The sequence below is a fragment of the Bidens hawaiensis genome, unplaced genomic scaffold, assembly GCF_021521415.1.
Source record: "Bidens hawaiensis isolate Kalapana, Puna unplaced genomic scaffold, B.hawaiensis_p1.1 tig00028236_1, whole genome shotgun sequence".
Classification (NCBI taxonomy): domain Eukaryota; kingdom Viridiplantae; phylum Streptophyta; class Magnoliopsida; order Asterales; family Asteraceae; genus Bidens; species Bidens hawaiensis.
Genome location: NW_027494591.1, coordinates 155,225 through 227,313, shown reverse-complemented (window position 1 = coordinate 227,313; position 72,089 = coordinate 155,225). Strand labels below are relative to the sequence as shown.

Genomic DNA, 72,089 nt, shown 5'->3' with positions numbered 1-72,089 from the left:
CGGATCGGTTTGTATTTCATGACCATCCAAGGTTTTCCATCAACTCTCAGACCTCTATCCTTGTCTTCGACAAGTTTCCCCTTTTGTGGTTTCAGTAGCTCAAACTTTTTCTCTTTAACGCACTCTTTCCACACGATCTTCGCAATGATTCTAGCCATGTTGTCTTCACTTCTGTTTATCAATCCCAATCTGGCTAAATCTTTTACTTCACATTCTGGCAGTGTGTTTAGAGATCTCAACTTTCTCTGGAAGTACTGAATGCCATCGTATCTCTTGATCACGAAGAGCCGCAGCTGCTCGTCGTATAACCAGCAGATAATACCTTTCTTGGCTTCCGCGTATCCCTTAATATTGTAACTTTTTCTGAACATCTTAGGGACCGCCGGCTTCTTCGTCTTTACGAACCAGTGGGCACAACCCTCCTTCCATTTCGGTTGTTCCTCCCACTCAGCATCTTCCTCCGCGTTCTCATCACCCAACTCTGGTCTCTCAACCTCCGGAATCTCGTGTTCCACGGAGTCATCAACAATCTCCCCTTCCTCTAACACGTTTTCAACCGTAATCTGCTCTCCAATCCTCTCGATCTCATCAACAGGCAGCACATCATCTTCAATCATAAACTCATCATCCTCCTCATCCAACTCTTTCAATGCGTCGATAACATCTTCAACATCAGCATCATCATCAACCGCTACCACGTCGTCACCAGCTGCATTTGTAGACTCCCCCTTAGCTGTGGAAGCCCCAAGAGCCTGAGAGGTTCTTGGCAGCTCACCACCTGCACCGTCCGGTGCATTGGGATCATCGTCATGATCTTCTCTCCGTTTCGTCCTCAACTCATCTCCCCTACAAGTCTTCTCCCCCTGAGATGCCAAGAATGCCTTGAAGGCATCTATTACTTTTCCGTGTTCAACCAGGAGGGCTGCTTGTAGTCGATTGGATTCCACTAGGCTTTGAATGGTCTTTGTCTGATCAGCAACAATCCGCTCTAGTGATGTAATCCTCTCGGAATCTGAAGTAGGCGTTGGAGTTGGCGGGACATCAGCAGCAGAAGTGACCGCAGGTGGTACACTTGGTAACCCTGCAGTAGTAGTGATGGTCGACTCAACAAATCGTGCAACTACTACCGGTGGATTAAGCGGTTGGGGTGGTAGAGACACAATTGCTGGGGCCGACGTCTCGACAGCAGTAACCTGTGCTGTGGAAGGAATAAGAGACATACCGGACAAGGCAGGTGGAGCAAAACGTACCAGCCTCGAAGATTCTCCAGCTCCGGAACCCATACCTGTCCGTTCTCTTCGTGAACGTCTGAGCACAATCTGCACTGCCTCCTCTTCATCAACTTCGTCCTCATCCTCGTCTACAGTTCTCGGCCTCTTTCCCGTAGTTCTCTCCCGAGACACCATAAGTCGTCTCGCTTCAGCAAACGTTTCGTCTAGATCGGAGTCAGCTACCGAAGTAACTGCTCTAGTAACATCCATAAACTGAGGACCCGAGACATCCATATCAAACAAACCATGTCCGCCAAAGGCAGCATCAAGATCAACGTCTTCAGCAGTAGACACAGCAGGAGATACCGCAGCTGGCACAGCAGCAGAGGCAACAGTAGATACAACAGGCGCAGCTGATACAGCATGTGGTGCTGCCGCCTGATGTGGTTGCGGGTCTCTGAACTCGTCCCCTCCTGCAGGAACATACTCCGGATTGATGAGATACCCGAATAATGGAGTATGCCTGGGACGCAGCTCAGGCTTGCTACGAGTGCTCGAAGTGCGGCACTGAGCAAAGATACGTTTCGTCACGCATTCGACGTATCTAATCGGGCGTCTCTGCGGTAGCGACGGAGCGACATGATTCAAAATCATCTGTAAGAAACGAGGATACATAGTGAATCGCTCGCGCGCCACAGCCCTTCTCTGACGATCGATCTCGTAGAATATCAGCTGACTAAAAGAATATCGGCGGTTGTAAGTCAGCGCTATCATGGCTGACTGCATCGTCGCGCCCATCCCATCTGTTCCTGCCTTCCTGCCGGACATGCATACAATCAATACATGCATCAGGAAGCGCCATTGATCCAGCAAAAACCCTTTCCTCCTCTGCGAGTCCCCCAGCGGACCCGAATAACCCATCCTCAAATAAGCTCCATCACGGAAAGGAGCTACGAACTCCGTTTGGTCATCTCTTGTTTCTTCACCGAACTGCAGAGCCAACCGTATATCTTCCGAGGAAAACTGTATGTCATGACCATTTACGGTTGCTCGCATCACCGGAGGCTCAGGCCTGCAATCATAGTACACTGTCTGCCAAAAGTCTTCAATGTTAGGCAGAGAAATGGGCAGTGTATTTGTGATCGCATGAAAGACTCTTGATCGCTGGAGAAACGTGATAATCTCCCTGTAGTCTTCTACGCCTCTTGCGTCTGGATCTAAAATGATATACTGGTTATGGGCTGGAAAGAATTGTCGTTGATCATCACCGTCGTCACCACCAGCACTTCCAACAGCAGCCATATCTGCACAAAACAAAACAAGTTAGAGAACAGTTAAGCAACTCACAAGTTCGCTTTGTACCACGTGCGAAGTTGTGATTAAACCTGTACAGGCGAACTTAAAGGTGAGGCGAAGTTGGGAACAACTTCGCTTCATCTGTAAGTTCGTCTAAAAACTGTTAAGTGAATTGGTATAGGCGAAGTTGATGATAACTTCGCCTTGGCACAACATCGCCTCAGGCGAACTTGAGTTCAAGGCGGAGTTACGGATAACTTCGCCACAGGCGAAATTAATCTCCTGGCGAAGTTGTGGATAACTTCGCCTAAACCTTAACTTCGCCTGAATCTGAAACGGCGACTGTTCAGATTCAAAGGTTTAGATCCGATGTTTTCGCAACGATTTGACGATTTAGGAGTGGAGAACAGCATATATTAATGATTTTGAGACGTAAAGGTCGTCCATGAACACGTAATACACGGTTGAAAAACTAGGTTTTGAAGGTTCGACGACCCGAGGTCTCGAACCGGGTAAAACTATAACGAACGAGTAAGTTTGGGAATGATATTGACAACACATACCACGAGTATAATGAAACTGGAAACACAAAGATCGAAAACGAAAAGTAAACAAGATCGCCGGAATAACCGTTTTTGTTTTTGATTATAAGTTCGCCGGAATTGTGAAAATAATGGTACTGTTACAGTTTTAAAGTCCTTATATAGGGCAGATTCTGTTCAGGCGAAGTTACGCTTAACTTCGCCTAGGCGAAGTTAAGCACAACTTCGCCGAGTTCAACAACTTCGCCCGAAATTTTAAAATCAACCCTTTAAGTTTGAAGAATATTGCACTTAACATTAGAAGCTTCCAAAAAGAGTTAAACAAAAAATGATCATGTCCAAGTAACCAGTTTTACAATAACACAACTACGAAAATAGAAAAACTTATAAAAATTTAACGAAATAAGGGATCAAATTTCAGTCTAGTCAGGGACCACTACGTTTTTAGAAAAGATCCTAACAGGAATCATACTAACTACGTGACTGTCACTTGGATCCGTGTTTAGCTGTATTATGACATAGAGAAACAGGTTGTAGGCATGTAAATAACTTAAATGGTTTTCATCGTTTCTGTGATACGGATTAAGGTTCAGTTGAGCTCAAAATTTTAAGTAGGCAACAACTCAAAGATAATGAAGCCTTCTATCTATTCTCAAAGCGTATTTGGCTATACCCAAGTCACCCCGAATTAACTTCGACCCATAGTGTCTGATTAACTTGTAGATACTCGTTGTCTGCTTCCCGTTCTTTTCTTACTCCAGAATTGAGAAGTCTTGATTGTGACTATGACTCATAAGTACTGAAAATATACACATTTTTTTTTTTTTTTTTTTTTTACCATACATACTTATAGACTTCGGAGTACTAAACCACTGCAAGTCCCGAATCTGGATCACTGCAGTGTCTTGAAATGCTTCCTTTACGGGAATCAGAACACTCACGGGCTCGTGTATGACTGGGTAGTCGCTTTTCTGCCTATCATTCGGAAAGATATGTATGAAGACATACAAAACTCTTAAGGAGTTTCCACGTAAATTCGAGTAGTATAAGTTAGTATCACATACACTTTTACGCACCATAAAAATTACCATGACATACAATGACTGTTCTAAAGCCTTTTAAGCCTAATAACTTCACTAGTTAAGCACACACAATCAGTATATATATCATTTTCCAAGGTTGGATCAATTTTCTGTTAAACACAGCAAAGAACTTCTTACGAAGTATTAGACTTGAAAAGTAATTTCATTTCCCAATAAAATTTTGATTTCAATCGCCCCGATCACGTCAAAGTCGTCAGGTAAACGGCAATCCTGAAGATCCAATGGATCAACTGGACCGACCACATACAAGTATGTGTCCTTCTTACTAAGAATGACCGACTAATTTTCAGCAACTGAAGAACACACGTCATAACTGCCCCGGTCACTTTCAGTCTTCCGGTTAATGGCTAACCTCATTCTCTAAGTCGAAACGAGGACCAAAACATATCCGAGGATATGTCCATCAAACTGAGGTAACCGACTAATTTTAAGCAATAATGACACAAATTTTTTTTTTTTTTTTTTTTTTTAAATAAACACAAAGGCATGGTTACTCGGGATTGATCATCCCGTTCAGCTCAATTAGGTTTTGAAATCTGGATTTATCAAACGCTTTTGTAAACAAGTCAGCAAAATTTTCAAGTGTATCAACTTTTTCGATCTTGATCAGTTTCTTCTCAGCACAATCCCGTATGAAGTGATGACGAATGTCAATATGCTTAGTTTTACTGTGCTTCACGGGATTGTTTATTACTGAGATGGCGGCAGTGTTATCAATTAAAATAGGAGTGAGTAAGAAATTCAGACCATAGTCGCGTAATTGTTGCTGAATCCACAAAACCTGAGAGCAGCAGTTGGATGCTGCCATGTATTCAGCTTCGCATGTTGAAATTGCAACTGATGTCTGTTTCTTGCACTGCCAGGAAACTAATCTTCCTCCAAGAAACTGACAGCCTCCTGTTGTTGACTTCCGACTCTGATTGCATCCCCCATAATCAGAATCTGTATATGCCACCAGTTCAACGTCTCCTCCCTTTGGGTACCACAACCCTAGTTTCGGCTTGCCTCTGAGATACCGCAAAATCCTCTTCACACCTTTCATGTGAGATTCCTTTGGGTTTGCCTGAAAACGAGCACAAAGACAAACAGCAAACATTATATCAGGCCTAGAAGCAGTTAAATACATTAAAGAACCTATTATCGCCCGATACAGAGTTGGGTCCACATCTGCGTCACCATCTGATTCAGCACCCAATTTGTGATTGACGCAGATTGGAGTATCATATGGAGAACTGTCCTCCATCTTGAATCTTTTCAGCACATCATGAACGTACTTCGTTTGATGAATGAACATCCCGTCCTTCTTCTAATCAACCTGCAATCCTAGAAAGAAAGTTAGTTCACCCATAGCACTCATCTCGAATCGTTTCTTCATGACAGCCTCAAAATCCTGACACATGGATACTCTTGATGCAGCAAAAATGATATCATCCACGTAGACTTGAACCAGTAGGAAGTCACATCCTTCTCTCTTCACAAACAACGTACTGTCAATCAATCCCCTTTCAAAACCATTTTCCAGCAAGTAGTCCGATAACGTTGAATACCAGGCACGAGGTGCCTGATGTAACCCATATAACGCCTTGCTCAACCTGTATACGTGATCAGGAAAGTCTGGGTCAGGAAAACCCGGAGGTTGCTCAACATACACCACCTCATCAACTTTCCCGTTTAGAAACGCGCTCTTCACATCCAACTGAAATACCTTCATCTTTTTAAATGCAGCAAACGCCAAAAACAATCGAATCGCTTCTAACCGGGCGACAGGGGCGAACACCTCATTGTAATCAATACCCTCTTGCTGATTAAAACCTTTAACAACCAGCCTCGCCTTATTTCTTACGATAATCCCCTTATCATCTCTCTTACACTTGAACACCCATTTTGTGCCTATAGCATGCACATTCTTTGGTTTTTCAACCAAAGTCCAAACTTCCATTTTCTTGAACTGAGCCAACTCTTCTTGCATGGCTTCGACCCACGAGCTGTCCTTTAAAGCCATTTGATAGTTCTTTGGTTCAATTTGGCTTATAAAGCAGGAGTACAAACATTCGTTCATTATACCCGTTTCTTTAATGCTTGTATAAACACATGTGTGCTCATTCAAGCTACTTCTGGTTTGAACACTGGAGGACACATCACCTATAATATTCTCCAATGGGTGATCTTTGTGAATTCTTGTGGTCGGAACAGCACCGACATGCAAATTATCTTCCAAATTTGAAGAGATCTCATCTATGGTTGTTTCTGGCTGAGAGTGAAAAGGATTAATAAACTCTTCTTCAGTTGAGGCCGCAGGGGTATCGATAGGGTTTGATGTGGAAGGTTGAGATTTCTCAAACATCTGATGTTGCAATAGATTCTCTTCCTCATCAAGTATCATCTTCGTCACAGCTCTTTCGTCTTCTTCAGAAATTTCCAAATCAGGTACGTTAAACGACTTAAAAAGTTTGACATAGTCGAAAAGCTCAGCAGGTCCATTGCTTGGTTTTGGCGGTTGGTAACTAGTAATGTCGGTGTTACAAACCACCTCCACCTTGCAAGTCGACGTATTGAAGACCCGTCTGTTGGGAGTCCCAACAACATAACCGACTAGGATTCCCTCATCGGCTACTTCACCAAATTTCGAATTAGTCTTCAAAATCGAACAAGGAGACCCAAATGGTTCAAGACCGCACAAGTTGGGCTTCCTTCCGTGCATAAGCTCGTAACAAGTTTTTCCAAGTCTCTTAACGGTTAACACCCTATTCAGAACATAGCAGGCTGTAGCAACTGCTTCAGCCCAGAACATCACAGGAAGCTTCGAGTCTGCCAGCATAGTTCTGGCTCCTTCAATTAACGTTCGGTTCTTCCTTTCAGCCACTCCATTCTGTTGTGGAGTATACGGAGCGCTGTATTGATGTTCAATTCCCTTTTGAAGACAGAAGATTTCCATTTCAAAGTTCTTGAACTCTGTCCCATTGTCGCTTCTGATGTATTTAACTGATTTACTCATGACGTTCTCAACTTTTGTAATTAGATTCTTCACCATCTGAGTTGTCTCGTCTTTTGTTTTCAGAAAATATACCCACGAGTATCGCGAGTAGTCATCAGTTATCACCAAGCAGTAAGAAGTACCACATAGACTTTTTACATTCACTGGACCGAAGAGATCCATATGAAGTAGTTCTAGAGTACCGGCAATAGAATTAATCTTCTTGGTGAGATGGGATTTCTTGTGTTGCTTTCCCTTCTTGCATGCTATACATTTGTCTTCAAAGTTAAAACTTTTTAAGGGAACGCCCATCACAAGCCCATTCTTGACAATGAAGTTCATCTTCCGAAGATGAATATGTCCCATTCTCCTGTGCCATAATTCTGATTCTGATTCGCTTGCTTTTGTCATTAAACAAGATTCTCCGGTGGCCATTTCAGTAGACCTCATGTCCATCACATATGTATTTGTTTCACGTGGAGCTTTCATTACTATCCATTCGTCTGGTATCTGAAAACCAGGCTTCAATACTATCGCTTCATTCTTCGTGAAATGGACAGTGTAATCTTTATCACAAATCTGCGACACACTCAGCAGATTGTGCTTTAACTCCTCCACAAAGTTTACATTCTCAAGTGTCATTCTCCCATTCGACACAGTTCCTCTACCGGTAATCCTTCCTCCGCTCTCACCAGCAAAACTAACTCTTGCTCCCTGAACAGGTTTTAAGTCTTGCAACAAGTGTTTGTTGCCTGTCATGTGCCGGGAACAGCCGCTATCTACAATCCAAAGATTGTTGGCAGCCCTGTTCAACTGTTCCTGCACAATAAAACAAAGAGTTAGAATCTTGGGACCCAAGACCAATTGGTCTTGGATCGATACGTCCCGTACCCTGGCTTTCTCAAGTTAGCATCAGGATAATTTCTGTAAGTCCTGTTAGGGAATCTCCTTGCAGATTGAGTGTAATGCCTTCCAAACCTATGAGAGTTGAAAGTATTATATCTTGTGGTTTGGTTGAAAAACTGAGGTTTGTTTTTATAAAAACTTGAATTAGTTACATTTTTGCACTTTGAAAAGTTTTCATTTTTAGCAGTAACAAAATGACGCTTATCCTTAGTTGTATTTGGCCTCACACCTCTAAATCTCGGCTTCAGAGGGCAGTCTGCAACTAAATGCCCTAATTTGTTACATCTAAAGCAACACCGACTCTCCATTTTCTTGTCAAATGTTGGTTTGGATGTAGAGGCAGTGTTACCATCCGTATGTCTCACATAAGGTGGGACGTACGGATTGAGTGGAGAACTCTTTTTAGAAATTTTATTTTTATCTCCACCGTTGGGTAACCCTACTTTCTCTTTTGTCTGACCAGATTCGGACAACTTATCCGAATCCGATGAGACTGGACTCGAAACAGAAATATTCACACTAGAAACAGGCGAACTCGTTTCGCCACAGCTAACACTTGGTTCTACCCTTGTAATCTTGATTGGAGTTGTCTGAGTAACCTCGAAATCAACAGATTTTTGAACACTCGGATTATAGGTATAGTTGTGGTTAAAGGGTGGTGGAACTTCGTGATATCCGATTCCTCCCCTCTTTGCAGAGGTACCTTGATCACTCACGAGGTGATCAAGGATGGCCGAGGAATTCCTGAACTGCTCAAGTTTGCGGTTCAGTTCCACCACCTTCACCTGGTGGTCAGCAATCTGTTTATCCCGATCAGCAATCAATTTAGTTTTTTCTTCTAAAACTTCATAACTAAGATCAATTATTTCAATTTTCTCAGCAAGTTTAGTTTTTAAGCTTTGAATGTCTTTTTCACATGCTTTTATTTTAACTTTATAACTGTTTTCTCTTGATTTAGTAAAATGGTGATCTTCTTTAATAGTTTTAAAATCAGCATCTAAACGGACGTACTGATCAGTTATCGTAGTGAGTTGCTCAGAGAAATTCTCACAACTAGTACAAATATTCTTAGTACTTACCTCGGAGCGATTATCCTTGTCATCTGCCATGAAAGCGGTTTCTTCTTCATTAGCTTTCTCATTTCCGTCAACCTTCTCACATTCTTCAACTTCAGACTCAGCCATGTTCGCTTGCTCACCAGAACCACTTGAATGCAGGTTCCAGTTGTACTCACCTGCTTCTCTGGTCAACATGGCGTTAATCTCTCTGTTAACTCCAGAGTGTTGTGTAGGCCGACCTTGTCCTCGTTCAACCCTCTCATTTCTGCATTCCTTGGCAAAGTGTCCGTACTGTTGACAATTATAGCACCTTACCTTGGATTTGTCAAACCCGGGCCTACCACCAACAAACTTTCTCCCAGTTTTGTTCATAAACCGTTTTACACGCCTCACAATCATTGCCATTTGCCATTGCAAATCCATCTCCTCCAGATCATCAGCATCGATCTGGTCGTAGTCCTCATCCAGTACAGCAGGGTCCACAATCTTCCCCTGGATGTAGTTTTCGTAGGAAGCAATAAATGATGCATAGACTGCAAACTGCTCTTCAGCAGATTTTACACTCATAGGCATCTTGGAATAATTATTGCTTGAGGCATTTGCAGAAAAACCACTTGAGGATGCTTGAGGCTTTGAAGTACTTGATCCTCCAGCAACGAAACAGACATCACCGTTCATGTTCACAGAAACGTTTCCTTCATGAGAAGAGTCAGGACCTGACTCCCCTTTCGAGTAAAAAGCAGCAGATTCAGGCCTCGAACTTGAGCCTGAGTTAACCTTTGCACCATACATACCAGGGTCTTGTATCTGATCTGTTGGTGTTTCTTTTCGAACCATATTAAGCTCATAAGTTCTGAGCTTGTTTACTGCTGTTTCCAGATCATAATTTGGAAAGTCTCTGTCTTCCCTCATAAGAACGGTGTACATTTCCCACTTCGGTGGAAGAGCATCGAGAAGCTTTTCAACAATCTCTTCTTCTCGATAGGCAATCGAATAATTGCTAAGCTCTGTCATTAGATGATAGTATCTGGTGATAATATCATCCAGTGATTCGTTCTTCAAAAATTTGAAGACGGAGAACTGGGTCTTTAAGAGTTTGATCTTTGATGCACGGATACCCACATTCCCCTCGAATCTATTTTCAAGAGCATCCCAAAGCTCTCTCGCAGAAGTGTACTTTCTGAAAGTGTGGAGAACCTCTTGAGGAAGTGCCATTGTTATAGCTGCATGGGCCTTGCTCTCAGCCTCATACATTTTCTTTTCTTCGTCCTCCATTTTGCTGTACTTCTTAACCACGTCACGGCCTTCGTATTGCATAGTTGGAGGGATATATCCATCCTGGATGCACACCCACATTTTGGCATCCTGGTATTTAATGTATTGGATGAATCTGTCCTTCCATGCCACGAAGTCAGTTCCTTTCATCAACCTCGGGGCCTTAGTGGCTGACCCCGCTTCTACTTCCATCTTGACCAAATCGGAGATGTTAATTGACGACATCCTTGCGAAAACCTGAAAAACCTGAAAATAAAAAAAATATTAAAACAGCTCAGTAGGCGAAGTTAAGAATAACTTCGCTTGAAAGTTAACTTCGCTGAAAAGAGAACTTCGCTGGGTCTTAAATTCGCTTGACTTGGCGAAGTTAAAAATAACTTCGCTTAGAATGAGCGAACTTATGAGGTAAGCGAACTTGGGTGGAAAGCGAAGTTGCGGATAACTTCGCTAAGGCGAACTTATGAGGTAAGCGAAGTTGTGGTTAACCCTAATTCCTTATATCTTCGCCGAAACCCTAATTCCAGTGACGGCAACTTCGCCTGAAGAATGGTGACTTCGCCCGAAGAACGGTAACTTCGCCCGATGAACAAGGAAACTGTTCAGATCTGATTTCGTCAATCCAACAGTTTCCGATCAATGCAATGGCTTGAAAATGACTGTCAAGCACGAGCAAAACACAATCCCAACAAAAACACGTCTCGCGAATAGGTCAAACGAGACGTTTTCTACACCCGCGTGAAATCCCGAACCTCACAATCGAGCCGATGGCTCTGATACCAATTGTAGGTTCCTGGACGGATCGTACACGGGATGTCGCTAACAACGCAGGTGCGGAATCCCTGCGTAGGTAGATACGAGTGTAGAGTATGTAGAGATCGAACACACAAGCAATAAACCAAACACGTTATATTGATAACAAACACGTGACCCGAGGTCACTATTACAGACAATGACACGTAACACACGAAGTGAACAGCTGAAACGAAAACCCTAAACGACCAACACTAACTGTTTCGGCTGAAACAGTATATAAACATGACAACTTCGCCATAGGCGAAGTTGTCAATAACTTCGCTGATTCAACAAGTTCGCCAGAGCGAACTTGTTGACAACTTCGCGTGTTACAAATATAAACATAATCAAAACATAATTGCATTACAGACTCGATTACAAATGCTAGACTATGAACTACTGACACACATGTACCAACAGACGCGCTAAGAAATATAGTTCTTCCCGCGGCGCGCTTAGAATTGTAGTTCTTCCCGCAGTGCGCTAAGGTTGGTTCTGTCTGCCTTCGCGCTCACGCACTCTTGACCTTCTGTGTCTGCCTTCTCGCGCTTACCCCTTTGAGTCTTCCTGTTTAATCTAGCCGTTTACTTTTGTGATGTCTTATCTTCTGTGCTGTTGACCTGACCTATCTTATGTCTGAAAAGTTACTTTCGGCGCAGCATGCGCACCAACCCCATTGGTTGACAGAAAAAGTGACTGACATTATCTTTTGAGATCCGCTTTTCCCATGCTTGACCAGTACCTTTATCTGACCCTCCCATGCCTGTTTACTGTTACTTGTCAGCTTTTCCCTTGTCCCCTGCAGCTGCCATATCTTTTGATATCTTTTGCTTTTGGAACCTTTTTGCTTTTGTTATCTTTTGCTTGATCCTGTTGAAGATCTTTTCCCCTTTTCTAGGGATTGTGTTCCCTAGGGTTTCCCTATAAATAATAATGCTATTTTCTTAACACTACACACACAAATACTTATTATCTTTCTCTTCCTTTGCTCTCTGCCGTTGTCCTCAGTCGCCTCCTCTCTCTGCCTTCGTCCTCTCTCCTGTTCTGCCCTGTTTTCCGGTAATCTATAATATATATAATAATTTGTTTAAGTTACTTATTAATTATGCTAACTTATAATCAAGACTTAAAACCAATCGTTAAAACAATAATCTTTAATTATAGGTTAACTTGTGCTTGTTTAAAGTTGGTTCTTGCTTTATCTTTCACCGCACCGTTTATCAAGTGAGTAATCTCGTACCTAATCCCTTTTTATTTTTAATGTTTTGGGATGTTCATGTGTTCATACAAACTTAGAGTCTTAAACTTGTTTATGAACTTTAGTCGCGCAGTATCCCATGTGTTGAGGACGTAGACTTGGCTGTTTATTTGTATGTGTGGATCATTAACCGTCTTGTCGGTCTATTCCGCAGTTCTCATGGTACCATTAGATGAACACGGGAGAACAATCGTTTATGATTTTCTCTTTTGTTTACACTTGCACAGTTTTCTTGTTTTTGTGCTCAATTGGGAGCACGGATTGACTATGAGCTATGAATCTTAGACTTGTTCCCGATCTGATTACACCCTTGTTGAAAACCAGACATACACATGTTGCGCGCAGATTTATTGTTATCTATGTATGGTATTAAACTTGATTTCTCACCAACACGCAAGTGTTTGACGTTTTATTTTAACACATGTTCAGGTTTGCTGTAGCTACATTTGGAGCTTGTGGACACGTAGGACGTTTTTACTTTTGGACCTAGATTAAAATGTATCAAGACAAGTTATTATTGTTCGAATATTTTGTCTTATAATATATTGATTTATGTTGATTTATGTTATCTTGTGTTTACGTTGCGCGTGCACGAATGAATATATTTATTAAATATTGACACCCAAATAGTGTCACGAGTAATGAAACAATATGTGGCGCCCCGATGTATAATCCGCCTTTGGTCGGGGTGTTACAAAAAGTAACTCACTCTGCGGGTCACCAAGTTTTGGGAGAAGACGCATCAAATCAACAGCATTAGTATCTCTCTTATTTGCCAAACCCTTAATAAACCTGGTGTCTTTACTAACAGCTCCCCCAAGAAGCTTCACCCCTAATAATGGTCTCCCGATGTCAGCAGGGAATAAACCATCACGAGACTTCGTACCATCACAAGAAGGCCAAAATAGCTCAGTTTTCTTAATATTCAGTTCAAGACCCAAAGTTGGACCCGTCACCTTAATGATATCCAGCACTTTAGCCACCTCCATTGAATCTCCAATGACTGTCCCATCATCAAGATACCAGGCATGAAGAAGAAGCTTGCAATTGTCTCGAATCTGATGCACAAGGGGGTGTAAAACCAAGGAAAAAAGGAGTGGTCCCAATGGGTCTCCTTGTTGAACCCCTGTGGTGGACCAAATATTATCATCCCCAAGATATAGTCTTGATGGCTGCCCATATAAAAATTCCACCCACAAGGAAATAGAAGGGCATCTGATCCTTACCTCATGAAGTAAAGCTGATCTATCCACCATATTAAATGCATTAGAAAAATCAACTGTAAGTATTGCAAGAGACCCATCAGTGTGGCGCTCACTCAATACCCTGTTGGCGCTATGTAATATGGCCTCCGCACCACCCGACACACTAACCCCAAACTGGAAATCATTAAGGTATTTGGTCATTTCTTTGCCAACCCCTTTCATAGCCACCTTAGAAACCAAACGCCTCCATATAGTACCCACTGCAATAGGTCGGATCCCGTTGTCGGGTTTTAAAAGCGGTGTAAGAGGAGCAGACGCGACAAACTCTGCCAAAGTAGACGGACATCTCCCTCCTAACCATAAATTAACCACTGCAGTGATAGCACATATGAGGTCAGTGGCAATAGCCGACCCTTCTCCGCAAAGAGCATCCAAAATATGTTGCGCTCTCAAACCGTCCCTCCCACACGAAGTTCCTTTGGGAAACGATTTAATGCAACCAAGGACACTATCAACCTCTGCCACAAGAGGAGGCTCGGAATAAGTCATGTTCGGCATAGCCGGCGGCTTCTTGTACGGGTGTTTAGCTTCTAAAGCCTTTGTGGTATCAGAATTGTAAGGTGCAACACCAGATGAGCATAACACCTTTACTGCAGCAGTAAAGTGACCATCCGCAACTTTTCGAAGACACTGTTTAACGTTATTGTTGACAAGATCCCCCTCCTTTTGAATATCCATGTCACCTTGGCCTAAGGACCTCAAACTAGAACCATTTAACAGATTTTTAATTAACATGGTAATACCGTCAACTTTCCCCCATGTGGCTAAAGAACTCATTATTGAATGATGTTGCATGGCTTTCCTATTCCCGGACCTGCTTTCGTGCCTATTTTTGGGTCTGAACACCTGTAAAGTGCAACGAGGAAGAAGTAACAGCCTAACCCACGCATCAACAGAATCTGGTTGAGCAACCACTTTATAGAGTGTTGTTTTCAAAGCTTGCGAAAAGGCCATCCGACAACTATGAGGGATACTCTTGACGGTAACGATAGGTGCCTTAAGTACACGATCAAGGAGGGAGACATCCAACACGAAGGACTCATGAACAGTTGTCTCGGGGCCCTTGATAAAAGGTTTCGAAATCCCAATAATGTGTGTATCCGAGTCAATTGCATGATCGTTAAACTTCATTTTAGTTTTGGAAGATGAAGATTTCGTAAGAAATAATTTTACAGTAATATGAAAAGATGTAGGGGTATTCTTCATTTTAGTTTTGGAAGATGAAGATTTCGTAAGAAATAATTTTACAGTAATATGAAAAGATGTAGGGGTATTCTTTTAGGGTATGTTTGGTTGGAGGTAATAGAATGAAGGGGGAATAGAATGCGAGAAGGAATGGAATGAATAAGGGAATGAAATGGATCATTACCATTTTTTTTCCTTGTTTGGTTAACCCATAGGAATGAAATCAATTATTAATTTTTATTGTTTGGTATCCAAAAAAATTGTAGAAATGAAATAGAAATAATAAAAACACTTCTATCTCAAAATACTTTTTAACCTCAAAAAAAAATAAAATAAAAAAAATAACCCTACAATGGCGACGGCGGTAGCTCCGGCGACAAAAATGGTGGCGGTGGTGGTGTCGGCGGAGTTGGTGGTGGTGCCGATGGTGATGGTGGTTGTTAGGTGGTGGTGGTGTTGGAAAGGTAGGGTGAATGAGGAATGAAATGAAAAAAAAGGATGGTGGGAATGAATGATTTTGATGGAATGGGATTCCATGTGTAATGGATGATTTCATTCCATTGAGCAACCAAACACCAGTTTTTTCATTCCCACGTAATGAATCATTTCATTCCTACTGTCATTCTTGCATACCAAACGCTACCTTAGCATTTGGGTTTATTCTTAGCTTGTATCTCGCTAGAAAATGTGATTTTAGAATGTTAGCGATCAAGAGCAACATATTTGTTTGCAGAAATATTGAGATGGTGAGGTTAAGAGACATCTGATTCAGTTTTTACAAACAAGTTTGCTTATTCTGCAAGTGAATCCGTGTTGATGGAAAATGTTAAAAATAATACATGGTTAGCGTGACTCAATGGGCACATGACATGACAATAATCAAACCATCTAGTGGACACGTATGAGTGACCGATAATTTGCAATATGGGAATATCCATACTATCGTACATATGTTCATATATTTTTGAAAGTTTCACAAACCTAGCCACATTTTGTCATTACTAAAAGTTGTAATCAACATTCCACTTTGATTTTGTTTTTCAAGCAGTAATATTTTTTTTAAAAGGCGATTTGTTATTAATAAAGCCCTTATAGCAAGAAGCTAGAAACTATATATGCATAAAAATTAGCCAACACCAAGAAGTTGATAAGTTTTGGGTTTAAGTATCTCAGATATTCTCCATTTTAAAAAAAAAGTATATTAAGTCTATTTATCATAATTTTTTAAATTATTTATTATTTATTGCATCATCAATTCTTAAATCCGGTCCGATAAGTTTGTGGTTCAATGTCTGGTGAGCTAACTCCATCAAAGAAGGAACCAACACTTAGAAATACTCATTTTAACATGCAGTTTCAGACCCTGAATCATTAGAGAATTTGAGAATCGGGTTGTTGAGAAGCACGTCAACCTTCAACGCGGAGAAAAGTAACAGGAACAAGAAAACAAGCACTGAAATTGCCGATAAAGCTGTTGCCATTGATGTTGCTATGAGTGACTTCACTTGTTGAGCATATGCTGTGGAAGCCAGAGCAAGAAAGGTAAGTGGGAAGGAGAAAGCCCACCATGCCACACTAAACTCTTTCACTGATTTTTTAAAAAGCATCGGGCGGCTAGCCTATTTCATTCAACAACAATACATCACAAATTAGAATAAAAAAGAAACATATAACCGGCAAGAGCTGATAGAATCAACACATTCACCTTCTACTTTACAAAAATAAACATGTATACTCGTCTACCACGTGTACATGGGAGTGTGGAATACGCTGGCCACATGATCAACCTAGGAACGTGCCACGTTACTATTTAGACAAAAATGCTTGCGGCCAAACAACTCTTTCAGGAAAAATACCAGCCAATGTTACGGCTAGATGTTATTAATTGTTTCGTCATTAGTTTTTTCGCCTAAAATGCACATGTGACATAATTCTAGGGAGTCCACGTTCCCCCAAGTTTCAGACTACAAAGTACACGGGGCAAAAATTACATGTTTATTTATGAAACTGAAAGTCAAAAATGTTAATTTTATCAACTTTGACCCTTTAAATGGTCATTTGATGATTACCACATATACTAATAATACATATCCTACCATAGGAACTCAGACAAACTTACCAAGGATGTAAACAGAAATAATGATAGAAAAAAGAGCATCTTGCATTGGATATCAAAGCTTCCATTAATGGATTTCCAAGCTAAGGCTGCCATGCTCGGGGTGGCCACAAATTGGAAGAAAACTGGTCTGAGCCTGGGTGGGAGGTGATTACGGCCCGACAACCGCTGATAAAGGGTAATAAAAACCACCATATAATGAGCAAGTCCCAAAGTAAATAAGCAAGTACCAGTTTCTCTCCACCCCATTTTAATGGCTGCATGGGCTCCTACAAAATTCCCTATCACTGATAGTTGGCTTGTAGGATTAGCCACCATCGACAGAAACCTCTTTTCGGTCGTGAACCATTGCCCGTACACCTTAACATCAAGCCCTACCACAGGAATTATAAGCAGCCACCATACATATGCATATGAGTATTTATTTTGAAAAATGAATGATGGGGTTGATTGAAGTAGTAAGAGCCATGATATCCAAGGTGCGAAAAGGTAATTTACTCCCACATGGTGTTTGAATTCGGCCTTCACCATGTTGAAGTAGAAAATGCACCGCATGGTATAGAGGCTAGAGAGGCACACCAATACACCAAGTGACAGACACCATATGAGGATGAAAGCAGTGGATGGTAACTTGATGAACAAGTTATCAAAAGTTGATGAGATGGCTCTTTTTTCACTTAATGTTTTCCATAGCAAAGCTTGCCCACCAAGGGATATGCAAATCCTAAAGTAGCTTGCATTTATATTAGCTATAATTGACGGTTTTGAGGTTTTTTCTTGATTCTTAACAATTGATTGCTCCATGGGTTGTTCGTGGTGTTTGATGCTTGGAGGAGCGATGACGATATCCAATATTGATTCGGGTTGAACCATTGTTGGACTTGTGGTGTGTCTAATTGTTATATTAGTAGATAAAAGCCACACGGCTTTCTTATATAGGACATGGATTGAATTTAGTAACAGTGAAACTTTACTAGAACAAATCTTGAAACAGATAATATTCTTTTAGTGGGAGTCTGAAATAGACCCAAGAAAAACGGGTAATCTGACATCCAAGCCCCACCTGGTTAGTGCTCAAAAGCAAAATCACTTTGCACCACTCAATCTCTCACCTCAATCTCTTCAATATATCTTTACATACATATAGTTTATTGATATAAAGGTAAGTTGTGTGTGTTTGTGCATGCATGCTCAGAAATCCTCTTTGTTATGTCAAGGATAAGGCAACATTAATTAGGTTTTATTCCACAAATGCAACAAGATTTTGTGCAAAATTATCACCAAGAAAAAAAGTATTTTTTTTGAGCAAATGGTTCAATAGTAGGATAACTATATATCATGATATATAAAACAAGATTTAGAACAGGAAGATACATTACTAAAACAACTTTTACAAAATAATAATAATAATAATAATAATAATAATAATATCAAGGAGGACGACATCATGATGCATGCCGAGTTCATAGTAACGGGAACACAGGCGACAAATCTTGGGATGAATTGTGATATGCAAGACCTGTTGATTGAATTAAAATTTATTCACTAACTTTAAGAAGACATTTAATATTGAAACAAGGGCTAGTGAAAAAGAAATTATGTCATTGAAGGAATTGGTAAAGTAAAGTTAGAAATTGCGGATTTGATGAAACCCTAACCAGTCATTAATCAAGTATAAAAGGTTGTATTTACATTGTAGGGTCAATATTATATATTGTTTTTAGGATTGTATATGTCGTTTTAGTTTGCATTTAGTTGGTGTAGTACGTACTCGGTACGTTTAGTTTGCACGTTTATTTTGTATGTATTGGAGAAATGGGGACCCTATAAAAGGGCCACTTACCCATTTCTCCACCTTTTTAACTCTTTCACAATTCAAGAAAGAAAACTTTTAGGAAATAAACTTTCTCTCTCCGTCTTCTTTCTTCTTTCTAGCAAATAAACCAAACAAACTAAGATTCGAGATCCGAGTGTCGTTGGTGATTTCAGCTAACCAACAACACGGATTGATCAGAGTCAAGTCTTGAGATCCATCTAGAGGACCTACAAGTGGTATCAGAGCTTTTGGCTCGACTTTTTGTGGTTTTCGGGTAAAACTTTTTGGATTTTGATCTTAGTTTTTGTTGGATTTGAGGTTGATTTCGTGTTACTCACCTATTTTGGAGTTCCTTACACCTTAGAAATACACGAAAATCACCAAATCTAAGTTTTTAGTGTTTTAAATTTTTGTGTTTGAGCTCAGATTCGGCTTAAAAACTCAGATCTAGGTCGATTTATTGATTTTTAGATTAAAGTTTTTTTGACTTTTTGGAAGTTTGGGTGTTATATTCTCAAAAAAAAAATCGCATCGGATACTGTAGCAGTCGCTTCCAAGGTACTGTAGCAATCGCCCGAATACTGTAGCAGTCGCATCGCCGAGGTACTGTAGCAACTCATGCGAAACACTGTAGCAACTCATGCGAAAACACTGTAGCATGCGAACACTGTAGCAACTCGGTACTGTAGCAACTCATGCGAAAAAAAGGATTTCGCATGCACTGTAGCAACTCGGTACTGTAGCAAAAAAAAATTCTCTTTCTCTACAAAAAAAAAAGAAAAGGAAAAGAAAATAAAATTGGAACAAGTGCTGCCGGTAAAAGCAGTCATGCATGTCCTTTCATTCCCGACACATCACCAGCTGATGAGGTAAATCACAATCTTTGTTCTCAAGCATGCATCAACAAAGTCACATACTCTAGATATCATCAAGATGAAGTTTTGAAAGAAAATGCAAAACTTCGTTAGTTAAATGCTGAATATGTAAAAGCTGACAAGATCTACGTTGAAAAAATTAAAACTCACCATGATGATGTGGCAAATCTTAAACTTAAGATTTTTATAAAGGAGCATGATGTTATCTATTATAAAAATATAATTTCTGAACTAAAAGAGGAAATTGAGAATTTGAAACTTGATGCTTCTGACAAAAAGGAAAAGGAAAAGAAAGTTGAAAGATTTGAAGCATCATCTGAGAAATTGGATTAGAGCCCAGAGAAGTATTAAAGTTAAAGCGGGGCTAGGATATGATTATTCAGCAGTACCTCCACCGATGAATGATAATTACACTAGTTTGCCCCACTTTAGCTATAATACTTTTCCAGACAAGGAAATGGAATACGGGGTTGGTAGAATACCAAAGCCTGTGAAATTTATTCCTGCTGCCTCTCAAACTGCTGCTCCAGTCCCATCATCTGATAAATCTGACATCAATGCGTCTTGTGTAGCAGGTGATGTAAATGGTGGTGAATGTGGGACGGTTGACCTAGGTTGTAAGCTAAAAAGAAAGTTAGAACCACGTTTTAAATCATGTGTGGATCTAACCAAAACTATTAACAATCCAGTTTGTAATAAAGTTTGTGAATCCACGTTGGGAAGTTTAAAGTCATGGTCAAATTATGTATTTTGTGAAAATTTAAGTGATGATAGTCGTACAAACGTTTGCAGTGAAAATGAATGTCCTTCTTCTGACTCAGATTATGAAACCATTTGTGATGAAACTTTTGTTGAAAAATGTGTCAATAAAAGTAGACCTGTTGAGGTGAACATATCAAGTTGTTCATCATCAACTTGTGAGACTGAGAATAATTCAAGTCAAAGCAAAGTTTTTGAAAATGAAAAGGCAAGTACTTCTTGTAAATATGTTCCACCAAATAAACGATCATTTTCTCAAACAACCAATCAATTTAGAAATCCTCAGCCATACAACTTCTGTGACAACAACTACTATGGTCATTATCAACAAAATTTTGTTGATCCATATTACACAAATGTGTTTTATAATCATGTTCCTTTCCAAGGATCACCTTTCCCACCACACCAACCACATTATAGTTCAGATGAGTTTTTTGGCACTCCCAGGAGAAAGTGTTGTTTTGTGTGTGGTCACTCTTCTCACCTTGCAAGACATTGCAAGCACTGGTTCAAGCAATAGCTTGATATTCAAAGGCGGCTTAGTCAGTCCCCAAAAGGAGCTTTTAGTAGCCCTGATTCAAGGACTGATCAAGCTGATAGTGAACCCAGTGAAATGGATGTGAGATCTAAAGTAAATAAAGTAAAACACAAAAAGAAACCTTTTTGGAAAACCAAGAAGGATAAAATCAAAAAGGATCCTAAGACTGTAAAGTTTGAGGATTCATCAAAAACAGTTTCAAAATCAAGAAAAGAAAAGTCCAAAATTTCCAAAACCAAGGAACAAGTTTTTACTTGGATTCCTAGGGACTGTTCTTCATCAAGTGAGGATCCAACAAGAAATAAATGGTTTTCAGGAAATAAAATCAAGTTTGGTCGGTTTACGGTTGACCTTCCCGGGACAAAAGTGTGTCGGGAACCCATGTCTATTTAAACGCTTAGTGCTTGCAGGGTCAATCAAAGAGGACTATCAATAGTATTAGGTACCTAGATAGTGATTGCACCCGACATATGATGGGAGACGAACCCTTGATATTTGATGCTAAACCATTCGATGGTGTGTTCGATTCTTTCATAAGTGACATGGGAGGACAAACTTCAAGGAAGGGAAGCCTTGTTTAAATGGTTCAACAACAACTTTTCAAGCGTTTCTCAACTAACCTCGTTCAACTACTTCTCTCTCAAGTGATGGATCTAGCATCAGCTGTTGGATCTCGGTTTGAATCTCTTCAACTTTGTTATATAATGTGATAATGCATGCTTAAGATAGTCCATCTGACAACAACTTTGCTGACCTTTTCACTAAAGCCATCGATCATACCCGATTTGAATTTCTGGTCGAATCGTTCGGCATGATCAATTTTGATTAAAACAACCTATCTATCTTTTTGTATATAAAATTGTAAATATTTTTCAAATATATCACAATTTTAGAGGGAGAAAATTGAGTTAAGTTTAACTCACCAAAAAGATTTACAGTTTGCTTTCAAGAAAAACTAAAACGAGTCATTTGACTTAACAAAAAGATTTTACTCCTATTAAAGAAAATTTTCAAAAATTCAAAAAGTATTATCCCGCTTAGAGGGAGCTTCTTCGTAGAGGGAGTCGGATATTTAAAATTTTCAAATTTTGAGAAATTGATCCGACCATTGGAAAATGATAGTACATTGATATGCAATGATCCTAGCGCATGAAAAGAGTAGATCAAAAGTCTACAAAATCACTCACAGATGTGTAGATAGGCTTGACAAACAAACAAGTGTCGGGTGATATAAACCTAAATTTCTGCCGGTACTAGTGGATATACAATTATGAAGCGGTTGCATGATTCCGTGAAGTCATATTCATGAAGGCAAAAAATGTAATTATACATGTCATACCCAAGCCTCTCTTTACCTGATCATAGTTGTCTTATGAAATATGTGTCAATTTTTAATTTTTCTCTGAGTCAAGAAAAAAAAAGAAAAGAAAAAGAGTCAAGAAAAGAAAAAGAAAAACAGAAAAACAAAAGAAAAAATCAAGACAAAGAGTCGAAAAAGAGTCTATCTTAGGATTTTAATTCTGCTTTATTTCTTCATTTATTTTGATTCAAGCCTTAGACTTTCTCTGTTTGTAGTCATACAAGATCTGATTGTTAAGGCCCTGAATCTTCTGCTTTATTTTAATCTTTCTAGTTTGAGTCAAGTGTGCAAAGCACATAGTGTCAGGTGTACAAAGTCAAAGGTGTCAAGCCTGTTAATAAGAGTACTGTGATCAAATAAGAAATGTTTAAGTCAAGTTGAGGTGATATGTTAACACAAAGTAAGCCCGAGATATGATGGAATAAGCAACATGTCTGATTAAGTGGAGACCACATAAGCACCGTGCCTAATTGTACTTTAAACGTATCACTTTGGCATCAAAACACTTGTCAAGTTAAACAAACGGACAATATCTACAGTCGGTGATAAAATTGTGACATGATAATATCAAAATGAAAACACGATCTAGTGCTTTGCAAATCAGTATGATTCCATGTTGTGATCTTTCTCACAAAAATATTAAAATCATTAGAAAATTTTGTAAATATTTTTGATATATAATATTAATTTCATCTTTACTCACATCTTATTTTTGTTTTATTTTATGTTTCAACTTCAAAATATTATGTATATATTTTCGTTATTTTAAAATATTAAAAATGCCAAAAAGATTTTAAGTTTTTATTGTGTTTGTACATATTTTATTAAACATTTGTTTTATTCAAAATCATGTGTTTTATTGTCAATGTCGTCCATGCAAAGTTTGTTCGAAACCTGGGACTTAAATAAATCACTTACAGTTGAGAGACTGAAATTGGGAGGGTCTGTGAACAAATTCTTCTTTGACCCTCGAGAGGGTCTGTGAACGAATCTTATTCGTTCTAAGTTTTGTGCAGTTATACATGGACAGGTAGATCAAGATCAAGTCTGCTTGGAGTTGCAGATGTTGAAGCACTTAAAAGAAAACGAGAATGTGAAAGTTGGTGGTTGAACCTAAAAAGGAAATGATTGTATCTGAAGACAAGGAAAGAAACCAGTCGGCTCAAGAAAGTCAACAAAAGAAAATTAAATGTCGAGCCTCCCGCATCTGATGTTTCTAAAATTTTCTGTTGCCGATCCTTCCCAGAAAATAAGATAAGAACGGAAATAAAGATTTGTCCAAGATCCAATCTGGTTCAAGCTACAGGATCAAGACAAGTACTAGTTTTAAGAAATAAAGACGAAGTAAAGAACTTGACGAAGGTGCCTCAACATACTCAATCTTAGAGGGAGATTGTAGGGCCAATATTATATATTGTTTTTAGGATTGTATATGTTGTTTTAGTTTGCATTTAGTCGATGTAGTACGTACTCGGTACGTTTATTTTGTATGTATTGGATAAATAGGGACCCTATAAAAGGGCCACTTTTCCATTTCTCCACCTTTTTAACTCTTTCACAATTCAAGAAAGAAAACTTTTGGGAAATAAACTCTCTCCATCTTCTTCTTCCTTTCTAGCAAATAAACCAAACAAACTAAGATCCGAAATCCGAGTGTCGTTGGTGATTTCCGCTAACCAACAACAAGGATTGATCCGAGTCAAGTCTTGAGATCCATCTAGAGGACCTACATACATCGATACAGAAACAAACAAGCCACCCTATTTCCCTATTTTAATGTGAAACATGTTGAGTTTAGATCATTTATTAAAGCAAGGATACGAAGTTGTGATGGATCATTTTATGTGACGTCTTATAATTAATATATATAGATTGCTTCCATTAGATCGATGAGACAAGTTTCTTGGTGCCATTTATTCGCTATAAAGTCAATACCCAGATTTTGTATCATGAACCCGTTCAGATATAAGTAGTGGTAGGAAGGATTCGCTTGAAAAAGATGTCAATTTTAGACCAGAAATAAGAATACCTGAGCAGAACAGTCTGTGCCCCACAGTCCAATTAGTAGTGCACAACTGCACACCTTCTTAGGGTTGATGATGAGTGGATTTTGCATTTCATCCCTCTTTTCGTTTCCTTTTAATCAAATTAAAGGAAAGTCGTTATTTCGAAAAAAGGGTATTTACATATATCTCTTTCCTAAGTTCACTTATTACGTATTTACCCAACCTTAAAAATCAATTACATATATCCTCTTTCTAAACCATATTTATTACATATTTATCCATTTCATTAAATTAACTAATTAAATGATAATTTACCCTTAATAAACTAGTTAAAAAGCTATTTATCATTGCTATTTCTTCTTATTGTTGTCGTTTTCAAGCTCGGGCAAAGTAGAAGGGTTTATAACAGAAATATTTATTAAGGGTCCCCGACATTTTAGTTCGCTTAGGGCCTCCAAAAGTGTTGGACCGACCTTGACTCCACTTAAATTAGCACAAACCTTTTTGAACTAAATTTGGTCAATAAAGTCAAAACGTGATTTAACTCAAGCCTTTGAATATAAATAATCTGAATAGTTAATTAAGAACCGGCCATTGGGCTCGCAGTCGCACTGAAACCAGGTCATGTGAAACAATATTGAGAAAAAAGGTTATTATGTACTTTTTGTGTTTAGAAATTAAAATTGCGATACATTTTCAAGTTTAATTAATCAGAAAATTAAGCATTTTGTAAGGCCAAAAAGTTGTGACTTGTGATATCAAATTACGAAACCCATTATATATTCACGGTCAAGTTAATAATTAAAGTGGGCGAGAATTTCGGACACGAAATGAGAACGTTGGGCACGCGTTTAGCTTCAACGGGGGGAAAGCTTCTAGAATGTTTTTGTTTTAGCTATAAATAGGACTTGTATTGTTAGTTTATGTGTGTGTAGTGTGTTTGTATGGTGAAATCACCCACCCAAGGGGAGCTCACCTTGGGTGGGGTCGGTTCGTTTGTCATATATGTAATCTTTTGCAACCGATAACGAGGTCGTTCACTACTTATTATCTTTATTTGTTTTTTGTTCGATCGTTTGATTTACCGCACCCGTCTCGAGCGTTTATCAAGAACAAAGCCGTTTGTTGTCGGATCCGGCGGTTTCAGGACCTACACATTTTTAATCTAAGATAGGCAGCGACAATGTTTTGGTCGAGCCATGTTTCCTTATGTTGTTGTTGTCATCGTCATTGTTTGGGATTTATTCGTAGTCAACATTGTTTCTTAGTTCTTATTCGTCACATATGTTCTATTCACAGTTCCTGAATATATGTTCTAGTGCTTTGTAAACCAACATCATGAGCCATTCTCCAATGGCGGGCCACAATCAGTTTCCTCAAGCTCGGGCTCAGGCTTTCTTTGTTGCTCTAGTTAAACCTAACGTGAAACAATTTGCTTCATGACCCAATTTGACTGTAAAGATTGCGGAAGAGCACATGGCGTTACTTGGCGGGAAGCTAACTTCATCAAGTTTGGTGCAAGAGGATATTCATCAAGAGAACTGGGAGAACCAACTTTGCTTCGAATCCAAACAAGAAAAGGCATGATTTTGGATTAGTTATCAATGAGGTTTTGCAATTGCAATCAGATTTGTTCAGTAGTGGAAAATTCCATTACACATCAAATGATTACAATGAAGTGGCAGGTAAGCGGGCAACAAGCTGCGCCACAACCCCCTTTTGGATAGCAAACCCAATCCTACTTAAAACAAAATTTTGATTCTTATGAGCCGATAAATTGCTATGCATGACTTTTTGAACTCTGTTTAGAAGGTTCACGGCATCTGGAGCTAAGTAACCAAAAGTGTCAAAGGCAAAGGGGATAAACACATGTTGATTCTCCAAACAAGCTCTCGTGTTTAACAACCTTACCCGAGGCCGCCTTCAATGCTGCCTGAAAGGCAACAAACCCATTGTCCCTTAGCCCAACAAGGGGGGAGACCCTATGAGATCCACACAAGCGTGTTTCCCCTTACCCACCCAAAAATCAGAATATCGGCCGGTCGTAACGTAGATCTTCCTTCAAGAGGATCCGTAAGAAAGTTTATGAGAGCCTCCTTTTTAGCTGAAATTCCGGCCCGTTTAAGAACATCGCATAGAACATCCCTCACCAAATCATGTCTGTATTTAAACCCAGGTAACTCTTTGCAATGAATTGCGTGCTCGCCAAAAGAATCCAAACAGACCTTGTGGCAAACTAGGCATGGCTCATCTACCGGGAACAAAGGAATCATTAGCCGATACTTAAGGATGGTCCGGTACTCCAAAGCCGACATATGTTGGTCCAGTCCTTCAATAGGGATAACACTTAAGAAATCTTGAGCCCGTGGAGATCGAAGGCACTCAAACACCGCTTTTTGACGAGGAGATAAATCAAACTTCACTTCCAAACTCTGAATGATTCCACTATAAAGGGCACTCGCCAAAGCATGTTGGGCTTTAGGTGGGGCGGTGTCTTTATTAGAGAAACCGCTAATATTAAAATCAGGAAGTGAAATATGCAACCGATCTAACGCGCTCCCATAATCGGAGTCAAACCCATCAATACCATAATCTCGAAGAACGTGGTCTTGCAATTTCCAAGATTGTGCCCTCGAGGCCACAAACGCATATGTAGATACGTCTGAAGCTGAACATAAACCCAAACCTCCAAAACGAGTCGGAAGTGATGCCAACCGCCATTGAAAATCTCCAAAGAAGGCACCACCACAAACCACGATGTCCTCAACCGCCCCCCAAAGGCCATTGTCAAAAACAGAAACAGCTTCCCCTACATACTCGGGCTGACACGTTCTGAGGCCGAACAACAACTTACCTACTCCCATACATGATCGAAGCAAAAGGAGCTCGCATTTTGACATTTTGCTAGGGAATGCCTTGAACCTAAGATGACTGATCAGGGAGTAAATTAAAAGAATGTGGATGTGGAGGTTGAAGAAATTAACTCAAGAACATATATAAGAGTAACAAGCCATTAACTTATGCATTCAGAGCCTAGATTGGTCTCGCAGCAGACAACAATTGGTTATGATTGGAGTGACCAACTTCAAGAGTGGAAGATCAAAAGGAATCATGCACACAGCATACATGGCTGAGAGTTCCGATACACCACCCGAGATAAGTGAACATCTCTGCTCTAAAGCTTGTATTGCTGAAGTTACCAAATATAGAAGTCAAAGAAGTCAAGCTGTTAAAATACTTTAACCAAGAATTTCTAAAAGCAGAGAAGGTTGATAAAGATAAAACTGAAGCAGAACAAAAGGCTGTTTCAAAATTAAAACTGATGTTAAGTGATAATTAAAGAATGTCTTTATCAGGATGCCAATAGGAGAATTGATGAAATTACATTGAAACTCAATGCTACAACCACACTGAATTAGCACTTGGCATTGAAAAAATTGAGATTTCTTAAATAGTGGTTAATGGCATGCATTATCAATTCTCAAATTCAAAAGAAAAACAATAGAGGCATCGGGTGTAATGATATTCCACCACCTATTAATCACAATTGCACAAAATTGCATCATCTTAATTAAAGTGATGTGGGTATGGTGTGTCTGGTGGGTTATATATCAACCGAAACCAGCTTGAGAAATAGAAGTTTCTAAAACAAAAGTGTCACTAGCCTTTGGAATTAAACATGTGTGCTGATCATGCAAATGCCTATCGTGCATTTGAGTATTTAATAGAGTCGTGCATATGTGGATTTATGAGACCAAATCTTTAGGAAGTCTCCGCTATACTCTTTTAGTTTGCTATCCTTTCCTATTGTAGTTCTATTTAAACATTGTCAAGCTTCAATAAAATGTCAAGCATTCGCGTATTCTTTAGCGAGTGTGTGATCCTGATAACCCAACATCACTATGTCTATGAAATTTCAATTGCACACAACTAGACCAGGTGAATTAGCACGTATGCTCAAATGTTTATAGGCACGCGGACACGCGATGCTAGATGACAATCATGAAACATGGTAATGCCTTAAGGCCCCGTTGCGTCTGCTTTACTCCTGGTTGGCAAATGGTCATTCCACACGGTGTAACTTTTAATAAGTTACATCCTCTTCGCACTAATTAGGTCGGAGATCATTTAATAATCTAGCTTGTTTTGGAGATCACTATACGTACTTTTTTTGTTTAGACATCCGAACTTGATTTATAGCATGTAGGATTTACATATTTCACAGGATGAAAAGATACAAATCAGCATAATTATTTTGATAAAGTTGACTCAAGTGATAGTTTATATTTATAAAGAAAATAATTAAATCGTTTTATGAAAAAAAAAACAGCCACAAGACTTACAGATGAGCAAGTTATATGTAATTACATATCAACAATAAATAGAATGAATATCTATTCTTAACAATTGCATCTAACTTTGCAACTTTTTTCCCTTTACGCATAACTGCACATCCCGTAAGTGCATGAACTCCTTCTCTTGCATCTATTGTTGCACCCTCCACAATGTCTCTTATCTTTCATCAGGTTTACACATTTCCCGTTGCAGCAAAGCTCTTGGTGCTTGCATTTTCTCCCACAAAGCCCACAATTTTGATTATCAGTTTTAACATTGACACATTTCTTCTTGCAACAGTCTGGACCCGGGCTTCCTTTGGCTCGACATAGTCTTGGGTTCTTGTTGCATTTCATCAAACCCCTCGAGTGTTGAGCAAGGAATCGACTTGCACCTCTTAGTGAACCAGTAGCAGGAATAAGATCTTTGTCATCATCTTTGATGGGTGTTGCAGAAAGATTAATGGCTAAAGCCATTAGAATGATCAAGGTTATCAAGATTTTCTTTATGCTAGTACTCATGGTATTTTAGAGAGAATAATTTGATATGTGTAGTGAATAAATGTTTGAATGGAGTTACGGATATTGAGACCAACTCGTGGTGCATGTATATATAGGGGGGAATATGACTTACCTAGTTTGAAAATTGTGGCTGGTCAAGTATTAAAAAAGTTATGCTTTGGGATGGTATTTTTGTAGCAAAGGCTCCACTAATAATAGTCAATAATTTTGACCTTGGATGGTATTTCATATTCATAAGTTTTCAAAATAGGAATGAATTAAAAAACACAAGTTGCATACGGTTGACATCTGATTATCGGAATGTGAATTGAATGTGATTTGTGTTTCTTAATTCTAAAAGCACTCCTTAGGTGTGGATATGGTACTGTTATGCTCTTAAGTCTTAACAAATACTGATTAGTTTTTTAGGGTGGTTATTCGCTTGTTTCTTAAAAAGAGACCCAGTGTTATGGTTATGGATGGGTGCGCCATTACCATCCACATCAGCAACCACCGCCATGGCCACCAGTACCATGGTTTAACGAAGACCCCCCCCCCCCCCCTCACCCTCTCTTTCCCCTTGGAGCGCTACCCACCCCTTCACACCCCTCTGTTTCAGGCCCTCTAAAGTTATGAGTTGACTTTGGCGCTGGTGGGTTACAAAGGTGTTCCAATAATAACTTAACTTTAACACAGTTAACTTTCCTTAAATACCAGCATCACAAATATTGAATTAAATATTACCCGATGTCACGTTACACTAGTAACATTTTAGACCCAAACGTAGAATGGTGTTTTCTTAATTTTATGTTAATTATTGGCCCACCTTTTGTAAATTATTCTAAAGGGTCGCCTTTAAAAATCAATTAGAATCATTCACTTTCATATTGAAAAACACGGTTTCCATAGGACCAAACAATAATACACTGCAAGATATATATATTGTCAAGAAAAATAGTTACAGGAGCACTTAGTTTCTATTATTTTGACTTCTATCTATGGAAGTCAGGGCGACTTTCTAAAATAGATGTGTATTAATTAGGCAATAGGATTTAGTCATGTGAAGCTGCATCTGATTTAAACTAGCAACTAATTGAAAATAAAATTTATCAATTCTGAAAGTGGAGTTTTCAAATATTAATCTACATTGATCCAAAATAGTCGTTGAAAAAACAAAATATTACTCTATATGATACCAGTGATCCGAAAATTAATGTTAGTTGAATATATAACCTCCAGGTAAAAGTTGAGGTAAAGGTTGAGAGATATCATCAACATAAAACAAATATGGGTTCGAACAAGAATCACATCAACACTGGGAACCACTGGAACCTACAAGTTGAATATATTACCCGATGAAATTGTTTGCAGTATTTAAACATTTTGTCGCAACTTCGCAATATATTTTACTGTTAAAAAGACCGTAAAATCACATGAAAGTAATATTCTTTACAATTATGCCAAGAAAGTTACATTGTTTACAATTAATTTAAACACTCGGTGACAGTGTTTGCAATATCCAAGCAACTTCAATGGCTTCATTAACAAGGACACCGCCCCTACCAAAACCTAACAGGTATTAGCGAGTGCCCTTTTTAGAAAAAAATGTCCGGGACATGGAAGGACGTTTTCCATGACCAGTAGGCAAAAAAGTTGTGTTTAAGTGTCTACCAACACCACATGCTCATGATTTTCTTTTTACTATCCCTATAGATAGGTTAAACCAACATATGTCGTCAATGGGGTATCTTATCGCCTCATGATCGATTCTTCTATTTCCGGATGATGAGATATGTCTTGTTTGTCGCAAGGCATATTTGGACTTCTTTGGGGAGTATGCGGTACATTGAAGACCGTAAGATCATTTCCGCTAATGTATTATCGATTTGAGCATTTTCAATATGTTGGTCTTCCATGAAAAAACATGTGGTGACCTTGTTAACCACATAATCCACATTATAGTTGCAAATGCAGGCAGCTGCCTAGCCGTATGGTAGCAAGAGCTATTACATGAACTAGTTCATGAATAACATGGAAGAACAATGATCTTTTGTGATAGCAATTTAATCATTAATTTGACAAAGAACCGAGGGTGTCATTGTGATAAGTAGCCTGTAGAGTAGGCAAATCTCCAAAGAATAATAAGGAAGAAGATAAATACTTGGGACAATTTTCTCTGCTTTCTATTAATGAAAAACAAGTGTTAAAATAGGAACAATGCATGAATAATGGAAACGCGAATGCATGAGCACTAACTAAACATGGGCCACTACTTCCTAAATGCATGCAACTAATAAGGAAAATGCAACAACCACTAATCCACTAATTTAATATGTAGTTATTTCTCTTCGACTGATTCATGGGTTGATCCGGAAGACTTAATGTGTCTTGGGTCCGAGCCGATTGCGAAGTATGTCGGGTCAGAGATGGATCCGGGATCGCATCACATTGCCGTGGTAAACATATTGACAGAAGGTTTCACTACATTTGAAATCTAATTGAGGATCTCAACAAGAAGAGCTCAAATCATGTTGTACACAAGAACAACTGGCTAATATTTTCATAAAGACGTTGGACAATATCATTTTGGTTATCTTCCATCAACACTTGGAATTTTGATGTTATGAATTAAGGGGAGGTGCTGCAATATTAAATATTCGTAGCCAAAAGTAAACATTGGAATTATGTGGTCAGACGTCATGTGAGTCGTTGGAATCGCACATGTTTGCCGAGTCATGCAGACGTCTATCATGCATTTGAGTATTTAATAGACTCATGCATATGCGGTTTTATGGAACCGAATCTTTAAGAAGTGTCCGCCTTTCTCTTTTCGTTAGTTATATATCGCTCAATTATTTCGTTTCCTATTGTAGTTCAATTTTAACGTTGTCAAGTTTCAATAAAAAGTCAAGCATTCTCGTATTCTTTTATAAGTGTGATCCTAATAACCTAACATCACTATGTCCATGAAATTTTGGTTGCACACAACGAGACCAGGGAATTAGCACGTATGGTCAAGTGTTTCTAAGCACGCGGTAACCTAGATGACGCATGGGAATGCCTTAAGGCACCGTTGCATCAGACTCTAGTTTAAGTCGGGTTGGCAAATGGCCATTCCTCACACTGTGTAACTTTTTATTAGTTACAGCCTCTTGGTATCAAGAATAGTAATCAATACATCCCAATAATCAATTCAAGAACCATAGCTACTAAAAGATGAAGAAATTCTCTCCATAAGTTAAACCTTGCATATATTTGTAATTAATGTATTTCTAGAATTAGCTTTCAGTTCTTGTAATTAATATATTCTTGTCATGGCAAAACGTCCTTCCATGTCCGGATAATTTTAGAAATATACAATTGGAGAAATTCTTGATTATATATTCTGACAAGAATATAATATGGCAAAACGTCCTTCCATCTAATATTGTGGTTGTTAATAACCACGATTGTCTATTAAATTTTAGAAGAAGAATATAATCAAACGCACCTTATCTATGACAATAAGACATGTATATACAAGAAATGAAAGCTAGGAATACATTAATTACAAATATATGCAAGATTTAACTTATGGGAGAATTATTCTTGGATTAATTCTTGGGATTGTATTGATTAAAATTCTTGATACTTGGCACTAATGTCGGAGATGATTTAATACTCCAGCTAGCTAGTTTTGGAGCTCACTATACGTATTTTTTGTGTAGACATTTGATTTTTTTTGTGAGTGTGTGTGTGTGTGTAGGAAGTAGGTGTTACATTAATTCACACGATGAAAAGAAACAAATCAGCATCATTAACAGAATTATTTCGGATATAGATTACTCAAATAAAAACTTTTTATAAATAAAGAACATAATTAAATGGTTAAATAAAAATACAGCCACAGACATACACATGAGCAAGTTATATGTAATTACATATCAACTTTGCAACAATAAGTAGAATGAATATCTGTTCTTAGCATTTGCATTTAACTTGGCAACCTTTTTCTCTTAAGCATAACTGCACATCCCATAAGTGCATGAACTCCCCCTCTTGCATCTATTGTTGCACCCTCCACAATGTCTCTTATCCGTCTTTGGGTTTACACATTTCCCCTTGCAGCAAATCTCTTGGTGCTTGCATTTTCTCCCACAAAGCCCACAATTTTGGTTATCAGTTTTAACATTGACACATTTCTTCCTGCAACAGTCTGGACCAGGGCTGCCTTTGGCCCGACATAGTCTTGGGTTCTTGTTGCATTTCATCAAGCCCCTCGAGTGTTGAGCAAGGAACCGGCTTGTCCCTCTTAGTGAACCAGAAGTAGGAGTAAGATCTTTGTCATCGTCTTCAATGGATGTTGCAGAAAGGTTAATGGCTAAAGCCAATAGAATAATGAAGGTTATCAAGATTTTCTTTATGCTGGTATTCATGGTGTTTAGAGAGAAAAATATGGGATGTGTAGTGAATAAATGTTCAGATTGAGTTATGGATATTGAGATTAACTTGTAGTGCATGTATATATAGGGGGGAAATGTGAGTTGAAAATTGTGGCTGGTCATAAGTCTTATGTATTAAAAAAAATTAGGCTTTTGGATGGTATTTTTTTGTAACAAAGGCTCCACTAAAAATAGTCAATAATTTGACCTTGGATGGTATTTCCTATTCATAAGTTTTCAAAATAGGAATAAATTAATAAACACAAGTTGCATACGGGTTGACATCCGATTATTGGAATGTGATTTGTGTTTCTTAATTCCAAAAGTACTGCTTAGGTGTGGACATGGTACTGTTATTTTCTGAACAAATTCTCATTAGTTGTTTTAGGAGTGGTTATCCGTACGTTTCTTAAAAAGATTATAAGAGTGCATTGTTACCATATCTTAACTCTTAGATATTCAGTGAACTTTATTAACGTGTCAAGCGGGTTTGTTTATTAAAAAAAAGGAGTATGTATCTTACTCATCCAGAGACATCAAGAAAAGTTACGGTCTTAAGGAAGATGAACAACCTATTACGTACGGGTCGATTATGTATAACTTCTCAGTCACAAAATATTGGTGATTCATTCCTAAAACTTTTTGGGGTCATCATGTTACAATCTTATTGTAGCTAGCTAGTTTCGTGCTGTAAAGCATAATAACTTAGCCATCTTCAGAAACAGAATTCCTATCGGGGGTAATGGTGATAAGTCACCATGATTGTTATAGGTTTGTCGTCCCATCTTACCATAATTTTTTTTTTGGTACTTTATAAGTTCCGATTTCATGATGGTCTATAAGTATTCTTGTTTGAAAATAGATGGTGTCCACCCACCATCATATATGCAAATACTAGTTTTAGAGCCAGTGTCATACACGGGATAATTCAAATTATAAAATTATAAGTAAAACAAATAATTATATAGCATATATGAAAAAAATATATTACATCTATACTTGTATCTATACAATGTGTACATAAATTGATTTTATTTATATAACAAAATGATTTTTTTAAATGAACTTAATAAAAAAAATGTCTGTGCAAAAACCTACTCGAGAATGCTTCTTTCTATTGAAAAATTCGTTCTCGGTGTCATATATGTATAATTGAAAGAATTTTGGTTATGAACCAATTTCAGAAATAAGACTTCTCATACGATAGTAGTTCTAACCATTCAGCCTAAATATAAAAGAAGCGTTACCTTTATTGATATATTTATCAATTTACCACCCATCAAAGGAAAGTAGAACTTTAAATTGTAACAATGGATGTTCTTCAAGAACTATGTTTTTCTGAGCTACACCATGAAAAAGATTTTGATAAGTTTCAAAGAGTTTCTCGACTTTGTCATAATGACAATATAAAAAATAGCATGTTAACCAATTCAATTTTGTGAATATTTTGTTTCATTTGAGCATAATTTTGCATGACATGTTTCCCATACAACGTTCTGATCATAATTGAAGAAAAAATTAATGCTGACATAAATATTTCAAATTTGATAAAAGTTAAGCATTAATAGGTATGGGGGTGGCATGTCGAAAGTGTTCGTAATATTTTCTTAAATTTTAATAGTTTAGGGAAAAATAGTCAGTTTGCCAAATCCCGAACCTTTTGATTATTTCAAAAAATGCCCTTAAAAATAAATTTGAAACCCGAATCATGTTTAAAATTCTAATTTTTATACTTTTGACATTTTAAAGTCAATACTTTAAACCCATAACAAATTTGATGAAAAATCTATTTTGCATTCTCAAACTTTTAAAAATACTCAAAAATTTTCGTTTTTGACCCATAACAAATTTTGACTCAAATTTAGTTGACTTGTACCAAACAATCTATTTACCAACTTTTGGCCCATAAATCAAATTTAAGTTCCACAAAAAAACCCGAAACAACTTCATTTGAGAGACATGATTTGTTGTTGATTTTTAAAATTCACCAAGTATTTTGAAATATATAGTAAAATAATATGTTAATATTTATGTTTATAAAAATATATAGATATTATATAAATATAGTGTAAAGGAAAAATAAATAATTATTGATTTATTACATATATTAGGGTATATTAGGTTTGGAGGGAAAAAATTGTAAGAATTAACCAAAACATGACAAGCGTCCACATTTATTTTACTTTATTAGAATAGGTAGATATTACATAAACAGGAAGTTTACTATTGTTAATAGTTACTCTATAGATCCATGGTTACCAAAGGACCAAAGATTAATAAACTATTAAGATTAATATATTGTCAAGAAATATAGTTGCAGGAGCACTTAGTTTCTATTACTTTGACTTCTATTTTTGGAAAGGAAGACTTGGTCGTGTGAAATTGCATCTGATTTAAATAAATCGTAACTGAATTAAACTGATCAATTCTGAAAGTTGGTATTTAGTATTCAAATAATACGTATAATTCAAATATATATTGTGTTTATATATTTTATATTATTTATAGAAAGCTTGTATCGAACCAACACATGTCCAAACAACACATGTTGCCCCTCGCTCCCTCATGTCATCGCAAACAATATTTATGCTTTTGAAGGTGTGTTTGAAGTCCAAAACCCTCGGAATTGGGTTCAATTTAGAGAATTCTGAAATAGGTTCAAATGTTTGGTCTTGTTATAGCTCAACACTCCACGGATTTCGTTATGGAAGCGATCATATATCTCTCAGATCTCAAGAGCTAGTGCTTTCAAAATTGTGGTTCAAAAGCTGGATTAGACACTATACCAGAGGTTGGTCAAGTGGGTTGGTCGAAACCTAGAGATTGGTCAAGCGGTGAATCGGAGTTTCAGAAGCCACTCGATTCATAGCTTGGTGCATGGATAGATTAGATTATCAGCATCCACACACAAGTTTAAAGGCTGGTCAAGAGTTTTGATTGGAATTCAGTGGTGATCAAGAGCAACAATGACTTGATTTGAAGTGTTAACAGTAATTTTAAAATTCACATCTTACATAGCTCTTAATGCCATGAGATCGAATTCATAGTCTCTTAGGAAGGCTAGTCTCTTTGTTTTCCACATTAGTGTATTATAAGTGTGTTTGTTTTGAGTATTGGATAGTCATTTCTCAATTATAATGGTCAATTAGTTAGGGGGTGGGGATTTGACACCATCATACATATATTCTTTTCAAAAGATGAAAACTCGTATGAGACAACTATATAAATTTACAATATTTTTTTCCATTTCTAGTTATATTGTAATTTGGTTGTCAGTTTTCTAATCATCATCGTTTTTTTTTATTATGATACCGTATTTTATTATGTTATCCTCCATCTCTTCCCGGCTTGAAAATTCTAACCACGATTTGAGTATAAACAGACACCAACAAACATATACAAAGATACAATTTTGAAAATGTAAGTCAAAACATACATTACATATATGTAATATAAACAAATAAGCTTGAAGTGAGATTATGATTTGAAAATGAACAAGCGTCCGCAAATAGCTGTCACGAAGACGAATGAGATTGTATTCTAGGCCATATGCTATTTGGTACTTTCTTTAATGCCTGATCTTCATAGCCTGGTTATAAATTAAAGAAAACAGTTAGTATTTATACCAAAATAAAGTACTAATGCATGTATGCAATACATATTGTTGCATATATGCAATATAACAATCAATAACACTACATATATGTATTACAACGTGGTTCATATGATGTAATAGCTAAGCGATGCATACATGTCATGTAGCATAGTTCATATGCATGCAGTAAGAATTAAGCAATACATGTATATAATACAAAAGGTTGCATATTTATTAAATATCAATCATAACTTATATAACCGTACCGTCACAGTTTACATCCTCAGGCTCATATTCCTCACCCATGAGCTTCATATGTTTTCACCTTTCATGGCCATTTTGACTTTCCTCATGGTCTTCATGTCTAATACATATGCAATATAATCGATTCAAACATATCCAATCATAGTATTATATGCATATAATGCTTCAACTTATCTAAATCATACTATCAACACTCCTATTATATGCATATATATAATATAATTGATTCACATATACGCAAACACATTTTGTAACTTTCCCATGTTTTGCTATTTGTTTCTTTTTCTTTCCGCTTGTCTTTTTACGTATTTGCCACTATAATGTCATTAAAACATGCATATAATATGTATTGCATATATGTATTATAACTACACAAATGATCTAACATCTTATCCCAATTTTCAAATGCATTACGTATATGCAGTATAAAGAAATATGTTCAAATACAGTATCATTACTCTGTTTAGCAATATATAAGTGCAATATAACTAAAAGCTATATAGTGGGATGCACCATTAATGTATTACATATGCGTAATATTCCAATAATCACGTAAATTAGCCGATTACTATCGTTGAATGACAATATATGCACAAATCCCTCATAATTGGAACTTATTATACGCCTAATCGACAATATAAATGCAAATCTGCATATTCAACTAAACATAAACCTAACCAGCACTCAAAATACGCCTAATTGACACCAGATACATTCATCGAACAGTTGGAGTGCATCCCAAATGAAACAATAAATTAAGCCGATAATAATTAGGCACATACCAAAATTGAACAATTAAATATAAATATAACTAAAACGAGTTCATTTACACATATGTATTATCACTAAACGTATACAATTACATTAAAATTACTACATCAAACATTACACATATGCAGTATAACTAAAAATATACAGATTATGCACTGTAACTAAAAATATATAGTAAAATATACATGGATACATCAACATTATTTGGTTCAAACATATTACACATATGTAATACAACTAAGCATATACACTTATATTAAAATTACTACTTTCAACACTACATATACGCAACATAACATAAATATGTTTTAAAATACATCGTGTATGTATTGCATAAATCTAACGCACCAGTATTGCGTATATGCAATACATCAACATTGTTATTACCAAAACGTGTTCAATTAGACATTTCATCAAACAGTTGGAGGGCATACCGAATCAAACGATAATCATGCCTATAATGATCAGTTGCACACCAAAATTGAACAACCATATATGCAATACTAAAACAAGTTCATTTACACATGCGTATTATAACTAAACGCATACAATTACATTAATATTACTACGTTCAGCATTACATATGTGTAGTATAATTAAATATATGCAGTGAAATACATCATTTATGTACTACATATATGTAATATTCGACTGATAACCACAATATATGAGCTGATATCAACATACGCATTGTTATTGACTTTCTTATATAATTACTACGTTATATTGTTCTTCAATTGAAGGAGAAAAACAAAAATTGGGACTATCGGTGTGATTCCCGAATTGAATCATAGAATGTGTGAAATCAACTATTACAATCACTTACCTGATGGAGTTCTTAGTCTATGTGCTTGATTTCGCAATCGATTTGCTTGATTGTGCAGCCAATTCGACGATCTGCAAATGAAACCCAAGATTGAAAGAAAGAGGCGAATGACAAGGGTTAGGGGAGCAAGAATTGAGAGGAAACAGGTGATAATAATGAGACTATTTTACCCTTCTTCATTAAAAACCCACTTTCTTTTCTTTTTTTCCACTTCTTTTATTTTTATCCATTGATCAAGTAAAATCAATTGTTCTAATGGAGTTCTCTAGTTTTCTCTATAAAATGAGTTTTCTCTTGATCCCATCCCTATATATATATATATGAGAAGTATAGAATGAAAACCCATTTAAGTTGTGAAAACCCGTGAAAACTCTATGTAATATCGTTTTTTTTGTTTTGTTTTGTTTTTTTTTGCACATATAATATATGTTGTTACATTTAATACAAAATATCGAAAAATAAAAAAAATTGTTTTGCTATTTTTTAACATTTTTTTACTAATTTTATATATGTTTTCAGAAGAGAGAAAATGTTATATTTACTTTTACAATTTTTATTAACTTTAATTATAAATCACAAGTTTCAAACTTTAATTAAAAACATGTTATTGAGATCGGGTTTCTAGAGTTTTCACAACTCAAGTGGATTTTTATTTTAACCTTATCATATATAGGATTAGGTTCATTTCAGAAGTATTTTTATTGCGAGAAGTCATTTCAACCAATCAAAATTTTCCTTTTTATTTTATCTTTAAATTATATAAAAGGGTATACTAGTAATTTGTGCAAGGGTTTTATTTTGGTAACTATTAAATGTTGGAGGATGTTTCAAATTATATTATTTATTTTTCTTTGTTTATATAAATTCAAAAAACTTTCAAATTACTAATTCATTAGACCATTTCCACAATCCTAAATTTCAAGCACCACCGTCACTAACAATATTCTAATATTCGACAAAAGTCAATTTTTTTCTAATTTTTTTGGTTCTTTTAAATCTTAACAATTAATCATTGTTTTTATTTATGATTTTCAGACAAAAAAAATGCAAAATCAATTGTATTTCATCGATATCCATTTTTTCTATTTGCACAATTTTATTAATAAAAATCTATAACAAACCTAAATAGATCATATAGGATGAAAATTTGTATTGTTCTCTACTATATTCTCTAAAATGAACCAAAAACCTTTAAATAAGTCTACATAGACCATACTAAAAATCTCTACAACCTAACTTCATACAACAAATCTACAAAAAAAATATATATATACGTATTACCTAAATAAGCATACACAATAAACAAACCACATACACAAGCTCAGTAAACCTAACAATAAATAGACTTTATACACAACAACCATAGACACCCCTACACAACAGTCTCATTAACCCTACACGGAAAACAAACTGCATACATCTACACAAGCAACAAGCCTAAACATAAAATAATTTGTAGATTACCTAAATAAGCATACATAATAATATACACGAAGCTCAATAAACCTACACAACACACAACCTGCATACACAACAAAAATAGTCACCCCAATATAATAGTAAATTACTTACACAATAGTCCCATTAACACTGCATATAACACAAACTAAATACACCTACACATAAAACAATCTGCATATTGCCTAAATAAGCATACACAATAAAACCACATACACAAGAAGCTCTGTAAACCTACACAGTAAACAACATACATATAGAACAACCACAGTCGGCCCTACATAGTAACAAATTACTTACACAACATGCTCATTAATCGTACACGAAAAAAAAAATTGCATACGCGTCTACACAGGAAATGAACCTACACATAAAACAATCTACACATTAGCTAAATAAGCATACACAATAAACAAATCACATACACAAGAAGCTCTAAAATCAATTTTTTATGTATATAAAAACCCTATATTTGTCCAAACAATTGTCTCTCCATAATAAAGACAATGAATAATAATAGAATCCATGTATGTAACTATTTTATATGAGATAATAAATAGAACAGTAGACATACCTTGATTTAAAAAAGTCAAAATCCTTAATTTTTGCAGTTGACAAATACTATGAATATTTGTTATGATTAAAGCATAAAATGAGGGAATAAATGAATGAATTGAGATATAATTTAATAAGCCTAAACCCAAAAGTTACATATACCCTTTTTAATGTAGAGCATATTAAACTTTTGTCTTACTAATTACTGCATTACCACTTTTATTGTGTACCCTTGATTAAACACAATCAAAGGTCTAGATCTACCTCTCGCACTTCTCGCTATAATTTCACTTCTCGTATGATCCATCTCCATCCTATATATATATATATATATATTACCATATTATTATATATATATTAAATAGAGGATTTGTTTTGTGAGTAGGTTTTACTATTCATTCTTAGTGTGAGACAAAAACACTATTCCATTTTTAGTAATTTTATTGGTTCAGAACGCTACCTGTAAGTAATATATTGATCCACTAATGTTTTCATATTCTTTTGTCACGTTACAAGGAATATGCATACGGTATAATTGTCGCCAACCACAATCACCGTATTTGGTTTGGCACCGACGAAAAACCACCACACCACGACACCGCCGCCAGCAACAAGTAGAAGCAAGAAGAAGCAAACTTGGTGGTGGTGCGGTGGTGAGAGAGTAGAAACGAATTAATGAGAGTGTATTGCTTTAAATCTCATCACAAGAATTTGAAGTGGAAGACTATTAGTTAAATTATTCGATTTTTTTACATTTGAATACACATTTTCATGAAATTAACTTACTCTGAAACTAAAATTCTAATGTTGAACTTTGATCTTTATAATATTTCTAGAAATACTAGTTTTATGTTAATTTAGATAATTTATGTAAATAAATAATTCGAATGAATGGGTTAATTTATGTTTTACGTGTTATTCTAAATTTTTATAAGTAAACGTGCATCCATAGTTCGACCTTGAGGTGTACATTTTGTTTGGTTTTTAGTCCAGTCATAACGTACGGATTGCAAAAACTAGTTATTATATAAAAATAGAAACAACGTACGGATTGCAAAAACTAGTTATTATATAAAAATAGAAACAAGTCAATAGTAAAACTCATTCTTTCTTTTGACACTTGATCATTTTCTTTTGGACTTTGTTTTTTAAAGCCACACGTTTTCCAACAGAACCTAAAGTTTGGTTTGCCACCAATTAACCTCCTCAATTTTCCAACCCAAGAATCAAATGTAACAGCAAGTTTCTTGTGTTTTGCGTTAAGACTAGCATTACAATCTTTTAATATATTAAATACGTAACATCCAACTTTTACCTACAGACAAATCCTTGGTATTTTATCACGGAAATTGATTCCTAGCGTAATCCATTGGGATACTACGAAAATATATCGTAGGTAAAACGTTTACACCAGGTTAACGACACATTTTACCAACGGTGGTATTTGTAGCGTCGAGATCATTCACGTTGAACTTGAGACCAATTATTTTTGCAAGAGTATATCATGCGATCAAAACTATTTGAGATTAATTTTTGGACAAGATTGTTAGTAACCAATATTGGGACCGGAACTATTCACGATCGAACTCTTTACTGTCAAATTGTTAACAACCGGAATTGCATCCAAAACTATTGCGACCGAAATCATTACCAGCTTATTTTGCAACCTTGGATTTTTGTGACCGATTTAGCAACCAACAAGTGACCAAGTAAGTTTCATTTCAAACTTTTGAGCATCTATGTATTGTATAGCTAGTTTCCTAGTTTCTTTTTTCTTTCTTTCTTTTACTGAATGGCAAATTAATTTGCTTTCTAGGACACCAACCCAAGATCTTTTCTTTTGATGATTAAGAAACTGTCGCCAACACCAGACTTCAAACCACAAAACAAATATGTATAGTTAAAATTAATGCCTTTTTTTAATGTTCTTTACTATTTATAATTTCAATACTTAGAATCAATCAAATAACTTTAGTCAATTATATATTATTATATTTATAAATTTTTACGATACTTACATGAAATGAAGAAATCCAAACACACAAACTAAATAGGTTCGAAATAACCTAACATGCATAAGGTTATATAAATATCCATACATTCCTACGATATCATGTTTTCCAAAGAAAAATTAATATATGCTTAAGTTGAGAAACTTTTTGATATATATGTCCCTTCACAGAAGTTAATCTTATATCTAACTTATTTATATCTATTATGACTGATTACAAAAAATAATAAGCAATGTGAGTGTCATATGGTAAATTCCACACTCTCGTGTGACGCTTAGACACTTGCTAATTATGCACAACAAATAAAGCCATTGATTCGAGCGAATTTTAAGAAGGGAGCACCGAACACTACTAATTGTATGAGTGTTATTAGGGTGAGAGTAGAACTGTTATTGGGTTAGCTTGTTTTCATAGTCTTGTTTAGTGTAAATAAAGATGTATATATGGTTGTGTATTTTGGTTTGGTCTTTGTTCTTTATAATATTGGAAAGAGTCGTTAGAGTTTCTCAAAATATCCGTGTTTATCGTGTCTGAGATACAGTTATGGGCCAGCATGCGCCCTTTTACCATCCATCTTCACTCGAAGAGCTCTAGTTAAAGAGAAACTCATGCAAATCTTAGAATCTACAATAATTAATTAAATTGCACTTGAAATTGATGAACTTGTCATATAAAAGTGTAACTTGTATGAAACTTTAACTATATCCCCGATACCCTTAATTTAGTTTGTTGAAACATATGTAATCTTCAATGTTATTAAAATTTTAGACCGAGTATTTACATCCTCATATATTGTCACGCACGTACTAAATATTGTTGGAGATGATAATTAAGTTTATGATCTCGTATATGATATACATGCTCTTTATAAGTTTTAACTTGATTTATAGCTTATATATATAGTAATTGTTACATGCAAATAATAAATAAACCTGCATCGTTAAGCTTATTTTGGAAAAAGTTTTCATGAAAAAATAAGTTTTTATTTGTAACGAAAAAATTAAATGGTATACATTTATATACACCCACAGGACACGCTAGCAACGTATACGTAATTAGTAATTACATATCAACTTTGCAACAACAAATTGAATGAATTTCTCTTTGTGACATCTGCATTTAACTTGGCAACTTTTACGCATAACTGCATATCCCGTAAGTGCAAGAATTCCCTCTCTTGCATCTATTGTTGCACCCTCCACAATGTCTCTTATCCGTCTTTGGGTTTACACATTTCCCGTTGCAGCAAATCTCTTGGTGCTTGCATCTTTTCCCACAAATGCCACAATTTTGGTTATCAGTTTTAACATTGACACATTTCTTCTTGCAACAGTCTGGACCAGGGCTGCCTTTAGCTCGACATAGTCTTGGGTTCTTGTTGCATTTCACTAAGCCCCTCGAGTGTTGAGCAAGAAACCGACTTGCCCCTCTTAGTGAACCGAAAGTAGTAATAAGATCTTCGTCGTTGTCTTTGATTGGTGTTGCGGAAAGATTAATGGCTAAAGCCATTAGAATGATCAGGGTTATCAAGATTTTCTTTATGCTAATATTCATGATGTTTTAGAGAGAAAAATATGAGATGTAAATGTAGTGAATAAATGTTGAATGGAGTTATGGATGAGATTATTGGTAGTGCATGCACGTATTCATAGGGAGAATGAGTCTGATAAAGTTTGAAAATTGTGGCTGGTCATAGGAGTCTTGGTATTAAAAAAGTTTGGCTTTCGGATGGAACTTTTATAGCAAAGGCTCCACTAAAAAAAAAAAGTAGTCAATAATTTTGACCTTAGGATGGTATTTTCCTATTCATAAGTTTTCAAAAGAGAAATAAATTGTTAAAACGCAATTTGCATACAGGTTGACATCTGGTTATCGATCAGAATAGTGTTTCTTAATTCTGAAAGTACTGCTTACTGCTTAGTTGTGGAAGGGGTACGTGTTGTGTTTTGATTAGTTTCTTTAGTAGTTACAATATTCTCATCCCACTTCCTATCTCCTAACTAAAAATTACACTAAAACTCACTTTATTTTCTCTCTCTATTTCAATTAAATAATACTTTTTATACCTTTTATCATTACATTTTCTCTTTCCTTCACTCACAACCACTCTCAAAATATATTAAAAAATTATAGGAGATGAACAGTAACTTTTCAAATATACAGAAAAATCACTACTTTTTCTAAAATAAAAAACTTTTCACTCACAACACCCTGGATCACTATCTAAATTATAAAAATACCCCTCACATAATATGAGGGGTTGGATGAGAATGCTCTTATATATGCATGTTTTTAATATAAGAAAACTTGTAATTTATCTTACGCGTAACGCCGGGCAGATTATATCTATTTATGTACTCGTCGCAGCAATGCGTTAATGTCGATTGGTACGGGTTAAGTTCATTAAGATACTGACACCTAATTAAAAAAATTACCTTGTCACGCATGAAACAATAAATTAACATATTAAAATGGTCGTAAAGGTAACAACACTAAATTTGCCACACGCGTTGCGCCGATAATTTGGTCGGTAAAACCTGGATATTTTAGCGGCGAGCCAACGTGAATTCGTTCGGTATTGGTTGCATTCGTTATGGTACCGGAACTAAATCTAAAAAAATTAAGTTCGTCAAATTAGCATATTTAAAATAAAAGAAACCCGAAAAACGTAGTGGCACTCGTATAACTTATTACAAACTTTTTTTAAACATATTTAAAAAAAATGTTTATCATATCGGTAAAAACCCGAGAACCCAAGCATTGAAGCGGCAAGTTAATGCATATTCAGTCGATATCGGTTATGTTTGTAACGATGCCATAATTGAACAAAAAAAGTCGAAATAACCTATAAAAAGACTAACATATACAAATATTTAAATATTTAAAAACGACGCTTATTCAGTCGGCAAAACACAGGCGTTCTTAAACCCAAGCATGTTGGTGCCCGGCGTTGCGGTGGTGTGCTGACACGAATATGGTCAGTTTTGGCTATGTTTGTTATGATACAAGAACTAAAACAAAAAGGCAGGTAGGCTTTGGTAAAACCCGATCATGTCGGTCCTGAGCGTTGCTACAGTGGGTCGGTAAACCCAAACGTTAGTCATGGGCTCGTGGATGTTACGGTGGTGAGTCGTCATGAATAACCGTTTAATTATCGAATTTGATAGAAAAAAACAAAGAAAAGAATAAAAGAAAAAAAATATAAACTACTTGGCTAGCCCAACGAGACAATTAATGCCATGTGGACCAATGGTCCCACAGCACCAAATTTCACTTAAAAATATACCGGTAACAAAATTAGTCATGTTGTGGTTATGTAACGACACGAATTCAGTCGGTATTGGTTAAGTTTGTTATGATACCGACACTAAATTCAAAAATTCCAAACGCATGACATGAATTCAGTCAACACTGGTTAGGTTCATTACCAGCATAAAACCAAAAACTAAATAACGTCACTCGTATAGTTTTTTATTATAATATTTTGGTTCGGAAATACGATCCCAAAATATACTTTCGATATCTATGTCAAAATTCAACTTTATCTTATAAGACAACAGCACTTTTACACTACCGATACATTAGTTAACTAGTTTTTAACAACTTTTGACAACTTTAAGACCTCTTTATAAAATAATGAATTCATTAACTCAAAAGTGGTCTATGATAGCGTTCCGTTCGTACCTTGATTTCTATGTAAAGGAATTCACCTTTATTAAAAACCCTTTATTGAAAACTAGAGTAATAATTATTACAACTATTGTTTTCGTTGCTACAGATTTGTCAAAATGTGCAACTTGGGGATGGTATGGAAAAGTCATGCTGGTCCATTAATGATTTAAGTGATTTTTCTGTGGCCGGACTGAAACAGAAGATCCATGAGTTAACCCGTACGACTCCAAACTACAAGTTCGTGTGGAATAATTGGCTCCCGAGAAAGGTAGGAATATTGGCTTGGAGGATTGAGTTGGAGAGGATACCGGTAATGACATTGTTGGCCAAGAGAAACATTGATGTGGGTTTGATTTCTTGTCCGGCTTGCGGCGATATGGATGAGACGGTTGAACACCTTTTCATGTCTTGTGGGGTGGCACAACTAGTTTGGCAGGCGGTTTCGTCTTGGTGTAAGATTCCAAGCATCCTTGCTCTCAACATTCATGATCTTTTGGATGGGTACAAACTTACTAATTTTCCAAAGCGTAAAGTGAAGATGTTTCATGCCATTTGTTTAGGGTCGACTTGGTGTCTTTGGAATACAAGAAATGATAAGGTGTTTAATGGCAAACCGATTATGGTGGAAAGCATAGTGGGTGAAATCAAGACGCTTGGTTACCTTTGGATGAAACATAGATCGGGTGGAACTTCATTATTGTGGGAGGATTGGTATAGGTTTGATGTGTAACCAGGTTGGGCAAGAATAAACGTTTTCGGGTGTATGGTTTGTTTCGGGGGTGGTTGTGTCTAGCTTCTTGCTAGGCTAGTGGTTTTTTGTATCGTTGCTTTTCTATATTAATGGTTATCTTCGTTTGTCTTTTCAGAAAAAAAAAATAAATATAACTTATCGTTTAGTTCTTCAATGACGACACAAATATCGTTTGTGTTTTCCTTATATGGGTAGCCAGTCCTATCGATCAACCTTCCACAAGCAAATTACCTGTGAACACACAAAAACACATCGGTTTATTAGCAATTGGCAAGTAAGTTAATCACCAAAGAATGATATGCAAATCTTGTAACATATCGCGCAAAAACTGACACCGGTGTAATTGATGAAATTTCCCTCACATGGTATGTTGTTTCCGACGTAGCTTATGCTGGCTACTACATTGCAGCCCACGTTTCCTTTTTATTCATTTAAATCCGCTCATTCTATCTTGGGGTTCTTATACATGTTTCTAACTAAAAACTTAAAACTGAAGAAGTGAGATGCGTAATTTGATTCACAACACAACATCATTATACTATTACCAATTAACTGATCAATTTATTTATTTTTATCCACGCGTACTACACAACGCTACACTACGTTTTATAAGGCAAACTTACTTTAACGGGTCAAAACAGCTCGTAGTCTCGTACTCTTCTTTTAAGTCATAAAAATCAAAATATGATCTAAATGGGCCAAAGGGATCCAAATCCACTTTATAAAATTATGATAATCAAAACATAATAATAAGTCACATACCTTCTTAAAATAATTGTAAGGTTAACTTACCTTTGCCGTTCGAAACTTGATAACTTATTCACCAACTTGTTTCATTGGATTCCAAGCTTTAGAATACCTAGCTTGTATGAAAATCAACATGTAATCATCAGGATACATAGATGCAACCTTTGAAATCTAACAATGTATCCTGTTAAAAACAACGCCACACGCGTATTTATTATTCAACAAGATCTAACATGATCAATTTATCCATTTGACCCGTTTGTACAAAGTATGTACAAGGTCATTATTTGACGATTTCAATACTTGAACACAATCCAATATGTACAACAAACCATTAGCAATTATTATTTCAAACTTAAAACAAAGGTATCCAAACATTTGACATGAATAAATATTTTATTAAACTTTTTTTTGTGTAGATATATTCAGCGTCGCGTGATTGTCGACTGATTTAACCCACTAAAAGACCATATCTTTCTTTGTTTAAAATTCTGCTGAAACTAGACTCATCAAGGTTTTCAAATATAAAGATACACCTTAATCGAATATTCGGTTGATTTCATATGAAATTCCAAAGATAGTCAAAATTCTGCACAGTTTTGAAAATTCAGCATCAAAACAGTACGACTCGACTTAATCTTTAGCCTTTTTAATCTAACAAAAGACCACTTTTAACATCCAATTATCATCAGCATATATCAAGTTACTATTTCCCATTATTGTAAACTTATTTGGGCGTTAATTCACCTAAAGAATCAACCTTTATAATCAAGTTTAAATCATGGAAATCATTAAGTGATTTTCACTACTTATATGGTTGTGACATTCAACCAACAACTCATGTGCATGTGCATACTTCATTAGGCATGTTATCATTTTTATTTTTGGATTTTTAATCATCCAACCAAGAAAGTACTAATGAGAATTAAGTAATCAAACGAAAATCATACAATTTCATTAATTTCTTCTAGTTGAGGCATTTTCACTAACACCTTATAAGCATGCATCTTATCGATCTTCTACAAATCATGATCATACAACTGCCAAATAGCAATGAGATTATCATTTCACAATCACCAACTCATCTAAATTCTCCATAACTTAACAGGAGCTCATATTTTTATTCTAAAAATTCCAGAGTCAAGTAGAGATTTGGTAAATATAATCACGAAAAGACAAAAGGGATTCATAATTAGACAATTTTCAACAATAACTGCAAATTGAAATCTCTACTTCATTAACATGATCCAGAAGATGTACTACCCAATAAACTAGGGCTAAAGATCGTGCCTCGCCTTTCCTTAACTAAAATATCGATATAATCTCTTTTTGTAATTGAATCTTCCAACATGCAAATTGAGAAATTATGACATTGAAGCCCAATTTTTGGTTCTTTTCCTCCCCTCCCCCCGACCTGGAGTTCAACGGTCAGCTGACGGAAAAAATACAATTTTGCGTGCCAGAAAACAGGAGGGTATAAATCAATCAGTTTAAGGATTAAAACCTGTAAAGTACATCCTCCTATAAACCATAGAGAAGAAAATCATATTTTTCTCATTTAGAAAACAAAAAATACATGTATCAAATATAATATTCAATTCGTGCACCGATTTCGATTTTAATCTTGTTATAATGATCAGAGGATGCACCGTGGCCTATAACTTCGAATATCTAAAATAAAACTTAAATTGATGTTTTATAGACTTCATATACTTATTTTTCAGAGATGGTGTATCATATTATTTATTATCCCATATATTAATTTACGACTTCTTGACAGCTTTAGAGTTGTGCTCTGATCGTTGTACAAATGGGTTGTTTCCTTTTCTGAAACATTTTTGAGCTGTGTGCGTTTCTAATAGGACCACAGTTCTCAATCATCCCCCTCATAATCCAGCCAATTCTCAAAAGAAAATAATTAAAATCCTCTTTATCTCATCTCGTGAGGCATAGTTTGATGATGGTGAAGGCAATGATCACCGGTTTCGATTGTTGCAGCTCCGATTCGTCTGATGTCGGGTTCCGTTTTCGAAACCCTAGGCGACGGCGATGCTTTGATTGTTGCCGGATTCCATTTTGGAACCCTAGGCGACGGGTGACAAGCGTTTGTTTATGGCAGCGGTGTGATTTCGTGTTCCAAAAGCTAAAGCGTGGGATAGCCATTTGTTGGTGTGGCTTTTTACAGGTTCGAGTGATGTCCACTCATGTATAGTTATGTTTGGAAACCCTAGGCAGCGATGGTTGGTGGTGCCAGTGGTCCGGTGGCCTGTCGCAGCAAGCGTAAAATGGTGAGCTGCACGTTATGACTTTTTACAAATTCATCTTCAATTTCTGTTGCTTAGTTGTGACTTTGAATGTATTTCATTATCATTCAACTATAATTTCTTGAATAATTTGAAGGAGTTAACTTTGACTCGGAAATGATGTTTACCATGTGTTGTCTTGGATGGGCAACTGAGATGGCTTGGTTGTCAATAGAAAGGAAGACCGCCTCACTATAAACCAATGGCATATTCATTTTTAATTGTGATGATGTTTCGGTCATAGGCATGGCAACTTATGTTGCAACCATAGTGCGAAGCTGAACCTATTGTGATTCTGCCTCTCAAATAGGTTTATGGCTGTGATGATGTTTGGTTTATGGCGTAGAAATCTATGTTGCAGCCGTGATGCTGATCTGAGCCTCGAGTTGACTTCACGTTTGTTTTTTAATTGCGACACCATATTTGTTTATGGTTGTCACTAGAATCATTAGAAGGGATTGACTTGACTTTGGTTGGGCTTTCAGAAGTATAATGATTATGTATGTGATTTTGTCTCTTTAGATCAATTTATGACAATGATGATGTTCGGTTTTGGTGCAGCAATCTATGTTGCAGTTGTGATACCAACCAAAGCCTAATCCTAGATTCTTTGACTTAGTTACATATCCGGAAATGTTTACGTAATCTTTAATCCATGTTTTCATCCATGATGCGTTCTTATTATTTCTAACCACGTTTATATTAGTTCGTTACGGAAAGTTAATTTTGTGCTTTCTTTCTCGGGTGTTACCACAACCCAGCACGTCTCAGTTCATAGCAAACCAAGTTTTCAGTGAGCTGACATTTGGCGAACCAAGTTTTTAGCATTAGATGAGTCAATTCGGTCTTTCATTGAATCATTTTCTAGAATGGCCCACATATATTATCCGCTTTAAAAACATGACTTCATGGGTCAACCTGTTTGCCTATGTTGAAGTTAAGACGCGTGATACAATTTGTTTTACTACATAAGACAAGAAAAAAAAAGGCTGCATTTGAGTCTGTAAAGTTTCTTATGCGATATGCGTTTGAGTAGAGAAACTGTATTATCATTCTTTACCTTAAACAGGTCAAACTTTGTTATACAAATTGATGCCCTTCTAGCTTATTTCTTTTATTTAGATCGGTTTGTTTTCCTTTTCCTGCTATTGTTGTAATATTTTTAGTTTTATGTGTGACTAGCTTTAACAGGATCATCTGCTGGATGCTATTGGTTCTACTGATATAGAGGAGAAGGGTTCATAGTATGTTATTTTAGAACATGTGACCAACAAAGATATCATCTGGTGTTTCAGTTGGGCAGATGGGCACTTCAGATGCTTTTTAAATCTTTTCATTGCTACACAATTATTCTTTTACTCACCTCTAGTGTGACCGATTGGTCGGAGATCTATTGTTGTGCGAACCCGTGCTTATGATTTGCTGGTGCTTTACGGTGGGTATTGGCCTTACTGATTGCTATATTTTGTATGATTTGTCTAAATTAGATTTTTAGGTAGTATATTGGTGAAATTTAAGGTGTTGGAATAAGGGTTTATGTATCGTTTTCTTGGTGCAGACCATCTGGAGTGGATTAAAATTAGAGATTAGGTTTCTTATTTTTCTGGATGTTTAATTCAACTGCTTGATACTATTTGCTTTGTTTGTGGTTATTTGTATTTTTTTTAAAATTCTATTATGAGTTTTTAACAAAGTTTTGGAATGCTGCTTTAGGTAAGTGGTTTACTGTTGCTGCAACCTCATCATTCTGGAAGATTATGTAATAGAAGTGTTTGGCATACTAGGGTGATGGCTGCAATTTTGTACTTACTATGAGCTTTTGCTATGGTTTCAGCGCCCCCCCCCCCCTCGGCAACGCGGGGGGTCGAAATCCTAGTTATATATTAATTAGCAACTACCGTGAGGTGAGGTATCAAAAATTTCAATTTAAAACAGGGAGGTCTCGAGTTTAAGTTTCTTTTGTGACAAACAAAAAATAAGGGATTTCAGGTTGGCCGACGGGATTTTCTCACCTATGGTCGATTTTCTTATTAAAAGAAATAGAAATAATCAGATGGATCAGTGGCCCGCCAATGATCCAGCAGCCGTTAACAAAAAAAAGAGTACTGGTTCACTCACAACTTTTACTGTTTGTTTAACATTATGCTTTTCACACACATAGTAGTGGTCTCTAGAGCATCCATAACAACAAATCTTTATAAAATGTCATATCGGTGTCACATTAGATTCCAAACATTTCTCAAAAATCTTCACCTTCATTTTCTTTCACAACAATAAACTTTCACAAATCGTCACATTATTACTTACTCCTACAATTAATTTTTATATTTAATCAAATAATTTTATAACAAATTTAATTTTTATATTACACATACATTTATTTATATTAGAATACGTATTTAAAACAAATTGGTTGGAAAATTATAAATAGTATAATATGAGCGGATCCATTTTTGAGCAGTCCATCATTAGAATGGTTTTTTTTTCTTTTTGATTAAACGCAATTTCATCCATTTGCTCATAAAATTCATCCTAAGATGACTTTTATTGCATTTGCTTGGTGACCTTTCATTTTTCACTTTCTTTGTCACTCTTGTGTGTGAACTAATTTATAGATTTTTTTTAACAAAAAGCAATGTTTTAAAAATCGGTGTTTTACTCGTATTGGATTTGGTTTAAAAATGGTATAACCGGTTGAACCGTGATACACCGGGAGGTTCAACCGGGTTAAATAGTTTACCCTGTAATTTAATATAAATGCAACTTTAACTCAAAAAAACAACTCAAAAGCACATTAATAAACCCTAAACATGAATCAGACATCACACATGAATAATAGTAAGTCAAATAGAAACTTAATCCATTACAAAAGATGTAAATAAACCAAACTTGGATTTGCATGATACAAAATATTTTTATTAGTGATTCGTCGTTTACTATGATTACCCGTTTCAACCTTACCCACTACGTTAAAAGTCATTTTTAAAAATATGGGCCGCAAAAAGTATCAAAAATATTTTGGTTTAAAACCGGTTTGCCAGTTTAAACCGATAATTAAAAAAAAAACACAGACGGTACAATGTTCTAGCAAAGCACCCAAAAATACCGGATTCTAAATACCGGTTGCCTTATCAAAATCTGGTATAACCGGCTCTACTGACCGATAGCAGTTTTTAAACACCGACAAAAAGTATGCACCAAAGAATTTATTATTATATTTGTTTAAAAAGTAGTTGAAATTTGGGCCACCAATACATGCATGTTTGCAGAGTGCCACATGATTTTAGACCTTGGAAGAGGAGCCAAGGTGACTATTCATTCATTTGCCATCTTCCTTCACACTTTACATACGCCTGCCCTATACAACTTTACCATTATTTCATTTACTTTGCTGTTGGATCTGGAGATTCCGATCGAGATCGAAACAATCCTCCGCCGGTGATCGAGAGGTAGAGAGGTAGAGACGAGGTGTAAAGATATGGAAATCAACCTCTATGTCGAGAGAGGTTGTGGGTACTATTTTTAAACATAAAATGTACATGATTTACTCCTGTGATTAAGGAGTTTACAAAATAAGAATATTACAATTATTTTACAATTTATTATATTCTAATATCCCCGTTCAATCGGAAAGGTGGCGGACCAATACGAAGCATTGCACGAAAAGTCTCAAAAGGAGCACGCGGAAGACTTTTTGTAAAGAAATCTGTGACTTGAAGATTGGTTGGAACAAACTTAGTGTATAGCTTTCCAGAGGAAACAAGTTCCCGAATGAAATGATAATCCAAATCAATGTGTTTGGCACGTTTATGTGATATGGGATTTTGGGTCATGAATAAAGCACTTTTGTTATCACATAGCAGAGTTGGTCGATCAGGAGGTAATGCACGCAACTCTTGTAGAAGATGAGTAATCCAAATTATTTCTGCAGCGGTGTTGGCCATTGCTCGATACTCAGATTCACAACTTGATCGAGAAACAGTAGGTTGCTTTTTAGCACTCCAGGATACTAAGTTACCACCAAGAAAAATTGAATACCCGTATGTGGATCGACTTGTTTCAATGCAACGTGTCCAGTTAGCATCAGAGTAACCAATTAATGAGGATTTGTGAGGCTGACTGAAAGTGAGACCGAAACCGAGAGTACCCTTAACATACTGTAAAATACGTTTTACTGACTGAAAATGATCAATTGTTGGAGCATGAAGAAATTGTGATACTTGATTTACAGCATAGGATAAATCTGGCCTTGTAATGGTTAAATATTGAAGTGCTCCAACCAGAGATCGGTAACGGGTCAGATCAGCATAGGATACCCCGTTCATGGTGAATGATTCGTGAGGTGCAAGAGGAGTTGCAATCGGTTTGGAATGATATAAATCGGCCCGTCGAAGTATATCAGTAGCATATTTTGTTTGATGAAGAAACAACCCATTTTCAGTATATGCTACTTCAAGACCAAGAAAATAATTTAGATCGCCAAGGTCTTTGATTGCAAACTCGTGATTAAGACGAGAGATGAAGGTGGTGATAGTCGTCTCATCGTTACCCGTAAGAATCAAGTCGTCAACATAGACAAGGAGGTACATGATGCAAGAGTCACGGGTAAACACAAATAGGGAGGTGTCGGCACGGCTGCATGTAAATCCGTATGAGACAAGAAACACGCTCAATCGTTGAAACCATGCACGCGGTGCTTGTTTTAAGCCATATAGAGCTTTAGATAACCGACACACATGATTTGGATAATTAGGATGTATAAAACCTGGAGGTTGTTCCATGAAAACAGCCTCAGTCAAATTCCCATTTAAGAAAGCATTTTTGACGTCTAATTGGTGCAATTTCCAATTGTTTAAGACGGCAAGAGATAAAACTATTCGAACACTTGAAGCTTTGACCACCGGGCTAAACTTGTGAGAGTAGTCAAGACCGGGAATTTGAGTGTAGCCTTGCGCCACTAAACGCGCTTTGTATCTTTCAATGGACCCATTGGAGTGGTATTTAATACGGTACACCCATTTAGAGCCAACAACATTTGTGGCTGGTGGTCGAGGTACCAAGGTCCACCCCGTTGTGGTAGAAATCAGGCAAGGGGACCACCCCGTTGTCAGTTATGTCGTGCTTATGGACATTATGCAACTCAATGCTCTGATACCATGTAAAGATATGGAAATCAACCTCTATGTCAAGAAAGGTTGTGGGTACTATTTTTAAACATAAAATGTACATGATTTACTCCTGTGATTAAGGAGTTTACAAAATAAGAATATTACAATTATTTTACAATTTATTATATTCTAATACGAAGCCTCTGCCATGTGTCAGCCGGAGCAAAATTTACTTCATCTTCGATCGAGAGTAAGCTGCTTTTGCTTAAGTTTCCCCTAATCATCACATTCACATACATACAAGAGTTGTGGATTATATCATTATTCATGGTTGTTAGATGAACATTCAAAACTCAATTTTTAGTTTGTTAGTTTGGAGGGAGTTCTGATTGAAAACACCAAGATAATTTATTGGTTTTTGAGACTCAAATCGAACCGTGCCTGCTTTCTTTCTTTCTTTGTATATAAACACCAGCATTGAGCTCGATCTGTCACTCAGCTTGGTTGTAGAGTATGCCAAGTACATCTTAGGTTTTCAGCCCGGGGTCTTAAAACTATATATACTTAACATACTAATTTGCAAGTTTAGGTGTCATCATTAACTCAAAATTACTTCTATTTTCTTTTCGTTTTCTTCTATTTTAGTGTCAAAATTACTTCTTCATTCATGTATATATCATGACAGTCCATAATTGTTTTCAGATGGGGGTATTAGTTAAGAAAGCTGTATTTGAGGTACTCCATAATCCATTATTTTGGTAATGGAATATTAGTTAAGAAAGTTGTATTTCAAGTACTGGAGTATTAGTTAAGAAAGTTTGTATCTAAATAGTTATTATATATATTTTGGTAAATACTATGTACTAATGGCAATCTTTTGTAGTCAGACATGAATGTTGCTATAATTCTACACTTGGACTACTAGACAAGAGCGCAAATATTTCATTCGCTTATTGGATTGATACATTGTTTTGCGCATGGTGGTTTTGCATTTCCTATACAATTGGGGGTTTAAACTAGTGTTGTTCTTGAAGTATTCAATATGACACTTATTTTTTACATCTTTGGTGCGTAATATCCATGGTTTATGTGCTACATGTACTTTGATAGTCTTTGATTCTGCATTAATTTCTGTCATTATCATTAGCTGCTTAAAATCATGTATGATCGTTGTATGAATGGTTAATATTTTTATCGTTTTAATTTTAGTTGCCTTTCGTTAAGAATTATGATATTTTTATCGATGCTTTTACTATTTGTCATCTTTGCGCTTGAGTGTCAGATTGTTTTATGTTAAACATATTTGCTGATGTTTTTTTGCCAATCAGTTTCCTATTGTTTCAAAATGTCATAAAAAAGCAAACATGAATTCTGTTGACTGTAATATTACAATCACAAACTCTGTGCATTTACATGTATGCATATTCACTTAGTCAAAGTCAATTAAGTTGTATATTTGCAGTCACTGAGGTTCATTAATTGTTTTCTTTTCATACTATTAAAATAGTAACAACTAACAATAATCATAATATGTGTATATCTTATTCTTAAATCATGTAAACTGAAGTTGTTTGCTATTGTTCAAATCCGTACGATTTTCTTTATCTTTTTTGTCTTTGCTTTAGACTTTGAAGTTAACTGTTTGTGTTCTCTTGCAGCTGTTCCGGTGTAATAAATCTGCTTGCGTAATGACTTCGTCTTTGACAAGGTATTTTGTATTTAAAGTTCATTTCCTTTATGTTTAGGTGTTTGTTAACATTTTAAACGAAACCATATGCTTCGCTTACATATTTTAGTTTATGTAAATGTCATCTGCTCTCTATGAACAAGTATGCAGCTTTATGTAAATACTAGGAGCCTAGGATAAACATTTTGTAATGAAGACTTGAATGCTTCATCTAGACATAATGCAACCAAACTCTATTACCTGTAACTTTCGCACCAACACACAAAAATTAAAAGTTAATTTAATTAAGCCACATCAAAATAGACAGTTTTGATAAACCATATCATAGAAACTAATAAAACTAATATGCAATAAGATTAAATAAATCATAGTTTCACTTACAGCGAGCCGGGGGTCTCACCGGAAGCAGCCTCTCTGTTCCTGGTTCTTACCCTCCTTAGACCTTACCATAGCTTTGCTATTGGTGGGATTTACTGAGTACGATGTTGATGATATAGTTTCACTTACAGATGGTATAGGAGATCTAAAGTGTGATAATTTATTAAAATGCATACATACAAAAACGTAAGGTACTTAAAAGACATGCACATATACCTTAGATAAAATACCCCATCTATATCTACAAATTTTAGTCCTTCAAATGGCCTTGTAGAAAATGCATCCTTGCTGAGAAAAGTAACAACATAAAATTTTCTTATAAACGGCTTTCACAATACCTTGAGAAGCTGAAATGACGAATCTTATGTAAGTTGTTAAAACGATATGGTATAGGCAAATCGAACACCTGGAGGGCACTACAAATACAGTAGCTATAAAAATAAAATCTTTCCACCGTCACCTTTTGTTTTTGCAGGCTACAGCAGATTACACTTTTGTTGCGAAAACACTTGAAAGGTGTTTCAGTTATAAGAAAACTTGCACACCAATAAAATTATGTTATAAAAAAATAAAATTAGAAATTCAGGGAACTTACCTTACACCATAGATTGAAATTTAAACCTTGTTGCAATAGTTATAAATCTTATCTATAACCCGAAAATCAATTAACAGATTGATTTTATTACAAGCTACCACCAATTTACTCAAGAAAAACAGAATTGAAACATTTCAAGGTAATTTAAAGTAGGATATTGCATTTAATTTGCAAAAAGATGGCAACATGACCATAAAACTTTGATCACTTTAACAATAGTCTCGGTAGATATTGAACATATAAGAGAAAACGATGCAAATATTGGATAAAATATTAAAAGATATCTTTCCTTATTATCTCACTTCTGACCAAGAAGCCAAAATGTAGCCAAAATGATCCCAAATATCAGAATTATAATAAGGACCAGAACGCCCTGATGCTCACAATTTTTTTTTTAAATTTACTTACCTATGCTTACAAAAATTCATTTAATATATGTAACTTGGCATAATTCCCATTGTCTAAAATACCCTTGTCATGCAAATAGTCATTAAGATCATGTATGAATGGTAACACTGGATAAAAAGTCACCTTTGACAAAAATAAGTCCAAGTTATCCAAAATTTAGTTTTGACCCTCAAAAAGTCAGGTTTGACAAAGTGATTGTACCTTTTGTAAAATTTGATAATTCTGCGAAAATACAACCTCATATATTGCTAATATACAGACGTTTCACGTTAACATTACAGGAACTAAAAAAAAAGAAACACTATACTAATAAGTTACAAATAAAAATTGTGTTTGCCCGAGAAAAATTGGAAATGAAGGCCTAGGGTTGGCTAACAAAACCTTATCGAAACAGTTGAAAAAAGAATAAACACAAACCTTTTGAGAAGAATAAGAAGCTTGTGGAGATAACACAAGAGTAACATCTAATGGTTTAACAAACCCCTGTTCTAATTTTTTTTTTACTTTTTAGCATCTATTTTGCAAGTTTTCAATTGATTATACCAAACTTTGTTGAAGTGTTTTCTCGCGCCAGTTCCATGATAAAACTCACGGATCAACCATGTCTTTATTATATATTTTTCTTGGTGTTGGCATGGCTTATGCCATATGTTATAGCCAGCAAAAAAATTAGGATATAAGATGAATTGAAAAAGAAAGAAAAACTTTACTTACATTCGTAGACGGACTCGTTGATCAAAGAAATCGACCGGCTTCCTATGCCAAAAACAAAATGTGTTGCACGTGGGTTGGGATTTTTCTAGCGTTAATTCTACAGGCAACTTTAATGGTAGTCATCTCTATGGGCTTGATGATGACTATGACATGTCGCTATATATGAATATACTCAGAACTAAAAAGGATTTACGATTTCTTCATAAGCTGCAATTGAAAGGCGATATATGGCAATCTGTGTAGAACATCAAGTATCTTAGGCAGCTCGACTTGAGTTGCAAAGATTTTGCAGGGACTCAAACTTCTAAATTCATTGGTTCTCTTATGAGCCTACGGTGTCTTATCCTTTCCTAGAGTAACTTTAGTGGAAGTCTTCCCCCACAAACAGGAAACCATGCAGAATTATGGGTCCTTGGTCTTGGGTAGCTTTTTAAACAACTAAGTAGGATGAACATGATCAAGTGATTAGCAATTCTGCGTTTGTAGCATCACATAAATATGATTCATGTGAATCTTAGCAAAATAAACGACTAGCTCAAGGTGGTCAGCAACCTTCCTTCTTTGGATAAGTTACAATTGGCTTATTCTTCACTTTTATATACATAAGTCAACGTTCCTGGTTCTTTATCTTACATCCCTTTTGATGCTTGCTCTTTTTGAAAACCATCTTGATACTTTGGTAACACAATAATGGATATCCGGTATGACCGGTCTATTATCACTAGATCTAATTACTTTTTATGGTACTATTAGTTTTCATAATTTGACGTCTCTAAAGGATCTTACTATGTGTAAGGCCCCGAACCCGGTAGCCCTACTTTCGTGTTGGATTTACTCATAAACGCAGTTCTAAATATCAGAGTTAATTAAAACATTCGCGGAATATAAAAGCTTTCATAAAACATTTCATAACAAAACACATCTTGTCTTAAAACAACATCTTATCTTTCAAAATAAACAAAACATTAGACTTAAACGTCTTGAGTCTTCCGATGCCAGCCTCTTATTCAGTACCACGTGTCTCCTCAAGCGAGCTGCCTCATCCTACTCACCTGCGTGCATACTAAAAGTCAGCTACGCTGAGTGAGTTCTAGTTAATCATACACTATACAATACACATAAACTTATATTCTTTCATTCATACTTTCATACTTTCATACTTTCTTTCGTATTAACTTACTTTCATATCTTACGTTATAAAGAGCATTACGTCCTACATTCCTCGAGTATTATTAGGGCTCAGTACCCTCCTTCCTCGAGTATTATTAGGGCTCGGTACCCTCCTTCCTCGAGTATTATTAGGGCTCGGTACCCTCTTTCCTCGAGTATTATTAGGGCTCGGTACCCTCTTTCCTCGAATATTAGTAGGGTTCGGTTCCCTAGTTCTCGAATATTAGTAGGGTTCGATTCCCTCTTCGTTACCATACAACCATACATCATACCTTGAGTATTATTAGGGCTCGGTACCCTTCTTCCTCGAGTATTATTAGGGCTCGGTACCCTCTTTCCTCGAGTATTATTAGGGCTCGGTACCCTCTTTCCTCGAATATTAGTAGGGTTCGGTTCCCTAGTTCTCGAATATTAGTAGGGTTCGATTCCCTCTTCGTTACCATACAACCATACATCATACCTCGAGTATTATTAGGGCTCGGTACCCTCCTTCCTCGAGTATTATTAGGGCTCGGTACCCTCCTTCCTCGAGTATTATTAGGGCTCGGTACCCTCTTTCCTCGAATATTAGTAGGTTCGATTCCCTCTTCGTTACCATACAACCATACATCATACCTCGAGTATTATTAGGGCTCGGTACCCTTTTCGTAACCATACAACCATACAACCATCATTTCCTTCTTTTATTTACTTTATCACGTTCATACACATAAGCATACATATCATACTTACCTTATACATAGCGTTACAACCTGACAGTACGTGCAATATCCGAAGATCGTTCACGTACCATCAAGCAATCATTCATACATATCACATCATTCACATAAGGCATACACTTATCTCTTAGGATAAGCGTATTAACAAACATATCGAGTATGAACACAGCCCCGAAAACATAACACATAAATGGGGCTAGAAACCCACCTGAACACGGTTACGTTCACCGTTAATCGTAATCCCTTTCTTCAGTTGTGCACGGCTGACTGTATAACAAGTATACGTATCAATTAACTATCACTACTCATATCATCTTTCTAGTCTTAACTACTACCCACAACGAACGGGGGTCCGAGGGCAACGCCCCTGGCAGCAGGGTCTAGGGGCGGCAGCCCCTAGCAGGGTCCAAGGGGCAGAGCCCCTGGCTGGGGTCGAGCTGCCAGGTCAGCTTGGAAAAATTTTATTTACATTAACTGTCTTAACACATTTTCCATTAGGTTTTTAATTTATTTTCTAATCGAACTTGACTTTAGGCGAAGTTAAACCTTAGGCGAACTTAGCTTTATGCGAAGTTAAACCTTATGCGAACTTAGCTTTAGGCGAAGTTAAACCTTAGGCGAACTTAGCTTTAGGCGAAGTTAAACCTTAGGCGAACTTAGCTTTAGGCGAAGTTAAACCTTAGGCGAACTTAGCTTTAGGCGAAGTTACCAGCTAGGCGAACTTGGCCGTAGGCGAATTTAAGCTTTGAAGGCGAAGTTACCAGTTTGCAGGCGAAGTTATCAATTTGCAGGCGAAGTTGCCCAGTTCGCAGGCGAAGTTGCCCAGTTCAGCTACGGGTTTGGTTTTTATCAAGCATTTTCGCGATTTTAATACCCTTGTTATGGTTCGACATCACCCACTAACGTTCCCTAACCATTTCGTTCGTATATATATCCCGTATATACTATAAAGCTTGGATCTTTAAGCTTAAGGACATTCAATAAAACATAAACTTTAAAGGTCAAGAACATACCTTTTGTGCTCGTTTGGATCTCGTTTAACTTGTTTAATCACAACTAATCGTTTACTCTCTCTCGGATCTTGCTCGTTTCTCTCCCTCGGCCGCCGGCCGTATATGGCGGTGTGTGGTGTGTGTGTGTTTTGGAGTGTGTAGAGATTATGATGGAAATGAAATGAGGGTTTAGGGTTTTAGGTTGGTTTAGGGGATATTTATATCCCTTAAAGCCCATGGACCTAAAGCCCATTCTCATTTAACCCATCTCAATTAATCTAAATCCATGATCCTTTCTTTACTCGATATTAATTAATTAATAACGCGGAAATCACTAAACGTAACTTTCTTTATTCAACATTATAAATTTTAGGATGTTACACTATGTTAGATGCCAATATCATGAATTCTTCATTGGTATTATAAGAGTTGTCTCATAGCAATCTCGTGTCGTTAAGTCTTCAGTTTTGTTATATTTCAAGTTAACAACTAAGTTTCTTTCGCAACTTTGAAATCTTTTCCTAGCCTTGACCTATATGGAAATCAACTCACTAAAGAAGTACCAAAATAGTTATGTAACTTTTGTAATTTAAGAGAGACTGATCTATCAGCTAACTATTTTGCTAATAGTAGCATAACATTTCTTCTTGAAAGATTTTTTGAGTGCAAATCACCTGACTTGGAGTCATTTGTCTTGCAACACAACAATATAGGCGGTACACTTGCTCCACATGTAACTTCATTTCATAGGACACTTTATTTTAGTGAAACTGAACTTTGTAGTGTCATTCCATACTTAATTGGAAACTCTTGGTCAACTATCAAAGTTGACTAGCGATCGTGAAATATTTAGTTGGGGGGAGGGGGGGGGGGGCGCACTTTAATCCTAAGGCTGGAAGATGTAAATTGGATTCTCACTTTCCCCTTGAAATTGAATTCTTGGGTTTTAGGGCCTTAAATTTCCTTTGTGGGCAATTGCTAAAGTATTTTATGGCTTTGGGAATAAACAACACAAATATTTCATCAACCATGCCCGAGTCATTCTTAACTTTATTACCCAATCTACGTCATTTAGAAATGTCAAACAATAAGATCAAAGCAGCGTCATCGTATTTTCAAGCATGCGTCGAATAATTGAGTTACTTGACATAATCTATAATGAGTTTTTGACCATTAGACCCTTTATTGTGTTCTAGTGGTGTGAAATGGACATATCATCTTAATTTGGGAATTAATAAGTTATCGGGTGTGATTTGAGAGTGTTAGCAGAAGTGGCCAAGTTCGAGAGTCCTATTACTAGGTAATAATAATTTGTATGGTGAAATATTTGAATAATTGTTTTCCTTGTCTCCTCTAGAAATATTGAACTTGCACTGGAACAAGTTATCAGGAGAATTATTGGCTTCTGTAACGAATCAGTCAAGATTATGTGTGCTTGAACTTGGAAGTAATGATCCCGTTAGACACATTCCACCATAGATCGAAACGAAACTTACTCTTTTGAGAACCCTAAACTTAAAAACAATAAGTTTGACATGATTATTTAACGAGCTTTATTATCTTACGTGTGTCTATAAAATAGATATTGCATAAAACAGCATGTCCGGAAATATACCAAAATGCTTCAACAACTTAATTGTCTTGGCCAGTAGTGCTGATTGGGGGATTCTTTTTCATATCCAGAAGCAAGCATATGGATCCCACAAAGCCTATACAGATACATTAGTGATTAATTCATGAGGGGGCATGCATGCCAAAATCTTAGAATGGTGATCTTACTGAACTTTTCATGTAACAATCTTGTTTGGCACATTCCAAGTGAGCTAACATCTTTCAGGAAATTAATATCATTGAATCTATCGAGATATCACTTAACAGGAAATATTCCAGAGATGGTTGGAGACATGCGTAAGACTTTAAACTTTCGACTTATTGGTAAACAATCTTTCTGGACGCTCTGTTGCGCTTTACAAGGTTGAGTTCACTAAGCACCTTAAATGTTTCCTTCTGAAAGGAAGAATTCCAGCAACGCCCAATTCATTGTTTAAGTGAGCCTAACTTCTTCGGAAAACATTTATGCGATGTTCCGTTAAATAAAGACAAGGATTGTGTAAATGTGGCGGCTTATAGGCAAGAAAACATGATGGATTCCCCGACAACTAAGATAATAAAATTGCATTGTTTAAATCCATCATGTTTTTTTTCCACCATGTTTCTTGCCATCGCCAACTATCACATTTACATGGTCCTCATCTTTAATTAATGGAACATCACATAGATGGTTTCCAAAGAAGTTAGACTCGCTTAAGCTCTGAATATGGTCGCTTGCTGGAATTATTCCAGTTAGGTTGTTGTGTTCCTGAGTTTTAGTTAACGAGAGAAAGGAAAGTTGTTGTGTTCCTTTCTATTCTTTTTCCTTTCTTTTTCTTTCCCTTTCCTTTCTTTTCAATTCTTTTCGTTTTGGAAAGAAAGATTTCCCTCACTTTTCTTCTTTCTTTCTCCCATTTTCCTTTCCTTTCTTTCCTTTAATGAATCTTGGGAACACAACATGATGTTTCTTTCCTTTCAAAAAAAACTTAGGAACACACCAACTCTTTTCTTTCCTTTCATTTCTTTTCCTTTCTCCCCTTTAATGAAACTCAGAACACAGTGTTAAGGTGCTCAGTGAACTCAACCTTGTCAAACTCAAAGGAAGTGTCCAAAAAAGATTGTTTACCGACATGTCAAAAGTTTGAAGTCTAAGCTTTTATCCAATAATCTCTCGGATTTTCTCGTTAAATGTTATCTCGATAGGATCAAAGATATTAAATTCTTGAGAGATTAGCTCCCTTGGAATGTGCCCAACAAGACTATTGCATGAAAAGTCCACGAAGATCACCATTCTAACCCGTTCAACATACATGTCCTTTTCTTGAATTTATCACTAATGTATATGTATAGGCTTTATGGGATCCATATGCTTTTGGATATGGGAAAAAAATCCGATCATGTTTAGCACTAATACCCAAGACAGTCAAATTGTAGAAGCATGTTGGTATATTTCTGGGCATGTTGTTTTGAGCAATATCTATTATATAAACATACGTAAGATAACAAAGCTTGTTAGGAATAATTATGTCAAACTTGTTTCATAATATTAGAGTTCTCAAAACAGTCATTTCTGTTTCGATCCATGGTGGAATGTGTATAACGAGCTTTTGTTACTTTCAAGTCCAAGCATCTGTAATCTTGACTAATTCGTTACAGAAGTAGATAATTTTTCTGATAACTTGTTCCCTTGTAAGTTAGATGAGACGAGGAAAACAATGGCATGGATATCTCACCACACAAATCACACCCGATAGCTTATTGCTTTCCGAATTAAGATGATGTCTATTTAACACCACTAGAAGACAATAAAGGGTGTAATGGTAAAAAAAACTCATTATAGATTATGTCAAGACATCAAGTAACTCAACTATTCCATGCATGCTTGAAAATACGTTTGACACTCCTTTGATGTTATTGTTTGAGATTTCTAGATGATATAGATTGGGTAATGAACTTTAAAATGACTCGTGCATGGTTAATGAAATATTTGTGTGGTTTATGTCTAAATACTTTTAGCAATTTCAACCATGGAAATTGAGGCCCTAAAATCTAAGAATCCAATTTAAAGAATTCCAATGGGAAAGCGGGAATCCAACTTACATCTTCTAGCCTTATTATTAAATTGCTACCCCCTCCAACTATAGATTGACACCATATGCTTAGTTTCACTAAATTAAAGTTTCCTAAGAATGATAAGTTTCCTATGGAGCGAGGAAGTATACCACCTATATTATTGTCCAACAAAATAAATGGCGTCGGTTGGGAATTTGCACTCCAATAAACGTTCAAAAAGAAATGTTATGCTACTATTAGGAAATCTATTAGTGGCAAATCAACTCTCTTAAATTACAAAAGTTACATAATGATTTTGGTAAGTCTTTGGTGAGTTGATTTCCATATCGGTCGAGGCTACGAAGAGACATCAAGTTGCGAAGGGAACTTAGTCGTGAACTTAAAATTAACAAAACTAAAGACTTAACGACACGAGATTATTATGAGACAACTCTTCTAATACCAATTAAGAATTCATGATATTGCATCTAACATAGTAAGATGCTTAGTCAAACTACAGAAGCTAATAGTACCATAAAAAGTGAATTCCATTAACTCTAGTTATACGGGAGATCCATTGTGTTACCAGCTATCAAGATAGTTTTCAGAAAGAACGAGCACCGAAAGGGATGTAAATTAAGAAACGGGACCATTGATTTGAGCATATAGGAGTGAAGAATAAGCCAAGTGTAGCTGATCCAAATAAGAAAGGTTGTTGACTACCTCGAACCAGTGGTTTTCTTTGCTAAGATTCATATTCAGGTGACACAACAAAAACATATTTGCCTACTGCTTCATCGTAATTAGTTGTCGTTTAAAAAGCCACCCAAGGCCAAATTTTTTTTGGGGTGGGGGAGGGGGGACTTCTACTAAAGTTACTATATGAAAGGTTTAAGATATTGTAGGATCTTAAGGGGACCAATGAATTCAGGAACTTGAGTCCCTTCAAAATCGTTGCAACTCAAGTCTAGACACCTAAGATGCTTGAGGTCCAACAATGATTGCCTTATCTTTCTTTTCAGTTGCAGCTTTTGAAGAAATCGTTTTTTTGTTTTGTATATATTCATATATAGTGACTTTTCACAGTCACAATCAAGCCCACGGAGACGAATGCCATCAACATGACCTGTAGAATTAACACAAGAAATCCCAGCCCACGTGGTACACTCTTGTCTTTCATTCCAAGGCCTAATTTGGATTCATGCGCTACATATTCGCCCGGAGTTCCATGCTACACTCTTTGTTTTCAGCATTCCAGAAAGCCAGTTGACATCTTTGATCAACGAGTCCGTCTACGAATGCAAGTAAGATTTTTCTTTCGTTTACAATGCATCTTATATTCTAATTGTTTTACTGACGAGAAACGTATATCGCAAACCATGTCAACACCAAGAAAGATATATAACAAAATGAGATAAACATGATTGATCCGTGAGTTTTATAATGGAACTGGCATGAGTAAACACTTCAACAAAGTTTGGTATAATCAATTGAATACTTGCCAAACAGATGTTAAAAAGTAAAAATTTCAAAACAAGGGTTTGTTAAAGAATTAGATACATAATAAAACTAAATTACGATGTAATCATAAACACAACATTCGGGAAAACCATTTGATAGAAACACCGGACTTGCACTTCCTGCTGCAAACCAACAGTTCAAATAATCGCTATCCACATTTACATATTTCTTTTGGCAACAATCATGGGCTAATCGTCCCTTGCTCGACACACCCTCAGGTATATGCAACATTGGTAGAACGGGTTTATAGCAATAAGGTTGAGTTGTAGAGTTCATATGAGAGTAGTTTTGTGTCAGAAAATTGGAGTTAACATGAGTTTGTCATCAGGTAAAGATACAGAAACTGGGACCAAATAAGTGAAAAAGTTAGTAGGAAGCCCATGGTTATGGAGGAGTGTTTTGGGCTTTTGGTGTTTTTCTCTTTGTAGGTGCATGCTTTGGTGTATTCTGTAATATCTAACTAGTTTTTAATAATATTTGTTTGGAAGAAAAAGAAACCCCTTCAGTATGCATTATTTAGCAATGTATAATTTGAATTTCAACAACAAAGTTCTGATTTGATGGTTTACACCTAAAACATTAAACTGAAATTTGATCCGGGCAAATCTAGACATTTAATGAATTTTAAAGTGATGTGTTAAGACTTGTATTTTTGTACGGAGGTTTTAAGGATGGCACTAGTATGGATCGGGGGTCTGGATTTGGAATCGGATTGTGATCAGTACAGTTATTGGCCTTCATTCAAAGGATATTGTTCCTTTATCTATTGCTAGAAAAAAGATGGGTAATGGCACGACAATTTCGTTTTGGAATGATCATTGGTTAGGTGATAGGATCCTTGGTCAATGGTTTCCTAGACGATGCCGGCTTGAGACTGAGAACTCGTGTCTTATCAGTGATAGGCTAAGGAATGCTTATTGGATGTGGAGCTGGCGTAGGCCGATGAGGGGAGGGGTATCAATTTAATGATTTAGTAAATTGATTCAACAAGTTACTTTACATGTGGAGACAGGTTGTTGGATCTGGGTGCATGGAGTTGGAGACTGACTTTACAGTTAATCAGGTGAAGAATCGAATTGATCGACATGTTCTTCCTGAAAGGGTGATTTCGGCTAGGTGGAATCAGTTCGTCAGAAGAAAAGTGAGTCTGAGTGATCGGAGGATGGACGATCCATCAATCCGGTGTTCAATTTGTTCCAATGGGATTGACGAGAGTGATTGTTTGTTTGCTGAGTGTATGGTTACGGACAAGGTCTGGAGGTTCGTGGCTAGTTGGGTTGAGGTGTCGTTTCTGACTTCACTGAATCCGGAGGATCTGGATATTTAGCTACATAAGAGTAATTTTAAAAAAACGTTAGAAGATGGGTTTTGAATGTTTTTACTATGACTACTTGAGGGGTAATTTGGAGGTACAGAAATAAAAGCATGTTTGGAAGGCATTGGTGGTCATGATTGTATGTTTGATGATATTAGTAACTATATATTCGCTTGTATGGTTTTCTAGCAAGTATTTTAAGGCTAGAATTGGTTTTGTTGATAGGCTAAAAAAACACATTGTGGATCTTGTATTTTTTGGTGTTTTTCCCATTTATCTTCTTGCTAAAGGTAGTTTATTTGAAGTTAAAGCCGTTTAAAAAACATTTCTTCTTTTGATGGTTATTCATCTTCCTTTGAATGGAGTTTGTTTTTTAAATCCACTTTTTTCAACAAGGCCAAACGTTTGGTTTGCTTGAAAATAATGGAAAGTCAAGTCATATATACCAACTAAAGACGACCAACAATGCAATCTTTTAATAATTTATAATTGTCGACATATAAAAAGATCCCGTATGTTAATTTATTGAAGATGTTGGAACACTTTTTATATATGATAATATAAATGTTATTACAATTTTAGAATTTCCCATGTTATTTGTTTAATTGTTTTGATGCAAGATCAAAGTACAAGAAACTTGAGTTAGATAAAGTTAACACGTAATTTGCATGGTACGTGGAAATGAAATCAAAGAAGCCAATATTCATGCATAATTGCACATTCCAAAGGCACAAGACTCCCCCCTTTTGCACTTGTTGTGACACGCCCCACAATTTCTCTTGTCAGAATATATGTTCTTGCACTTCCCATTGCAACAACTCTCGTTGTACTTACATTTCATCCCACAAATCCCGCAATTCGACCGACTCGTTAACACATTCACACACTTCCGTTTGCAACAAGCCTCTCCGGACTTGCACTTCCTCCCACAAGACCCACAGTTCTGGTAATCGCTATCCACATTTACGCATTTCTTCTTGCAACAATCAGGGTTTAAACCGTCCCTTTGTCGGCACACCCTCGGGTATATGTCGCATTGGTAGAACGGGTTTAAAGCAATGAGTTGAGCTGTAGAGTTCATATGAGGGTTAATGTCAGGTGAACTAGAGTTAACGTAAGTTTTGTCATCAGGTAAAGATGCAGAAAGCGGGGCGGCCATGATAAGTGAAAAAGTTAAGAGGGCTAGTAGCAAGCCCATGGTTAAAGATGGAGGGGTGTTTTGGCTACTAGCTTGATGTTGTAAAGGAACATGACTTCTCTTATTTATAGAGGTGAAAAGAAAAGCTTGATATGCAAGGCATGCTTCCTAATAGGATTCATGCATTCAGTCTGTATGAGAAAGTCTTGGCTACTTGCAATACATATATAAATTAAATAAAGAAGTTGAATTTTAGGGTGTGGTGGTTATCATCCCCACCATGTCAAGAAAGCTTGCAACTTTGAGTTCCAATCAAGAACTCAGATTTTGGATGATACCTTCGTATCAGATGTTAAGCAAGGGAATCTATATACTTGTCTTTTACATTAACATTACTCGCCATTTCCATTTATTTATTTATTTTTTTTTGACGAGGTACAAAATCTTTTTCTTTTAATTTTAAAAGTTAAAAAAGTCGAAATGCAATATTTGAATTTGACCAAAAAAAAAAGTATAAACAAATTTCATTTATATATAAAGCCTGCATATTGATAAGTCATTAATAAATTATACTACATACACATAAGTCATGATGTGTAGGCTATATTAATTAAGACATATAAAGTATGTATAAGTTATATCACATGTGTAACACATACTTTGAAAGTATGTAAATAGTATGCATTTACGTATTATGCATTATCTGAGGAACAACGATGAAAGATGTGAATTGTGGTCTATGTGGTTCCTCTTCCTGCAGAAACCATGGAGCACCTCTTAGTAAACTGCTGCTGTGTCGACCACATCCTTTCGGTTATACTGTTTTGGTTGAAATTACCAGTTGATGATATCAGGTGGGCTCGATTAAAGAAATTCTTGAGCTTCCAAAACAGCAAAAAGTCCCTAAGGAGTTGGAACAGTTAATTCGGGCCATACTCATTGTCACATTTTGGTTAATATGGAAAGCAAAGAATGCAAAGATCTACAAAAAAAAAATGAAGAGTGTACTGTACGGTCCACAAGCTGACTAGCAACATAAAGATGATCATAAATATCCTTTTTCTGGATGAAAAGCAGGAGTAAACAGGCCTACTTAGAGTGGAACATGCAAATGGTGCTAATTCAACTTTGAAATTTTACCATTCTAGTTTGTTTTCATTTCCCTTTTTCTCTTATTTTTTTTGGGCGTCTTGTTTCGGGCTAGAAAGTTCTCTTTTTCTTTTTTATACATATGCCTTTCAAAATAAAAATAAGAAAAACAAAAAAAAAATTTGCATGGACCGAGTAAAACCCAAAGAAAACTTTCGTCTATGTGATTTGTCGAAGATTGCTATTTCAGAAATCAAGTTTAAAAATTGTTATTTTAGTCCTGATCTTTCACTTTTGTTGTAACCAGATCCACCTCATTAACGGCTTTAGACTTCTTTCTATCAACTTAGATGCCATTTTAGTCTGCTTACATTAGGTAGAAGAAGTTATAGCAACATATATGACTTCAATTGCAACGATAAGTTGTCTATATTATTAAACAATAAAATACATCAATTATAAAATTGATTTATAAATCATAAGGAACAATACAACATAAAAAAGACACAAATATAGAACAAGTTTACTTTAAATTATAGTGACAAGAAGATGAATCATATGATGGTGGTGAAGATGGCATACATGGACAATGACTTCAGTGCTCAATGTCACCATCCAACTCATACCTCAACATCATCTGATGGACATCATGTGCTCTCCAACCATCATGCAATGCAATACTTTCCTTGCATCTCGTATGTAGTTGCAACCATCTTATTGGTAAATTTAATTTTAACCGTTTTGTAAATGTTTAGCATAAAGTTTTACAGCAGCATAAGACCAAGTGCATGCATTGAGGTGGGGGACCTCAAGCCCTTCTACATCATCGACATATTCTCGTTGAACCAATGTATGTGGGGCGTCAAGATGTGAAGAACCCTATTGGGTCGCTAAACCATTATTGGGCGGAGGAGCAAAAGGTGTGGGGCGAAGGCTTTTATCAACCAATCAAACTATCTCACTCACATTTTTATATAAAATTTACAATAAAATAATAACTGTTTTTTCAGTTAACAAGTACACGTTTTTGAGTGAAATGTTAGTGAAAGCTCTCATGCTTACGCAGCA

The 72,089-nt window shown here is 36.3% G+C and overlaps 3 protein-coding genes and 1 pseudogene across 3 annotated transcripts in view; 2 read left to right on the top strand and 2 right to left on the bottom strand.

Annotated features, from left to right (window-relative positions):
- Nucleotides 1–16,208: 16,208 nt before the first annotated feature.
- Nucleotides 16,209–17,861, bottom strand: LOC143576530 (S-type anion channel SLAH1 pseudogene; annotated as a pseudogene).
- Nucleotides 17,862–44,206: 26,345 nt separating this feature from the next.
- On the bottom strand, nucleotides 44,207–44,626 carry LOC143576529 (uncharacterized). The gene has a single exon (XM_077060599.1). It carries the CDS (start codon nucleotides 44,624–44,626, stop codon nucleotides 44,207–44,209), a length of 420 nt encoding a protein of 139 aa, XP_076916714.1.
- Nucleotides 44,627–46,880: 2,254 nt separating this feature from the next.
- On the top strand, nucleotides 46,881–47,474 carry LOC143576528 (uncharacterized). Its single transcript, XM_077060598.1, has one exon. It carries the CDS (start codon nucleotides 46,881–46,883, stop codon nucleotides 47,472–47,474), a length of 594 nt encoding a protein of 197 aa, XP_076916713.1.
- Nucleotides 47,475–71,603: 24,129 nt separating this feature from the next.
- Nucleotides 71,604–72,089, top strand: part of LOC143576527 (protein STRUBBELIG-RECEPTOR FAMILY 8-like) — a 9,286-nt gene continuing 8,800 nt past the window's right edge. The window contains exons 1-2 of the mRNA XM_077060597.1: nucleotides 71,604–71,716; nucleotides 71,777–71,871. Coding sequence (XP_076916712.1) covers nucleotides 71,604–71,716; nucleotides 71,777–71,871 — 208 coding nt within the window. The remainder of the gene's footprint in view (nucleotides 71,717–71,776; nucleotides 71,872–72,089) is intronic.

Excerpts from the sequence above, each read along its gene's own strand:
- LOC143576529 (XM_077060599.1), bottom strand. The coding sequence starts at position 44,626 with ATGAATATTAGCATAAAGAAAATCTTGATAACCCTGATCATTCTAATG.
- LOC143576528 (XM_077060598.1), top strand. The coding sequence starts at position 46,881 with ATGGAAAAGTCATGCTGGTCCATTAATGATTTAAGTGATTTTTCTGTG.